Source organism: Neopsephotus bourkii, unplaced genomic scaffold (assembly GCF_033783945.1).
Source record: "Neopsephotus bourkii isolate Nb327-2 ecotype Australia unplaced genomic scaffold, CSIRO-AGI_Nbou_v1 NB_1825, whole genome shotgun sequence".
NCBI classification, from domain to species: Eukaryota; Metazoa; Chordata; class Aves; order Psittaciformes; family Psittacidae; genus Neopsephotus; species Neopsephotus bourkii.
Window position 1 is genome coordinate 11,550,569 of NW_026902298.1, and position 69,960 is coordinate 11,620,528.

The window sequence follows — 69,960 nt, forward strand, 5'->3', positions numbered from 1 at the left end:
TCTTAATTACTGGACCTCTCCAGAAGAAACTGGACATATGTGGGCACTGTGCTACTGGCACAGAGGCGGGATGCATCCCTGCTGCAGTGGAGGACCAAAGCTGTGATCTTAAAGGTCAATAAATAAGCCAGACCCATCTGCGAAGCAGAAAAAAATGGGACCAATTTATAGAGAATAGAAGAAGTAAAATCACATACTTAGGGAATTGTCACAGAATATTTAGCTGGGACTCAGCTGAAAATGGCAGAGAGAATAAGACCAACATCCATTCTGTTTTATCACATTGTGAGATGACTCTGCAGTGAGCCTATGAATGATACTAGTATGATCCCAAGATCTATTCAGCAACTTTCAGCAGAGAGAAGAAGAAACACATGGCAATGGTGATCCATTCTTTAGACTGTGGCATGCAATTCTGTAACACATAATTAATACTTGGAACTGGAAAATGTAAGAAAATAAAGGCCATTAGGATAACAGAGGGGAAGTGGAGACTCTACCATAGAAGAAGTGATTGAAAGATCCTGACTTGCTTGCCCTAGCACACTGAGTTAGGGTATGATTTCACTGAAATAAATACAGCTGAAGATGACAAAAGGAGAGACGTTTGAGATGAAGGGACAAGACTGCACAATGAAACTGAACATGAAGTAACTATAAATGCGTTTATGGTGAGCAGCAGAAAACCTTGCAGCAGGACATCAGCACAGCCTCCTGCTGAGGGCAAATACTATTGACCCCCCCACTCTAAAGGACAGGCTTGGTCAGCTTATGAAGGACTTACCCCTTCATAAACAAACCAAAGCAAGGGCCAGAGATGCCAATCAAGGAGTCATCCCAGCTCTGCCTTGGAGGAGTTACCCAGCACAAGCAGAGGAGACATCACGTCCTTCAGGTTTGCAGGAAACCCTTGACAGAGGTTTTGCAACGCAAGACAACTGCGGAGGCAAACTGGGTCACTGCCAGCTGGACAAAAATACCAAGCCAGACTGTTCAGTGTGCATATCCAAGCAAAGGGGATGAGGCCAGCAGCTCCCTGGGCACCGCGGTCCTGTGCTGGGAAACTGCACTGAGCCTCCAGACCAAAGGCTTGAAATACTGATCCAGGAAAAGCTCTCTCCCAGGTTCGACACAAGAGAGAGCCCCCAGCAGAGTGCCTCGGACAGCGCAGAATGGAAGGAGGAGGCAGCCTTCGTGTATTTAGAAGCTGTGCAGGGTAGTCTGCCCTGGGTTACAGACAGGGTCTGAATGGGGAGTGCGAAACACTCCTGCTTCTTCTGACCAAGATTCATAGGGCCAATAAGGGAAAGAGCTGTGGCTCTGCTCCGCTGTTATGCATGTTTCCTACTGCTCTACCATCTATTTTCATGGTTTATTTTTCATACCCCTCCATAGCCTGATCAAAGCCATTCCCTTTTCCTAAGAGCAATCACGATGTCAGGCCATAGAAAATCATGAGAGGTACTGAAAAATAATATTCCCATAACACTATGTTCCCATAGTGTTTGTCTGTGACAGCCAGGAGAAGGAAACATGTCTCTAAGGGCTCTCAATAAATCCCATCAGGATACACAAGGCTGGATTATCAGCAAGAACTGAAATGCTGGACATCAGAATGGTCCCCAAAAGAGCAAAGCTGCCGCTGTTTGATGCAGAGCTGCTGCTCACCATCTCTTTTCAAAGACACACCACATGAAACCACCTCACATTCACTGCTGTTGCTTTAAATGATGCCATATTTCATTACAAATAGTGTCCAAGCACATTACAAGCACTCCCTGCCTTCCTAAGGACTACGGCAGAGGGATAAGAAGTTTATCCAGGGGCTGTAGGGCTGTTTACAGTCAGACGGGGGTGGACAACACTGCTGTGTCTGTTGAACTGTTAATTTGAGCATGAACCTGCGAGTAGAAGCAGGAAAGGAGAAAATACATGGACGTTATGGCAGGCAGCAGGGCACTACCAACAGACCACAACTGATCTGTATGACATGAAGTCAAATGTTGCCCACCAGCTGCGGGTGGCTCCTGTTTTCACTGCTGCGGTGGCAGGGCAGCCCCTGGGCATGCTACCAAGTGCTTCCACTCCAAAGGAATCGTGTGTCCGAAGAGCAGGGGATTGATCCATGGTTTCAACGAGCACAAAAGCTCTCACAGCAGAGACGCAGCTGGAACGTGAGTGCCACTGCTGGAGGCGGACTCCCCAGCTTTGGGTGCACCCTGAACACGGGGATGCAGCCAGGCGATACGGCCGGTGGGATGCTCATCCCGAGTGGGTGCCTACACCTGCGTGCGCTTGCTTCCCATAGGAGGAATCCTGCGCTCCCTTCACACAGTGGAAGCCGGTATCAGCCCCGCTCTCCTCCCCTTCCTCTTACGCCACTCAGCTCGCAGGGGAGTGCCTTGGTTTTTCCCCCTCTCCCGGGGAGTTGGTTTTCACTTCCTGCGCTCCCCGGGCCTTTGTCTGCTCTGGATGCAGCCGAGAGCACACCTGAGGGGTGAGGCACAGGGGGGACGAGGCGGACACCCCGCTCCCAGCATCGGAGCCCAGGTAGGGGACTGAGAGCCTGTACCTGGGGATGTGTTGCTGGGTGGGGGGACGCATTAGCCCCGCATCTGGACACCGTCCCGCTCAGCGTCATCTCTCTTCTCCCTTCTTTCAGGAAGGGATTAAGGCCTCAAGGTGCTGAGGATCGGGGCGCCAAGATGGCCAAAGGGAGCCCAGGTCCGCACTTTGTGCTCTGGGTCTGCTTGGTGCTGGCGGTGGACTATGGAGAAGGGCAGGAGGGAAAACCCTTCGGTGAAACGTGCCTGGAGGACTTCAGGGCAGGAATGACGGATTTGGTGCTGGATACAGACGCCTCTGTCCAGAATGGAGCCACCTTCCTGTCTTCCCCCATGGCCCGCCGGAGGAGGGACTGCATAAGAGCCTGCTGCAGGGATCCTGCTTGTAACCTGGCTCTTGTGGAGCAGGACCCGGGCACTGAGGAAGACCACATCCGGGGCTGCTTCCTCCTCAACTGCCTCTACGAGCAGGCTTTTGTGTGCAGGTTTGCCAGGAAGATCGGCTTCCTCAACTTCCTGAGGAAGGACGTGTACGATTCCTACCTGGCAATGCAGGATCACAGGTCGAACGGTAAGGTGTCCCTAATGGATGTGCAAACCGGGGCTGGAAAAGCGTTAATGGCCACTGGTGCCAGCGCCTCCAACTGTCATTTGTGCTGCTAAAGGATAAAGCAGTGTTAAAGATGGGGTTTCTGTATAGGAAATGATCTGTTTCTGTGGTCTTCTGCCATAGAAGTTTTCCCTAATTAAGAGCTGTGCCTCAGTTTACCTATTAGTGAATGGAGAGGGAATTCTCCTTTTACCTGTTTGAAGCGGGTGAAGTGATTCTTTACCGAATGCAAGCTGGGTTTTGATACTCGTAGATAAAAACGAGTTGTTTCCCTTCTCCCTCCCACCAGGCCTTGGAGGCTGGAAAGGGAAATCCTCTCAAAATCCACACATCCCCGCGTTTTAAAGGGCTGCCTTAACCCCGTAATTGCTCAGGGGCTGGAGGCAGGACGCGAGCCACTTACCTCTCCTTTAGCCACAGCCTCAGCGCGGTGAGCGGCAGCCTGATGGGGAGGTGTCTCCGTATCGCTGCTTGTTGAGGCTGGGGTTTGCTGCTGGGGGAGGCTGATAGGAAACTTCCCATTTGGAGGTGGGTTTCTCTTCCCTTCTGGTTCCCTGCACGCAGACCCACAAAACCAGGCGGAAAACAAGCTGATGCGGAGCTGGCTGTCTCCAAAGCAATGCGGTGTGTTCAGAAACCCTGAAACCACGGCAAGTCCTCTTTTTGCCCCCTTCTTCCATGTTTCAGAGGAAGCATAGCAAGGCTGGGGTGTCTCTGGTGTGGCTGGGACTTTGCCAGCCATACCCAGTTTATTGTATGTTGATGCTTGGGCAGGGCTGTATGGGTATATCTGGGTATGTATCTGGGCTGTATGGGTGTATCAGGGGATATGTATACCTCCTCATACCCCTTCCCAGCCCAGCCTTGGTGGGGAAGGGATCTGTGATGACGACTAGGGGAGTGGACACATGGGTTTGGGCTCTATGGCATGAGCTGAATAGGTCTTTGATCTTCTGCTGGGACATGCCAGCGTGTGAGCCTTGGAGGCGTGCAGTGGCACCAAACTCCACACTGACCACTTTGTCCATCCTGAGTAGCAGTGCGGGGCTTTTGGCTCCTATGGAGCCACCCTTGGGTGTCACTGGTTTGAAGAGGGATGTGGCAGAGGTATCCTTTTGTCCTCTCTCTCTCTCCTAGTTGCTTCCCACCAGATTTTAGGGCCTTCTAGTAAATCTCTCCCTCACAGTTGCAGTAGTTCTGTGTCTTCAGTGCAGGCTTAAAATCCTTTCCACGTGAGGAAGTAAAGCCCACATTGCCAGGACTGGAGGTGGCATGCTGGCAGCTGCTTGCATTTCTACATGCTTTGTTGTAGGAGGAAAAAGGAATGCATCATCCCCAGTACATCCTGATTTCACAAGATTAGATCAGAATACAGTGTAGTGTTGAGCAATTCAGCCTCTTCATCTCTGTGGACCAGCACCTTGTACCAGGAGACTGCAACCCGCTTCTCCCTTGGCTGGTCCCAGGGCCTGGCATGGCATGTGTGGGGATCCTAGAAGTGTCCCTGGTTCACTGTGCTCCACGTGCCACCAGCAGTGCTGTATTCCCCAATCCATGGCACCTACCTGGAGCATCCCAGCCGCTGACAGCCGATGCTGCCTTGAGAACCATCCCCATAATGCTGCTTTCACAGATGCTGGGATGACAGTGGTGGAGCTGGAAAACCCTGGAAGGCGTATGAGTGAGAAGTGGGAAACATACCAGAAATGCTGCTGGGGATACTCTGCAAGGCAGGTGTACCCTTTGCTCACATGCCATGATAGCTGTGGGTGTAGGAAGGGCTTGGTCCCTTCTACACCCTGTGTTGGCACTCTCGGAGGGTGAAGGGTGCCAGGCTGCAGTAACAGACACTAGGAAGCTTGCTGCAGTGTTCATACTGTGCTTCGATGGGAAATGGGCTTCCCTCCTCTCCTGAAATTCTTGGGCATTGTCTTTGATACCCAAAGCTTTCTGAATCACCCTGAATGACATCAAAGGGCTGGTAGGAAAAGAGATAGAGGATAATTAGTTCATTAATCCAGAGATGCAAAAGGTTTATTTTACTGGAGAAATAGCAAATAATAACAAGGGCCAAATCAGACCCCATGAATTGGGACCTCCTTCCTACAGCAGCTGAGAACTTCAGAATGCTGGCCTTGATTTTGATTCAGATCCAAACAAAAAGATCCAAACCCCAAGCCCCTGGGGCATGATGCTGGAATTGGGTCTGGGCAGGAGGAATGGGCCTGGATGGGCAGGAAGGTGGGAGCCTGGCTGGCACCTAGAAGAGGGAAAGGGCACAAAGGTGCAGGAGGCCAAATGAAGGAGCCTCTTGGCCACCGAGTGTGTCCACTCAGCAGCATAAGGAAGCTGTATGGCACTTCTGCTTCCAGACCTTTTGAGGGTGCCTGAAGAAATAAGGAAACTGGTTTTGGAATGTCAGGTTTTCCTCCTAAATGTTTACAGGCAAAAAAGTCTTGGGCCAGGTTTTGGGCTGGAGACAGAACTGTCTGATCTTCCTGCTGTTGTGCTGTATCGCTGTTAAAATGCAAAGCTCTGTGGCTGCTCTGGAGCCTAAGTTACTGTCAACCCCTTGAGACTGGCTCTAAAGGTCTGCAGGAAGCTTATATCCTGCTCTATCATCCATCCCTTTCATTATATGCTGCTCTCTGGGGTCCTAGGAGCCTTTAGGCTATGTCCATGTGGCGATGTCCTCTGCAGTAATGAGGATTAAAAGCATGTTTTTTCTAGTGAATGATGAAATATATCTTTAGTGACCCCAGTGGGTGACATGAAACAAGAGAGCCACACATTGCAAGACCCTCACTACTACAGGGAGCAGACCTGTTGAATTGGGAGGTTTATATATGTTCAGGAGGAGACTGAAGGACACTTGAAAGAGAAAGCACAGCTGCAGGCTGCTGAACAGGGCAGATTTGGAGTGTTTCTGGAGCTGATAGAAGTAGCTGAAACCAGGGACAGTGTGAAGGGGGATGCACTCTGTACGTTTGCTTTCGCTCCACAGTGGGACTGCTGGCAATGGAACACAGGAACAGAAACACCCTTGCTCTAACCCGCTATGGCCAACCTAGGGGTAGAAGCAACGATGAATGCACCTGAAATCTGGCTTCTGCACATCCTCTGAGTGGTTTTTCAGTGTTCTAGAGAAGCTCTCAAGAGCTTCTGAGTCATTTATGAGCCGGTGATGACAGCTTGGCTGTGTCTTTCTCTGTTCCAGCTAACGTAGAGCCCCAAGTCTCTGATGTTGTTGTTAAAAGGCACCATCCTCTTAAATGATTCCCCAGCCTGAACTTTGGTGCGAGTTTTCTGCCTGGCTCATTCGGGAGGGGCAGGCTCACCAGGCACTTTATTGGTAATAATGGAGCCCGGTGTTTAAGTAACTACCCCGAGCTTATTCTGGTCTGGGCAAACCAGTTCTGGGTGTGAAGCTGGAAAATAACCTCCCTGAACCTTTGTCCGTTTCTTGAACTGAGCCTTTTGTGGTGGTTGTGAAATGCTTGGTGACATCCTCCTCCTGCTGAATTCAGGGCTTTTGAGTGGGAGATGGGAAGCACTGGGGATGTGTTCAGGATGTGTCTGCTGCTGCCTTACCATAGGACATAGAATGGTTTGGGTTGGAAAGGACCTAAAGAGCATCCAGTTACAACCCCTCTGCCATGGGCAGGGACACCTCACACTAAACCATGTCACCCAAGGCTCTGTTCAACCTGGCCTTGAACACCTCCAGGGATGGAGCATTCACAGTTTCCCTGGGCAACCCATTCCAGTGCCTCACCACCCTTACAGTAAAGAGCTTCTTCCTTATATCCAATCTAAACTTCCCCTGTTTAAGTTTTAACCCATCACCCCTTGTCCTATCACTACAGTTCCTAATGAAGAGAACTCCCCAGGTTTGAAGCTCATCCCTCTTCATGCTTGGTCCCATGATGTTTCCTGTTCTATAGGCACAGTGCAGCTAAAACAAGCAGTGCTTGGATCCTGGCTGGGGCTGAGACAGGTCCCAACACTGATTTCCCCTTGTCTGGTGCTGCTCAGTCCTGAGCCAGCTGCTCATCCTCCAGCATCCATGTGTAGCCAGGAGAGGTTGGAACTGCACATTCAGTTTAAGCTGAAACAGGGTAGGTTTAGATCAGATATTAGGAACAAATTCTTCCCCGTGAGGGTGGTGAGGCCCTGGCACAGGGTGCCCAGAGAAGCTGTGGAATTCACGTGCAGGGAGATTCCTGTTTGCATGCAGAATTCACTGAAGTGCCGCCTGTTGTGAATACTTCACATCTTATCTCTGGAGCTGTTTAAGGAGACCGGAGGAACAAACCAATTGTCAGGGAATGGCATGGAGACCATTTAGTGGGAGAATCTTTCCCTCTGCCCACTAAAGCAGATCAAACTGGTTTCCCATGCCCTGAGGAAGGATGGAAGGAGCCTGGCAGCAGCAACAAGTTGCCTTATGCTGAAAACACAACCCATTCAGTCATGCTGTGCTGTTTTGGAGAGGTGAAGTTGACCTGCTATGTGCACCTCTTACAAACCGCTATAGAAACCTCTAGTAGCTGAAGCCAAGAGCTGCTCGGCTCTGCATGAGTTGTCAGAAAACTGCATGGCTTTATCATGACTGTATTTGCTGCCCATCCAGAATGAATCCTTATGGAAGGAGCCTGTATTTCTCTTTCTCGTTTGTTGCATTGCCTTGTTCCCACCTCCCTCTCCCCCTCCTCAGGCAAATTAACAGCGCAGCAGCATCATCACCCTTATTACCTTTGCCTGTTGCAATGGAGAGTTTTCTAGTGTTGGTGGGCACGATTTGAATGAACGCTCCCTGAAAGCTGTTCACTTCTGAATGACTTCCCTGCGAGCATCACAAGAGCAGAGCTTCAGCCTTTGCTTCTCCTGCCTCTGCCCACCTCCTCTTGCAGCAGGCCGGCTCAGCTGGCTTCTGACCCTTGGAATCTCTGAGGTTGTGTGTCTCATGGGTGCTGGAATTCGGGTGGCCTCATTTCTGCTCCTGTCTGCTTTGAGCAGTGGCTGTTGTGCCCAGTGAGGTCCTTGCTTCACAGTGCTGCAGACAACAGTGGGCCCCTCGGTGACCATGAGAAAGCTTTCCAGCTCTTTCTGGTGACAACCTCAAATCATTCTCAGGTATTTTCAAGCATTGCTTTATAGCCTCAAGTACTCAGGGTTCATCTGCATGAGCTTTGGAATGGAGGAGATCTGGTTTTCTGTGAATCTGTCTCCAGGGCATCTGAGCTCTAAAAGAGAAATCTCCATACTGAAAGCAAAGGCTTCCTGCTGCAGGATTTCACGGTGCAGGAATGCACTGTGAGCCACATCGATGTGGCTTTCACCATTCTGGATTTACTTTATCAAGCTTTTCTGCGGGATTGTAAAGAAGTTTCACCTTCCAATGCATTTTATAAATGGAAGAGGAAGTGGTCACTTAATGACATGACTCCAGGAGCATGTGTTCCACAGTAAAAGCAGGCAGTACAGAGCAGCATCGTAAAGCTTTAATCTCCCTCTTAATCACAGAGTTTTACAGCAGAAACTTTCCACAGTCAAAAGAGCATTATAGCAAAGGTAACTTTCCTTTTTCAAACAGGCTTTCAGAGCAAAACACAATGGAGAATCTCCCTTCCACAAGCAGTTTGCTGCCTCAGCACTCAGTTGTGAGGCTCAGGTGGAGAACAGCCCCATTGCCACTGAAGGCTTCGTACAGTCAGTGTAGCACAAATACTCCAAAGCCACTGAGCTTTCAGATGTCCTGAGGAGAAAAGGCAGAGACTTGAAGTCCTTCATTCCTGGAGGGATTTCCTCCTTGGCAGTCACCACAGATACGCAAATGCTGCTTCTGGAGGTGAGGAGGCTCAGGGAATTTGGCTCATCAGAGATGGGATCTGGAGAAGTTGCTGACTCATTGAGTATAGAACCAGGCTTTGCAGTCCACAACCCAGTGCAGCTGAATGGACCTGTGGAGAAGTGCTTGGTCTGCAATAAGTGTACATGTTTAAATATGGGAAGGGAAGACATGCTTTGGAGTTGGGAGTTCATGATCAGCCCCTGTGTGACTGAAGAACTGGTCTTGCCCTTGTGCAATTGCAGTCACCTCCTGGGCTCACCCTGGCAGTTGGGTGGCAGGGACCACGCAGCATTTCTCCATGGCAGGAACGTGTCCCTTTTCCAGAGCCTGTAGTGCTGTGTACAAGGTGCTCATGGGGCTGTTTTTCCCTGTTTGATTTGGAAGGTGTTGCCAACTTCAGTCCTGGCCTTTGCCTGTGAGTGTTCTGTGTGGCCACTTGTGAACAGAACAAAACTCCATGTATTTGTTCTGCTGGCCCTGTCAAAACCAAGAGGTGTCGGGCTCCCTTGGCCCTGGTGGGTGTCTTTCAGCAGCCTTTGTGCCAGGCTGAGGTAGGACCCATCCCTGTGGCATGCAGCCCTGAGGAAGGAGTGGTAGGGAGGTGTGCCTCACCCAAAGGTGAGAGGACACCAGGGTGGGCATCTCTGCTTGTCTTCTCTGTTCAGGTTCTGTTTGTGCCCAGTTGTGGGCCCCTCACTACAAGAGAGACATTGAGGTGCTGGAGTGGGTCCAGAGAAGGGCAGCGGAGCTGGTGAAGGGTCTGGAGCACAAGTGTGATGGGGAATGGCTGAGGGCACTGGGGTGTGGAGAAGAGAAGGCTCAGGGGGGACCTCACCACTCCTTGCAACTGCCTGAAAGGAGGTTGGAGTGAGGTGGAGATCAGGCCCTTCTCCCAAGTAACAAGTGATAGGACAGGAGCAGACTGCAGGGGGAACGTCAGAAGGTGGCACACACAAATCCTCCCTGATCCTGTAGCCAAACAGGCTGAGCACAATGCTCAGATGTGTGAACAAGGGAAGGTTTGTTTCCCCTGTGACTTCCTGGTGGCAGCAGCATTTGTAAGACCATGGCGGAATGAATGTGGCTTCAGTTGGTAAAAGATACCAGAAAACAGAAGGTTCTGGGTGGGTTTGTGATAACTGAGCTGGAATACATGTTGCAAAGCCCTCAGTCCTACTGAGTTTAGTGGTGAAGGAACTAAAAAGTAGCTTGTTTTGAATGTCATGTTTATTTATATATATGCCCTATATTAAAGGTCCCTTCAGGAGGCTGTAGCCAGAGTCAGCAGCTGATACCTGAATCCAGAAACACTCAAACAGGAAATTAGGAGCAAGTCTACAGCAGTGAAAATAATTACCTGATGGAGTAGTTTCCTAAGGGGTTTGGGCACTAATCCTCCTCCTCAGTCACAGTCAATATAACAGTGTACTGGTTGAGTGATTTATATCTAGCTTATAAATCGATGCCTTTACAAAAGACTCAGGTTGAACCTGGACATTGAATCTTGGACTTGGTACAGGCTCTACCAGGTGTAGTTTTATGGGCTCTGCAGAAAGCCCGTGATCAGAGGCACTGAGGCTGAAAGCAGTTATGAGTCAGGCTTAATGGTGTCATTGGATAGGCTGGTTATGCTGGCACAGACAGGGATCAGTTTTCATCTTTTACAGTCTGGAAACGTGTTTATGGATTGTGGAAGCTGCTGGTGAGCTAATCCATGGAATGGCACAAAAATAATGATCTCATGAATGGCATTTGTGTGCCATGGCATTTAAGCCGTGTGTGTCAGAGAATGGGGTGGAATATAAGGTGGTGGAGGGATAGTTCCCATACAAATCCTGCATTGCATAGCCTTGGTTAGGTATGCTAACACAATGCTTAGAGATGGTGGCAGGAGTGATGCAAATCAGTTCCACATTCTTCAACACTCACATAAGGTCATCTCCCTAAGTGAAGGGTGGAGATTGCCCTGTGCTGTTTTGCGAAGATGTGGTTCAACAGACAGAACTCCACGGCTGGAGCTACGGGGACACCCTCTTACAATGGTTCCTATGGGCAGAAGTGGCCAGGGAGCCAACTGGTTCAAAGGCACTGCCAGAATGGGTTGTGGCATTATGAAATTAGTGAAGGCAGTAATAACAGTATCGATTGCCTGTTGCTTGCTAAGGCTGCATGTACAGGTGTATGAAAGTGTTTTCCTTTCAGTGGTTGAAGTCTGCATTGATTTAATCTAGAAGAATCCCCCCCCCTTGTCTTCCTGTAATGGAGATATGGACGGGGCCCTTCAGCCTCTTACTCAAGCCTTATTCTACCTTTCTTCTGCAGATGACCGTCCTCCAATAGCTCGCACTGCCAAGGACATGAGGGTACAGCCAGGAGAGCCAGTGATGCTGAGAGGCATAGAGAGCACGGATGACCGAGGGATAGTGAGCTATGAATGGAAACAGGTCGTCGGCGACCCCTCCGTGGAGATGAAGGTAGGGAGCTGCAGGAAGCAAGCAGCTTGCTCAGTGTCACCTGCTTTAGGTTGGGCTCTCACAGCCACTGACTTGGAGATCACTTTGTCCTTCCCTCTTTGAGACAGTCCACCCATAAGCCTGTTCCCAAAGGCTGTGGAGCACTCCTTGTGGCTAACCCCAGCCTCTCGCACTGGGGACATGGCATTTCTTGGCCTCACCAGGTTGCAGGCTCCCTGCACCAGGATGCCATCTCAAACCTTCCTTAGCAACACCTCCTCTTCCTGGGTGGGAGTACTTAAGAGGGAAGCAGCTTTGGTGCAAGAGCTGATTCTGCTCCCAAGCTCCTGTAGTTCAATGAGGGGCCTGCCCTTACTTTTGCTCTGGTGCTTCTACTCCTCTGGGTCTGAATAATCCAGCCTCAGGATCTACTTCTGTTCTGGGTTTTTTCCTGGACTTTGCCTCTCTTTAAATCATAGTTTCCTCCTCCTATTGTATCTGAGCTGGAGCAGAAGCCACATCTCCTGACTGGCTCCAAGATCTCCAAGGTGTGAACACTGCCTATCTGATAGATGTTAAATGTGAACTGTGGCTTTAGAAGAGCCAATGATTACTGTTAAACTCGTGTGAAATGCCCTGGAAAGCCTTGGAGCTGATACAGAGATCTTGTGGCACCTTTTCGAAGAATTAGCAAATGAATGCATCAGGCCCACAACTGATTTTGAAGATGCAGTGACTAGCTGTAGGGCTCCGAGGGCACTCTGCAAACATGCAGGTGCTCCTTTCCTTGTCCCTTCCCCCATCGCAACCGAAGTAACTTGTGTGAGGGTACACAAACCAAAACCAAACTCCAAAAAGGAGTCCTCATGTATTATTCTTTGTTAACTACATTAAGATGATACATATGCAGCACTGTGTTCTCTTGAAACAAAAACAAAAAGGTAGATAGCATGGAAATAGAGGCCCAATATTGTTAGCAAATATCATAGAATAGTTAGGGTTGGAAAGGACCTTAAGATCATTCAGTTCCAACCCCCCTGCCATGGGCAGGGACACCTCACACTAAACCATGCCACCCAAGGCTCTGTCCAACCTGGCCTTGAACACTGCCAGGGATGGAGCATTAACACCTTCCGTGGACAACCCATTCCAGTGCCTCACGACCCTCACAGTAAAGAACTTCTTCCTTATATCCAATCTAAGCTTCCCCTGTTTTAAGTTTTAACCCATTACCCCTTCTCCTATCACTACAGTCCCTAATGAAGAGTCACTCTTCAGCATCCCTATAGGCCCCCTTCAGATACTGGAAGGCTGCTATGAGGTCTCCGTTCAGCCTTTGTATCAGTAATATCACAGCTTTCTATTCTGACAAAAATAATTCTCTCTCCTTTAGAAACCTCTCAGCAGGCAAAAATGTGCACTCATTTCCATCTCTAAAATGAAATATACTTAGACTGGATATAAAGAAGAAGTTCTTTACTGTAAGGGTGGTGAGGCACTGGAATGGGTTGCCCAGGGAGGTTGTGAATGCTCCATCCCTGGCAGTGTTCAAGGCCAGGTTGGACAGAGCCTTGGGTGATATGGTTTAGTGTGAGGTGTCCCTGCCCATGGCAGGGGGGTTGGAACTACATGATCTTAAGGTGCTTTCCGACCCTAACTATTCTATGATTCTATGAAAGAGTGTATATATCTTAGATACACCTGGTTTATTCCCTATGTGCTAAGTAAAGGATTCATAATAAGTTTTATTTCTTAAAAAGTAAAATAAAAACTATTTCAGTCCTCTCCAAAATTTTTTATTTTCCCTTGTGTCTTCACAATGCCCCCAAATATAAAATATCTACTTACACCTGTGGTGTTCTTCCTCACTGCTGTTCCAGCTGGGTACCAGCCCATGGATTTGGGGGGATTGTACAGCACTGAGACATGTTTCATGCCAGACATCTGCCTGGGGGTTTGTAGCCAAGCTGCTTTCTTCCTAATGCAGGAACACGGGCCTTGCGTGGCTTCACTCAGTCCCTCATTAGAGGTACTTCTTCTGCATAAGCCTTTCTTTTCCATTCTCAGAAGCACAAAGACGATCAAGTAGAAATCTCCAACCTACAGGCAGGGATTTACGTCTTCCAGCTTACTGTCACAGACACTGCACAACAGCAAGACTTCACCAACATCACCATCATGGTGCTGGATTCTGAGCAGACTGAAGGTGAGCTTAAGCCCACGGATGTCTAGATGGAGTCCCCAAGCCTGGGTGATGCTCTTCTCAGAGGAGTAGATAGGAGAAGAGCACAACCAAGAGGTTAGACTTGCATGTCAGCTTTTCCCAGTAACAGCCAGCACCTGACCAGTAGTGGAAGGTCTCCACATCCATAGTGGTTTAGGGTTTTAGCATTCCCTTGCAGAAGGGGAGCCCACAACAACCCCATCCTGTCTGCACGTCATGCCCTCTGCTGGGTGACGCCAGAGTGGCTGAAGCCTGGGGTGCAGCTGAGGGTGTAAGAGAGGAGAACCTGAAATGCCCTATTGACTCCGTGGTTTCACTGTGAAAGCCCTAATTTCCTTAAGCTGCAGGATAGGTGGAGCTGCCTGCTTGACATTCAAAGCGTCCCTGACTTTCTTTATTAATGGCTGGTTTTAATGACCAAAATGTTCAGCATCACAAGTGCATTAGGATCACAGAGTTCTTGGACAAATGGTTGATCAGTAGCTAAGCAGGAAATTTCTGCTCCTACTACAGATACCATAAAAATACAAGAACAGCCATGTCAAGTGGCACTAATGGTCTGTCCAGAATCCAGTACACTGCATTCAACAGTCACCAGAGGCTGATACTCTGGAAGGGGTACAAGAACATAGCATGCTATCAGTAATCCTTCCTATGCTTGGCTAGTGCCAAGGAATTTGTAGCTGGGAGATTTTTTTAAGCAGAAGGTGGTGTCTTTGTGTTTAATAGCCCTTTTTGACCATGTGTAATCTTTGCACAACAGCAACATCCTGAAGCTTAACTATGTGTTGTGTGGAAAAGCAGCTCCTTTTGTTTTATGGATGTGGCACCTTCTAATTTGATTTTTTGACCCTGCCTTCCATATAAGAAAATATATGCCAGGATTCCCTGCTCACCTTCTCCACGCTGCTCAGGACTTTATAACTCTTTCAGAAGGGCCTTTGGAGGAGTTTCTCCTTTGCAGATGTGAAGGCAAAGCCAGCTAACCAGAGCCTTTTGTGTTGACTTTATCATAGAGCACTGTTTGACTCCTAAGAAGGTGGGTTGGTGCCGGGGATCTTTTCCACGCTGGTTTTACAACCCGAGCCTTCAGCAGTGTGAGGAGTTCATTTTTGGTGGCTGCAAGCCCAACAAGAATAACTATTTAAGGGAAGAGGAGTGTCAACTCGCCTGCAAGAATGTTAGAGGTGAGTCTTCTTCAGAAATCAGTTCCCTCTTTCCCATAGGATTGGGATGACTCCAGAGGCAGGTACTGCAGCTTCCTGGCTGGCAGCTACTTAGAGCCCAGGGAGCTGAGGAGACCTGGCTAATTATGAATGGGGTCACTGGTGATGTATCTGACCCAGCTCCTGGAGCACTGCTTCCCTGGTCACTGTCCCTGGTGTATCTCTGGCTGCAGAAATACTCACCAAATCTTCATGTCACATCTGAAACCTAAATTCACAGGGTAGAAATGTACAGTGGAGGAGCCAGAAGTGCTTCACTCCCATTTGGGAATGGTCTAGCTTGTGGTGGGAAGTTGCCCTGTTCCTCCAGGCCTGTCTCATGTGGGTACTACTCACTGGGGTCTCCAGGTTTTGGGCATCCATATTTCCCCTCCAAAACCTCTACAGGGCTTGCTTCCAGAATATAAGCACTTCTTAGATGAGATATGAGGGCAGTATGAAGCTGATCTTGAGCTGACAAAAGGGTGTGGTGGTAAATCTGTTCTATTTTTTCCCTTGTCTCTCAGGTTCTGTTGGTGGGCGACAGCAGCCAGGTGAGCCTCCCGTACCGCTGTGTAATCCTGCTGTGAGCTCAGGCTGGGTGTTTCACGTCCATTCCTGTGGCTTTTGATTAGCACTCACTCAGTGTGGAAAGGGAGACACTGGAGACTCATGTCTTCACTACGCCTTTCACTTTCATGCCATAGGATAATTCAGGTTGGGGATTACCTCTGGAGGTCATCTGGTCCAACCCACTACTCAAAGCAGGGTCAGCGTTGAGTCACATTGGGTTGCTCAGGACTGCATCCAGTCCAGTTCTGGGTATCTGATAAAGGAGATTTTTGTTTGATCTTTGTCATAACTTTACTCTCATATTGAATCATTTTCTCTTGTCGCAACTTGTATCTGTTGCTGCTTATCCTATTACTGTGCACCTCCAAAACGAGTCTGTCTCTTGTCTGTTCCAAAACCTCACACTAGGTCTTGTGCTCCAGCCCCTTGCTGAGTCTACTGGATTCACTTGAGTACGCCAATGTTTTCTGTGCACTGGGAGGCTTGGAACTGGGCACAGTACTCAGCATTTGGGACCACCCCTGGAGCAAAGGGGAGTAACTCCATCGGTTCCTGCAGCCCAGTGTGCAGGTTTCAGTTTGGTTTTCCTAATTTAATCCCCCATGCATGGGCAGTGTCTTCATATTCTTTTGGGCAGTGTCTCTGTATTCTTCTTGAGTAGCTCATTCTTGCTTCCACTTTCTGTGTACTTCTTTTCTGAGCGGAAGCATCACTGTTCTCAGAGCAATGGTTCATTTATGCTCAGGGTGGCACTGAAACCAGAACTTAACCCATCTGTCTTTTCTTGTTTGCCAGCCCTATCAACAGCTTTTAAGTCCTTCATAAAGCATCTGTGTGGCAGGGAGGATTTTAATACTCTGTCTGAACTGTTTCTGATGCAGTGTGCAATGGGAAGTGTCAACCCCCATTCTTCAGATGCAAAGATGGTTGCTGCATTGATGCTTATCTGGAGTGTGATGAAACTCTTGACTGTGCTGATGGATCAGATGAGATGTATTGTGAACGATGTAAGTACTTCAAATTCTGTCTTAGACTACTTGGTATCTGCCTGCGGATGAGAGCAGTGTAAGTTACATTGACTTACAGGTGTTGACTCAATGCTTTTTGGTGCCTTCTGTTCTTATCTGCTGACCCTGCATTATCTCTTCCTGTGGTGTTGCATTTGCAGATTCTGCTGTCTCCTGTATCTCTGCTGACTGCAAGAGCTGATCTTCCCTCTGGGATGTTTCCTGCCTCTTAAATACTTTCCAACTCTTCTCTGCACCTGTCTGTAAGACTTCAGAGCCTGTTCTCCTCACCTCTTCCCATATTTTTCTCACCGAATGACCTTACCTGCTCTCATAGAGCTGGGAGTTGGGAAATGAAACCATGATTTCTCCCAGTCTGTCCAGTGTCACAGTGCCCTTAACATCCTCATGTTATGCTAATGTAAATGCACAGTGGTAAGCTGCCCAAGTCCATAGTCCCTCCTTCCTTCTCTTCTGATGGAGTTCCCCTAGTCTCTTTCCTATATGTGGGTGTCCTGTTGCCTTTCTAGGTTGCAAGCTTACAATTCATCCCTCTTGCCCTCTCATATCCTACACTTGTGCTCTTTCGCACTTCTGGAGTGATGCAGTTTCCCCATACTTTTTGATGGAAAAATAATAAGAAAGCAGCTTTTGTTTTCCTTAGTTCTGTCTCTGTATTTGTGGAATGGATACTGGGAATAGTTTCTCATTATTTTATTTTTCCCATGTTCCTCTCACAACTTTGAGAGAAATAATCTCTCTCTTTCCCTGGCTTGTGATAGTGGAATGTGCAGGAAAACCCTGTCTGCTCATGTCTGCATGGACAGAAGCTTTTCTTTTGCATTCAGCTGGTGGCAGAAGTTTTAACATGAAATGTTGCTCTTGCAGATGCTCGTGAGTTCAACAGACTACAGAAAATCAATGTCACACACCAGCAAGGTACGTCCCTTCCAGAGCACCTAGGCTGACATCTACCAGCTTTTGTTTTCTTCTTCAGTCTGTTGTTTCATGGTAAAACTGCTTCCTTGTATAATTCCAAAAATGGCTGGTTTTAGAAATAGCACAAACCAAAGCAGTGTGAGTGACGCAGCAATGGCATAATACCAATAATGGCATAATACAAGTAATCATACGCTTGTGCTCAGTCCCGTATCTTTGTCTTGTTTGTACCAGTGTAAACAGTGGTACTGTCACTGGGCTAAAAGAGTATATCCCAAGTGCAGAGACCTGAGATGAACTGTGGTTTCTGTGTGTCCAGGCTCTTCTTCTTCCCTTCTGCCTCCCAAAGAGGACAGATCATTCCTGCAGGAGGCTGAATCCAAGGTCCAGCACAACTGCACACTGTTCCTCTGATGTTCCTCCCTGCTAGCTGGGTTTATGGGCAGATGGCATCTCACTGTGGCAATGCCAGATTGAGCAGCTGGTAACTGGGCAGTGGGGACCTGAGATCCTCTGTTCTGGCCATAGATTTCCTCTGCCACGGTGCTTGTACTCTTCTGTTGTGAACAGAAGATGTTGCTACTCCACTTGGGCTAGAGCACATCTCCTTTGCTTTGCCAGGTCACTGTGTGGAGTTGCCTGATACTGGACAGTGCACTGAGAGCATCCCTCGCTGGTACTACAACCCGTTCTCTGAGAAATGTGACCCCTTCACCTATGGGGGCTGTGGAGGCAACAGCAACAACTTTGAAAAGGAGGACGAGTGCATGAAATCATGTTCAGGCATCACAAGTAAGCAGACATAGTGAAGGCTAGTTTTACTGATGAAATTATGAAAATCACTCCAGATTAAATTCTGTGGTCCCAAAAGAGGCAGTGATTTAGGAGCTTTCAGTCAAAGCAGCTCTGCTCACAAACCCTGGCCATCCATCACAGCATTCTTCAGTGTGACTGATGGCTTGTGTAAATACTGTGTATCTACAGCATGTTTCTGCAATGCAGCCTGTCATTTCTCAGAGCTGGAAAACATTCTGGATGTTGATGTTGAAAAAGGGACAGAAGAGGATGACAAAACTAACCAGAGATAAGGTATGGCCTCTCTAGAAAGACTAACTTTCTAGCTTGGCTCCAGTTCTCCCCAAGTGGGAGGCAAGAAATCAAGAAAATCCTCAATGACACATATTAGACTGAAGTTTTAAACGAACAAGAGGGAAAAGTTGACGCTATCAGCTTTGTATGTGTGGCTGTGGAGGCCAACAGCTGAAACAGGAGGAATTCTGCCAGACTGGACCTGTCAGGAGGCAAACTCTTGCTGCTTTTCTACAGCTACGCTGTGCCTCACAGCTTGCCCTGAGAGCTCAGTACCATGGCTGTCAAGAGGGGTGCTGTATGCATTCAGTCTTTTCAGAGCACTGGAAATACGTTCCTCAGAAACTGTCTTATCCCTTGTTCCCAACCTTCTTTGTAAAATCTTTTTCCCCCTGTCTGCTCCCAATTCAGAAGCAGATGTGATTGGCCGGAGATGGGAGTCATTTGAGGCCCAAAGCAGTCTCTTAAGTGAGTAACATTTTTTCCTACAGATCTTGCTTGTTGCTTTTATCCTGTTCTGAAAAATGTTTGATCTTTCCTTACAAATGACAGCCTTCTGTCCCAACCCCCCTTTTGAAGCTGAGGAAGCAATGTGGGATGTGTGGGATGCCAGCAGTGGCAAGAGATGCTTCTGTGTACTGTGCGTCTGTGGTCCAACTTCTCCTTTGTCTGTGACTCAGTAGCTCCTATCAGAAGCTCCTGATTCTCCTTCCATCAACTTACATGGATGTTCCACAGTTGAACATCAAAAAGTGCAAGTAGAATTCTTCCTAAGGGCCAAGTTCACCTCAGGACCACTGATTTCTGCAAAAAAAGGACCAGTGGGTATGGGAATAATGTTGGAAATCCGATGACCCTATATAACTTCCCTGCAATTGTTCTTTACAGTTGTAAAGAACACCAAAGCTATTTAAGTACAAGTTCTTAAAAGAATATCACATTAAGGTTTGTGTCCTTTCCCCACAGAGCTGTAAGGCCTCTTTCTGCAGTAGAGACCTCCTGAAAACGTACAGTTTTGTTCTTCAACCCTAGAGTTTGATTTAGTCTTCAAATTCACACCAGCTCTCAAATGCATCATGTTTGACAGTCTCCACTGATGATGCAGGAGTTTGGTTGGTTGTAAAAGAACAAATGCTCACAGCACTGCTACAAACTCTTTCCCACAAACAGCCTGTCCACCACAGCTCACTCTCACAGCCTTATCCCAACCAGGAGATGATTTCTGCAACCCCTTGGTGGCCTCCCTGTTGACATACAAAGCAAAGCCAGCGTTTTGGAAGGGCTTGATACTCTGTCGAAGTCACTGAATAGCCTTTAGAGGGCGTGTTGCATCTGGGAAATGATGGGAACCGTAATTTGGGAGAGACAGGCTGGCTATACCTTGGCCATACCCTTATGCTGTGTGGTTGTTGTCTTTCTTCTTTGCCCTGTTGAGCAATGACCACCCTGCTGTCAGGCCAGCTATTGTCCACCTCTTCTCTGCCAGCACATCTTTTGCAGTGGCTTTTGTGCTTTCTTCTTTCTGACCACTCCTGCTGCATCGAGCAGCCCTTCTAACGTGTTTGTGTAACCCCACAGGTGCTTTTGAGGTAGTGATTGCTGTGCTCCTCGGGATCTGCATCATGGTGGTCCTGGCCATCATTGGCTATTTCTTCCTGAAGAAAAGGAAGAACAGCGGCCGGCATCAGCCATCTACTGCTACCAACTCCACCCTCTCCACCACAGAGGACACTGAGCGTCTGTTTTACAGCAGTGCCACCAAACCAGTCTGACCTACAGCCTCTCCCCCTCCAGCCCAGTAATGGGGCACTCCCCAGAACTTCTGGAGTTCTGTTTTAAGACACGGGCCAGCGCCTGAAGGACGTTTTCCCTTTGAAGACATTTGTCAGGCCAAGGTCTAGCCATGATTTGGCAGTACTAGTGTTTGTGATTGTGTTGGCTAAATGGCTGCTCTGGAAAGTGGGGATCTGGGAGCATTTTGATGCTCTGTGATGTCTGTCCCTTCCTAACCTCAAACAATCCAGTGAAACTCTGAATTACATCTTACTTCCTGCTCAAACCTGGAGCACAACTCCACTCAACTTACTGAAGGACCCTGGGACTGGATCTGAGGAGCCTTTGCACTGGTGAATAGTGAAAACTCACCAGAGCTACCAAGGTTTTGTTTGCAGTGCCAATTTCTTGCACACAATCTCTTGCTTTCCTCCCTTTCCCCCAGTCCTTTGCAAGGTGGCCCTGCCTCCCAGCAGCCCTCCTAGGGTCATGGTGAGCCTTTCACTGGCTGTGAGATGCATGTAACCGTTCAGATCTGTTCCAGGGGCTCTGTGACACTCTCCAGTGGTTCCTGGTTTTGAGATGGAAGGAAGCAGAAATACCTGCTTTAATCCCTAGGCTTTGCTTTTTAACAGAAAAGCACACCTAGAGTTTTTTATGCCTGGCTGCCATGTTACAGCCTGCTGTGTATAGTACATGTCCACTATTTTCTCTCTGTGATTCGCTCTGTTTGCTTTTCCACTGTTCACTCTGAACCCAAACACATTGAGAAAATAGCTATTTATTCTCAAATGAAAGAAAAGGAATGTCCCTACTTTTCCTGCTGGTGGCAAGAGGAAGGTGGAAGGACCCAGCTCCCTCACAGTTGCATCTGTGAGGCAGCTTTGATTTTACAGTGCTCTCGTCCAAGCATATATCCAGACCCGGCTCCCTGGCATCTCCCAGAGCACAGAAGTGGGCTGGATACCCAGCTGATGTCCCCAAGCTTCCTTGCTCCTGCTGGCCTGTTCCTCCTGGTGCAAGATGAGCCCAGCCCCAGGAGGTCCAGAGCTCATCCCTGGCCCCATGGCAACATACACTTTGGCAAGGTCCATATATTCCCCCTTGGCTGTTTGCAGTGAGGTGCTTCCCATATCTGTACTGACTGGTGTACACCTATGGTTCAGGCTTGTACCTCTAGGAGCTGAGGACGTCTGCTGGGAGCAGAAGCTGCTATTTCTGAAGTACCTGGTACGCTTTATCAGCTCTGAAGTTGGCATCAATCCCCAAACTTCCAGTGCCTGCTGCTCTTGGAAAACTCATTCTGGGAAAAGAATGGGAACTGGGGGGGGGGGGGGGGGGGGGTGTATTTGCATGTGTGTGCACATGTATGTGTGTAAGAAGCATAAATCTATGTATAGACTTTAAATGCTTGGACCCTTTCAGGGCTGAGGGCACAGTGGCTCTGGAAGGCTCTGGTGTAGCCGTGCCCAGCTCAGGGCATGCTCAGGTGCAGCTTCAGGAGAGCTGCCTCATGGGGCCAGTGCCTGGGCTGGAAGGGAAGAAACCCCTGCCCCAGCCTGCTGCAATCTGACTGCATGCTTCTCCCCGTCATGGGCATCTGCATCAGTGTCCCTGGGGCTGGTCTGATTCCTCCATGGCTTTTCATGGTCTCTCTCGTATCGTTTCTTCCATCTCTCTGTTTTTCCCACAGCCTGTCATGGCCTATGCGGTAAACCTGACATCTTGATTTATGTTTTTGTGCGCTCACTCTGCTAATAAAAACGAATTGTTTGTTTTATCTGACTTGGGAGTGGTGTCTGAGAAGCAATGACCCGCACAGGGGGCAGGTACCGTTCCCATGCCTGCTATCTCGCACCCTTTCATCTGCACAGACTGCGGTAGCTCAGGGCACAGCACTGCGCTGTTAATGCAGCAGCAGCAGCTGTCCCATGGCTTGGGGAGGGCTGGGAGAGGGGGATGCAATGTGTGTGGATACAGGGAGGCAGCTAGGAGGTGAGGTGTGCTGGGAGTGAGCTCATTACACACCAAGTCACCCAGAGAGCAAGGCAGGGTGTAACTGAAACTGGGTTCCAGCTGGTCAGACTGGTTTGGGGTTTGAGTCTGAAACCAAAAGCAGACACTGTTCTTCAAACAGGAGCTGCTGTGGCTGTGTCTCCAGGCTGGTGATCACTCAGGCACTACCATGTATAGTTAGCTAGATGTAAATTGGGCTAATTGGCAATGAATATGTATGGCACCAGGCGGACCTCCACCATTGACCTGGCAGTGCTGGGCCTCCACAGCAGGCTTTCACTCCTGTGCTCCGGACTGTGGGGTGTGCTTGGTCAATACCACCTCTCCCCACTCTACACCAGCTCTCCCATCCTGCTGTTTCCAGTTATTCATGTCTGTGTTACCCCCCATGTCCCACGAGGAGCAGCTCTGCTGAGCTGGGCTCTGCTCAGGCAAAGGGGTCACCGGTGCAATGGGGTAACCCCTGGACTGGGGGTGCTATTGGAAACCAAAGCTGCTTCTCTTGATAGTCTCCAAAGGGAGAAGGTGCTGTGTGTATTGCAGTCTCTTTGGATAGAGGAAAGAGGTGGCTGGTCTCTCAAGTAACGAGTGATAGGACAAGAGAAAACAGCCTTAAACTGGGCATGGAGGAGTTTAAACTGGAGATTAGGAGCAATCTCTTCCCCAAAGGGTGCTCAGGCACTGGGGACAGGCTGCCCGGGGCAGTGGTGCAATCACCGTCCCTGGAAATGTTCACAAACCATTTACACAAGGCCCTCAGTGCCATGGGTTAATGGTGGCCTTGGCAGGGCTGGGCAACGGTTGGACTGGATGAGCTTAAGGGTCTTTTCCAACTTGGTTGATTCTGTGATCCCCTTTCACGTGAAGCACATCTTTGTGTCTCCCTGGTGGGCTCCGCAGGCCGGCCCGAGCCCTCCCTTTTGCTTTGTATCGCACTAAGCACTTTCTCCTTCACCCCAAGAAGGTGCAGGGCAGCGCGGGGGGCGGAGGGGCCGGACCCCACGGGCACCCTGCTCTGCCAGGGGAGCTGCTGCTCCGGCCGTGAGGAGGTGCCGCCATGTCGGTACCGCGCGGCCGGAGGACTCAGGCCCTGCGGCACGGAGGTGGCACCGGCGCCAGACCCCAGCACCGGGCCGTGCCACACTCCCTGCCATAGCCGCCGGCCGCCTGCGTTCCCCGGCTTGGCCGTGTGGGGTCACCCGGGCTGCGCCGGCAGCTCCGCCGTGGGGCGGATGGGGAAGGCTGCGGTGCCGCCCGGCCTCTGTTCTGCTTTCCCCGCGGGGTGAGGGGTTCTGCTCCCCGGGATTCCCGGCTCTTCAGAGCGGGTTTGTCTTCGGGACGGGAACTGGGCCCAGCTGTTGAGCCTTGCCGCAGGATGAACCCCTCCTCCTCACAAACCAGAGCTGCAGAGTGCCTTGCTGTGCCCTGGTGAAGGCACATTGAGCTGCCTTGTTTCACTGGCTGAGCCTAACACGGAGCAAAGCCCCCTATTCCCCCAACACGAAGGTGTTGGCTGTTTGGGGCAGAGCTCCCCAGGGATGTGCCTGAGCCCACCGTCCCAGTGCAGCCGTGCTCTGGTGCTGGCAGCTCCCAGGGCGCTGGAGCTGGTCCCTTGTCCTGTAGCGTCCAGGCAGCACCCTCTGCACCAAGGTCTGTGTTTCTGAGGGGGTTTGCATGGTTTATGGAGCCAGGCCTTGTCAGGCCCCAGGAGCTGCTGCCCACAAGTGCTCTGCACAAGTGCCCTGCTTTTTTGATAGCCTCCATCTCTGCAGCAGATGCCTCTCCTCCCCTCCTGATCCCCAAAGCTTTTGGCCTTGCTCTGGCTATCAGGAAGGAGGGCTTGCTTGCTTGGGTGTATGGCTGAGTTAATCCCAGTGGGCTGGAAGGGACCTCACAGGCTTTGCGTGGCTGCCGGGCTGGATGCAGGAAGCGAAGTACCCAGTGTTTCCAGCTTCCCTGTGGCCCAATGGCTCACATATAAACACAGCAGCTGGCCCGGCATGACAAGGGATGGCTCCACAGTGGCAGGACAGAATATTGTCCCTCTGCACAAAACCCACAGTGATGTGATGCTTTCCAGCCTCATTTATTGCTTAAGGAAGAAATTACTTAGGTTTTGAGGTCAAACAGTTCATTCAGGTTAAAAAGAGAGCTCTAAAGCTGTGGGGGTGGGGAGAAGGAATGGGGTTGAAGCTCTGAACAATGTAAAGAGAATTCCTTAATATCATTTCCCTTAGTGCAAGGGAGTTAGGGATGACCAGACTTGCTCCTTCTGCATCCTAAATGGAGCAGGTGCAGATTAGAAGTGCCAAAGCTAATCCGGCATGAGGTAAGCAAGCATTACTCGATCAAGTGCTGCCTGTGTGGGAAATAGGCTATGAAAACTTTCCAGGCACTCCTTTTCTTTATCCTTGAACAAATGGAGATAGAAATTGAAAATGCTCTCCCTTGGTCATCAAGAACAGAGCTGCATGTTACTGTAATAGCTTAGAGAATCATAGCATAGTGTGGGTTGGAAGGGACCTTCAAAGGTCATCTAGTCCAACCCCCAAAGGCACAGAGAAATAGTCAGCTATAGGAATTACAGCAGATCTGATCAGTTCTGCAGCATGTAAAAGGAACCTCTCTGCAAGGAAGCTTTGCTGACCAGTGTCATGGGGAAATGAGTGTTTCCTGGGCAAGGTGCCACCTGAGGCATGACAGTTTCTGTGGCCTTTAGTCAATGGTTACCTCTCTGAGATGTCCTCATCTCGCGCTGTGTCAGGAGTTTGGAAACTTACCATCAGTTCCTGTAACATCTTTAGGAGACTTTGCAATGCCAGACCCATCGTTTAATTACCATCATCACTACGTTGCTCAGAGCCAGCCTACATGAGAGGATATACAGAATGAGAGTGAGCGGCCTGTGAGGGCTGCAGAGGCCAGGAGCTCTGCTGGAGCCAGCCAGGCATTCCAGCAAGGAGAAGGGTATTTTTCCACAAGGCTCAGTGCAGACAAAGCATCTGTGTCTTTGTTCTCTCCCCTGACACACCTGACCCACATGCTGGCTGCTTTGGGATTGTTCAGAAATACTTGTGATGGGTTGAAGCAAAAGCATTGGCCCAGGAATGTGAGCTGCTGGGACTCCCCCAGCGAGAAACTCTGCTTTAAATTGAACCAGTGCTCCTCTCACCTAGGCAACGTGGGGAGCCCTTCCCTGCAGCAGCTGCACCCAAAGGGACCCGAGCTCTGCTGCATGTCCCCTGCCTTCAGGCTAAAGTGCTGCAGGTTTTATTCATTATGGGGTTATTGTTCAGCCAGAGCAGGTGCCCACTGTGGTTTGCCAGCTCCTCTGAGATGTACACAAGAGGGGCAGGAATATCTTAGTATCCCACTCGGTGTTGCCTTTGACGCTGTACTGTCAAACCAGCGGGGACATTGTGCACTGCTGGAGCTGGATGCTAAGATGTTAGATGCTCTGGAACTCTATAAGCTTCCTAAAATAGGAGTTCCTGTTCCCTTCCTCCCTGTCTAAAGTAATGTTATGGTCCATATTAGTACACTTTCTCTGGTCTTGAAGCCTCATAGCCATCTGTAAGGCAGGGAAGAGATGTATAACCTTCAGGAGAACAGAGAATTGACCTCAGGTCTCCCAAGCCTCTTTTGTGTCCTCTGTGCCCTGGGTCTGCTTCCCCTCAGTTTTATGTGTTATATCCAGCTCTTGGAGTCACCAGTCCAGCAGCAACAACTTGCCAGTGGGACTTTAAAAAACAATGCATGTGTGTGCTTCTCCCTCTTATTCTTTATCTATTTGGATCAGTTTCCCAGATTTCTTTTGCTGACACACACACTGTTTTGAAAGAAATAAGTGTTTTTTTCCCTGTTATCAGAGGACTTCAGGCAGCAATGCCCCCATTAAAACCAAAGCAAGCCAAAACAGTCCTTGTGTGAACTGTCATCAAGTTCAGAAGCTGGTAGCTGCGTCCCACAAGCCTTGCCACACAGCCCTTTCTCTGCCTTGGAGGCAGTTGCAATCCTATATTAGAGGATGAAGGGGCATTTGTGACACACTTGAGGAGGCTTAACAACAGGCAGATCACTGGGGTCATTGCATGGACCACGTGTCTCTGCAGCCAAGCAGACAGGAGCTGCTGCTGAAGATGCAAAGCTCTTTCTCTAATGTCCTCACTAGAGGTCTTTGGTGCACGAAGTTTCTGTTAAACCAGTTTGAACTGGTTCTCGCTCATATTTAGAAACTATCCCTGCATATGCTGTAGAATTACACCCTGTCAACAAATCTGCCTTTCCCTCTCATCCTAGTATTTTGGGGCAAGTCTTCTACCTTTTACCCCAAAGCCTGGGCTAATCTGTTTTAAATGGATTGCCTGCCATGTCTTCTGCCAACTGATTCTTCCACCACTCCTCTGCTTTTCAGCCATGTGGTTTCCACCTTCCTTCTGCTTATCTCCCAGTTCAGCTGCTAAGGGACCCATCAGAGACAAGATCTGCTCAGAACACAATCAGAGATAAAGGGAAGAGCTGGCACAATGTGTGTGCCCAGTATCATTCTTCCCATCACCTTGTACACAGGCATTCCCAACCAGCAAGGCTTTATCTTCTTCCTTTTCTGTTGCATTCCCATCACATTACTGTCTTAAGTACAGGAGGCTGTAAAACCCATTCAAATAGGTGGCCATCTCCAAAATGAGTAAGCATCTGAAGGGCTCTGCTTGGATGTAACCAGACACTGCCACTTGAATACTAAAAGTGTTGTGTACTGGGGAAACTTCCACTGTTGGCCAACCCTGGGGCAAGTGGGTGAGGTCCAAAAGGAAGCCAATGTACTAAGAAAATGGCTATTTGTTTTCATCTGTATTTTTTTCCCCACTAGGCCCCTCTTCCTCTGCAAGGCCCTGGATGCAAGGGACTGATCTGAGATCGCCGGTGCTGTACCTCACACAAGGCATTTCACAATCCACTGCAGGTTCTCCCAGACTGCTGAGCATGTTTGTCTCCATGTACCCGGAGGTGAGCTGGGCTCCACTGGGGACAGTGGTCCTCATCACCAAGCACCAGGCAGGTCTGCTTGGTGGGACAGGCTGGAAGGGGCATTCTGTTTTTGTGCTGGGTGAGCTTTTCCTCTGTGTTGGTAGGAGCCTCCAGCCCAGGGTACAAGACACTGCAGGACCCCTGCGTGACCAGCGGCCTGCAGAGCTGGTGGTGAAAATGGAGTCCAAAGGAGCAGATCAGCATTGCAACTCAGTCTGTCTGACAGCTAGCTGAAGGAGTAGTCCCACATGCCATCTGCTTTCTTCATATTAGCTTTGTCTCCCTGAAACATACTGGCAAAAAGGTATTCACTTTTCAGAGATTTGCTTTCTGCTCCTTGAACCAACTCCCCAGGGCATCAACTGAGCACCAGCACTGGCAGGAAACCTACAGGAGAATGCCTTGGAGAGCATCTCTGAAGGAAGCTAACCCAAAAATGTCAAACCATACCCATAAGCCCTGACATCTCCTCTAGTCCTGTATACCCTGGCTTTAAGCACCAGACTGAAGCTCTAGAAAACTGCAGCCAGCTCCTGCCTTGTTGTGGTGGAAGTCACAACCCTACTTAGTGTATCTCTTCATCAGCACATCACCAGTAACATTGACATCTCACCTCTCAGCCTCCCTGTGGCTGAGAGAGATTCCTCCTGCACCGTCTGCAGTGGGGCTGGTGTCTGGGGCTGGCAGCTCACCTGTGTCCTGCCTTAGCCCACAGCCCTGGGGCCAAGGGAGCCAGGAGCACTGCCCCAGACTGCCCTCATCAGCCCTTTCACAGGGACCTACAACCTCATGAAAGGCTGCTTTTTCCCTGTGCCTCCAGGCTTGCTGTAAATTGCCTCATCCAGCTGCTGAGAAAAGGGGGGTTTCCCAGCTTTCATTTATTGCCCTCTGTGTTCAGGTTTATGTTAATTGTGCGTGATTAACCGGCTGTGGGCTGGAAACTCTTCTGACAGCCTGTTCCAAGGAGGCCATGAGGAGACTGCCAGGAAACAACAGTGGTGAAACCCGCATGGAAAACTGCAGCAGCTTCTCTCTTGAGACTGGATTTCAGCAGCAGGAGGAGCAGTCTGCCACAGCCCCTGAGTGCAGGCTCAAGCAGAACCTGTGTTTGGTACCTACAAGGATGCTGGACAGGGATTGTAGTGATAGGACAAGGGGTAACGGGTTCAGACTTAAACAAGGGAAGTTTAGGTTGGATATAACAAGGAAGTTCTTTACTGTAAGGGTGGTGAGGCACTGGAACGGGTTGCCCAAGGAAGTGGTAAATTGCACCTGCCATCCTTGAACAGTGTTCACATCCCTGGCAATGTTCAAGGCCAGGCTGGACAGAGCCTTGGGCGACGTGGTCTAGTGCAAGGTGTCCCTGCCCATGGCAGGGCATTGGAACTGGGTGATCTTAAGGTCCTTTCCAACCCAAACCATTCTATGATTTGGGTTGGATAAGTCACCTAAGAGCCAGGAAGGGATTTCCATGAGCCCCGTTCACAGTGTCTGCATCCCTGGAACTGCACACTGATGTTTTGTCCATGCAGTTATTGCATCATGTGTAAACCAGGTACAAAAAGCCACTGGGTCATCATTACCCTCTGGGTGAAAAAAAAGTGGTGGTAGCACTTTTTTTTGCCTTCTTGGTAGTTCTGCAGCTCTTGGCAGGTTTCTAGGCTGCAGGGAAACAAGCCCTGTGTCCCTGCTCCACTCCCTGCTCTCCACTGAATTTCCTCAGGAGCTGAGATGCTCACAAAGCTCAACTGACCTGCAGATTGGGTACTTGAGCCTCTGTTTTCCTGCTTTCTTCAACAGGAAGCACTTTCTTCTTCTTGTCTCCAAACCTTGAGAAGTACCTGCAGAAATGAGGATGCCAGGGGGCACAGGATGCTTGTCCTTCCCTGGGAAATAAGTGTCTTACCTGACTCCATCCAGCTAATGCCATTTTTACTGTACAGATCCTAATAACATTCCTCCTGGGGTGACCTAATACATAACTAATGAAATCCACAACAGTTAATATCAGTTTGTAATTGGCTTTGGAGTATGATGCTTCTGTTTCTAAGTGGAGAAGGGCTTGTGTGCCAGGTGTTTGCTATTTGAGTGTTGCCTCTGCTCACCAAGCTTGAATCCTTATATTCAGTAGAGTAGGAGAAAGGCAGATGATCTGGATACAGGGTAATTTCTCTTCTGTAATCTTCTTTCAGCAACCAAATGGATCCTGGGGTGAGCTGCAGATATCACAGAATCCTCCTCTGTCACTGTCCCACAACCAATTCCTTCCCAAGCTGTGTGATGTAGATATCACATGTGAACAAGTGTCTCCTCTGCAGAGCCACTTTTGATATCTGCACAGGGGCCTTTGGCAAGGGCTGCCAACTGACACGCTCACCACACCGTGTCTCAACCACCTTGCCTCTGCAGGAGCACCACCAGCAAACAAACCCCGCTCACCTGGTGCTGCTCCGCACCCCAGTTCCCACTGCAGTCACTGGGCAGACTGGGCTGTGGTCAGACAGCAGGCAGGTAGAACCGGTACCCGAGGCATGACTGGGCTTGTTCAAAGTCTAACTTCCTATTGCTTTTGTTTGCCCCCCTCCTGTTCACTTTCCCATAAACTCTACCTTTGTTTGACTCTCAGCACACCCTTCTTTCCTGTCTTTTCCTTCCCCATTCAGAGACTTCTGATGTGCACTGCAAGAAGTCTGTAACTGCCAGACTGTGTGGCATAATCCAAGTATCACAGCATCAGGAAGGAGATAGCATCTTTCTCCAGTCACAGAAGCGCTGTATCTCTCTGTATGATCCTGGGACCCTGTAAACTTTCTGGTTTGAAACCACTGTGCAGATTTTTGGCCCTGTGCAAAGCACTCCAGTATCAATCTGGGTGGGACATTTGCAAACCTTGCTGAAAGCACCATGGGAACTGTAAGGATTGAATATGTACCTTGGCTGTAAAAAACAGTGCCTCTGATTCCGGGAAAGTTAACCTCAATTGAGTGTCCTACAGCAAAATTCAAGATAAGGAAATGTTCACCCTAGTGTATCTCCATGAGGCCCACACTACAGCTTCTCTCCATGGGGGAAGGTCAAAACAACCTGGCTCTCTTCTTACCCAGCTTAATGGTGCTTTTCAGCAAACCTTAACCAAACCGTCCTCTCCAGGGTGCCTTTCACCTCATTGGAGAAGAAGACAAAACAAGTCCTCCTTGATATGTTCAGACTCCTTATGACCAGACTGCTGCCTCTGTGACACAGGTTTGGGGCTGTCTGCTGAGGTGCTGTGCTTCCATCCCTGATGTCTTGGGTTAGCTTTTTTGTGAGCCCAGAAGTGTGGGTGGCTGTTGGGAGCAGAATCCTTGTCCCAGCCCAGGCATTAAGAAAACCAGTTCCCTGCCCAATTGTTCCAGGAAAACAGTGATGTTTGGGATTCCAGGTTCCTGTCTAAAGACTCTGTTGTGAGGGAAGAGCTCGTGCATGGATGCTGCTTAAAACTGGCCACTGAAAGCAAGGAGACAAACTGTGTTTGGTTCCTAACCAAGTCTATGCTTGTCTGTGCTGCAATTAGAGTGGAGTAATACATGTTGCACATTGTATGGTCCAAATTTCTCATAGAGATGAGTGTTGTGGAGCTGCGTAAAGCTCAGGAGCCATCCTTGGCGTGATGGTAATTGTAAGGTATGGCAGTCCTTTGAAACTGCTTTTGAATGCGGGACTGGAAAGGGCTTCCTGACTCATGTCCACTTACTTACCTACCTTCTGTTTTAGAGAACTTTCTCACCTCATAGTTTTCTTAAACAAGACATTCTTGGTCTTCAAGGGGAGGGGTTTGTTCTCACACTGTTCCAGCTGCAAACCTCCCCAGAACCTGTGGGCTCTGTGATCAAAAACCACTCTTCTACTTTCCAACCTGTCCTGAATTTTGTCCACTTTGCACCTGTTTCGTTTGTGTCAAAAAATGTTCTTTTGCTTAAGAAGTTCTTTTCTACCCTTAGCATGAGCAAACAGAATCTCGTGAGACTGGCCACTGCCTATGTCTCAACTTCTCCTTCCAGTTCATCCCAAACTGCAATAATTGATGTATCAGATGGTTAGAGCACTGGATCTTCTAGCTCTATAGGATTAGCAATAAATAACACAAAATAAGAGAGATTTCAGAAATCCTTCGGGTGTTTAATGAAGCTGACACTAATTCACCCTAGGACAAATCAGAGGGAATGCTCTGCTGCCCAAACATCCTTGCTCCTCCTGGGTACGAACAGATGTCAGAGAGAACCCTGCTGTGGCCAGTGATTGTTTCTAAGTCACTCAGCCAAAGTTCAGACATGGTGAGAGGAAAGGAAACCTTTGTGTTTTTATGACAAATGTATTTTAGCATAGTGAGATCTGTTTGTTGATTTATTTTAAAAGCCCCTGTTTTCAACCTCCTGAAACTGTCAGGAAGCACCCCTGCACCTTTGCAATGCCTCTCCAGTCCCCAGGCTTTCAAGTCTTACACATTATCATTGCTGTTTAAATCAGGGATGGGGACTCCATTGGTGCTCTCTGCTTCACAGATACAAAAGAAAGAGCTCATCCCATCTCTGCAGAGTTTATTAGCTGATGCAAGCATGACCCCATGCCATCAAAACCTCCTGGAAACAAGTCAGATTGATGTTCCACTGATAAACATATCAGCAGCTGAGGAGCTGTGCACAGTGCAGCTCCCATAATTACTAACTCCAGTTCAAAGGCTTTTATGCAAAGGAACAATGGGCACCAAAACACTGTTGCAGCCTGTTATGCACCACAGTGTTTTGCTGTGGTGGAAAGGCTTGCCCTGTCAGACAAGCCTGCTTTTCATGTCCCTGTCCTCTTCATAACACAAAGCTAATTCCTATCAGTAAGGAGGCTATTGTCCACCTGTTAAGGACAACAGCCAGGGATGTACATGCTGGCTAAGAAGATGAAAAGAGGTGTTAGTAAAAAGGGAAGTACCAGTCAATAAAAGGGCTGCTTTCCTCACTGGAAGTCTGTCCCTATTATCAGAGGATTTCCCTGTCCCCAGTAGTGCCCGAGATGGAAGTGGCAGCTCACTTGTTTTGCCTTCACTGCCAACAGTTGAGCACATCTGTGTGTGTCATTAAGGAGTGCTTTTTTGCTTCATGTCCCTTTTCCCTCTCTCCTCACCAAGCTGAGGTTCTCCCTTTGAAAATAAGTCTGCTTTCAGCACGATCTTAAGCACTCTTTGGGAAGTAAGCTGCTGCCTGGCCAGCCCCTGCCATTTCAGGGTGGCTCTCACTGACTTCCGAACCAGCTTCTTGTGCAACCCTGCAATCAGCAATCCGTATTATGACTGGGCAGCCTCCTTACACCCAGAGCACTATTTATTTCATAGGAAAATGCTTTGTGTAAAGCCTTCATACCCTGCCCAGTCAGCACTGATAAGGCAGGACTCTGTGGGCAGCACCCAAATGTGTGGGGTGAGTCCCCCTGCAAGGACCTTCCCGGTCCTTGCAAGAGGCAGGCCTTTTTCCAGCTCCCTGGGTTATTGAGGGCTTCAGCTCTTCTGCACAAAACTAGATTACCCTTTAGTGACTTTCATTCTGTTTGTTGAGACTTAGTTTCAGCCAGTTCTTTCCTTCCTCCTTGTTTGTCCTTGACTCCAGAACACCAATCTAATGTCTTTGCACAGCAGCATCCCAAAGCCAGATGTACAGACAGTGCATCCAAAGTATTGCAGAACAGCAGAAACCTCTCCTATCTTCTTCGAGGGAAAAAGAAGAACTAGAACGGAAGTGATCCTCACAGAGCTATCCTAGCACTATCCCACCACTCATACTTCTCCAACCCCATTTCGTAGCATGGCAGATGCAGTGTGAAATGTTGTGCTTCCTGAGCATCTGGAGAGGTTGTGCTAGAAGTCTGTGTGCTTTTAAACCACCAGACTTCTTTTGCTCTTCTGCAAACTCATGCTTGGAGTGCTGTAGGTAGTGCAGGTCAGGTGGGCCAGGGCCACCTGAGTGTTTATTTGCAGGGTCAGGATCTCTATGAGGTTGATGCAGGCTTCAGCGGGGAGGATCTCTACAGCCAACACTCATAGAGGGTCTGTGTTGGCAGCTAGAGCTTGATAACAAAACCATTTATTAGTAAGTTAAAGCAGTGCTAGTGCTAACAAAGTATCTGCTTCATATTGTGCATAATATCAATAGATTTCACTTTCCTTCCCAGCTTGCTCTGAGCCCTGGGATTTCTTTAGGACAGAAAACCTTCCCTCTAGGAAACCACGAGTCCTTTCACTCCTAAATGAAAGAAGCCAGTGGTGTGTTCGGCTTTGAGGGATCTCCCTTCCCACAGAGCCATGGGATCTCAAAAGGGATCTCCTTCCAGACAGGGCCCTTAGGGCATCAGACCTGTTAGAGCTGAAGGTGAGACTCATTTCTTCTCAGCGGGAAGGTGGGAATTGAAGCCAGCAGTGGTCAGACCCACTGCTGAGGACAGGTCCCAAAGCCCTGGCTGTGTTGCAGTAGGTGATCACCAGAACAGACCTGTTCCACCCCAAAATCCAGTGGAAAAAGCTAATTACCAAAATGTGAAAGTGTTGGTTAGATAATTCCTGACCCTTTACCCTCATATCAGTTCCACCAGCTGAGGTGAAAAGGGATGTGGAGAACACAAGGCTGGATAGTAGCTGGGGCTTGCTCCTTGCCAGGAGAGCTTCCCAGGCATGGAATGACCAAAGGCAGCTGAGGTCTCCAGTCAAAGGAGATGTCTGGGAGAACCTTGCAGGGGGAAGCGACCTTGCAGTGAGTCACCCCAGGCTCAGGTCTGATATCCCTGCATAAAGAGGCAGAGGTAATTGTCTCTGATTAATGCTGGCAAATCCCTGTGAACTCCGGTGAGGATATGAAAGGACTGACATGCCTCTTTGAGATGGGGGTAAGATAGAGTACAGCCAACTGTGGGAAGAAAATTAAGCTGAGATGCAGTTTTTAATTACCAATAAAGCTGTGCTCTAGGATGGAGGGTTGAGAGCAGGACTCGGCCTCTTCCTACTCTTGCATGCTCCTATAGAAAGGAATTTATGGAAGAGCAACCAGTGCCTGCTGTAGAGTCCCATTTGTAGCATTTAAATGCTGGTGCTGCCCCCTCATCCTTTCTTGCTGGGAGGCTGCAATTATTTAGACTACAAATGTGGCCAGAGATTTCCAGCAGGTGCCAATAAAACAGGGAAGGGCAGCACCCGTGAAGTCAGCACTGATACTCAGCAGCAGCAAAACTACCCCTTCACCAGCTGTTTGTCCAGATGAGGCAGGAGGAAGGCTGGACTCCAGTGTGACTGTTCCTTGTTTGGGAATGGCTCCTGCTGTTGCATAGTGGCCTATTTTCCAGGCCCACGGTGGAAGCAGCCGAAAATGAATGTCCCACGTTCTGCATTTTGGGTCCATCTCTTTATTTTGATCTGGGACTTGATAGTATGAACTATATGAAGACATCACGTTTTATTCTTCCTCTTGTCCCACCACATTGCCAAGGTGGCATATGTACCATTTAAGTAGCAATATGTACAGGGCTTCCATTTAATCATCTCCTGTTTATCCAGACCATGGGGCTCCATGTTTCCTTCAGCAGCTCTGAAAACCAGAGACATTCATTCTATTCTCCATTAATTGTCTGAACCCCAGAGCTGGAGCTACAACTGGAGTTTGGTTTTCCAGTTCCCTCTGGAGGCTGGTGTCTGGACACATCTGAGCTTCTGTCCCATTTTAAGGACCATGAGGAGAAGCACTGTGATGTTCCTGGCAATAACCCTTCCCCTACTATAGCACCCTGTGAATACCAGTTAATAAATGTGTGTGAAGGGGAGGGAACTCCCTTTTAGAAATGGAAAAGGGAAAGTCCTTCACCCAAAACACAGGGAAATGATGTTAAAGCCTGCTTTAGCACTTCCAGGTTTCTGCTGATCTGAACTGTATTATACTTACCCTCTCTCCCAGCATCTAATGCAGTGTCTTTAGCATCTGTCTTTATCATTTATTCACTGTCTGGAGATAGTGAATAAATGCACTGCATGGAAAGGTAGGATGCTGCTGCAGCTGGTACTCACAAGGCAGCCAACCAGGTTCTGCAGATTGTCCTGTTCCTCCCAAGCTATGGTTGTATTTTATTGGTGCCAGTGTTTCAGGCTTAGCATCCCTTGACAGGAGTCTCATACATGTAAGACTTTACTGCTAGATGCTAACAACTCTTGTTATTGTACAAATCTATGTGGCTTATAAATAGAAACAAATTAAATCATCCTATAGAAGATATCGCTATATAGAAGATATGCTATACGAGAGCATTAGGGATCTTCTCCTACCCTCCCTTCACATTATACACTGCTGCCCAGATAATATTCAAGGGTGGCTGACATCTTTCATCTGCTCCATGTTATTAAAACCCCTTAGCAAGAGGAATGAATATTCATCTGTGCTATATATAGCACCATGTGTATTGCTATCCGCAGCTGGGAGTACAGCTCGGGTACCCACACTCGCATCTTTACACTCTGGTTTTTGCAAGCTCTTTAGCTCTGTGGCTGCCAAGTCTCTGGCTGGCTGGTGGCATCAGCGCTCCGCAAGGAGCTCTGCTCCTCTTCCCTGGCAGAGGTTCCACAGGGTTTCAAAGCCTCCCTGCAGTGCGGTTATTAAAGGCTTTTTGTTTATCTTGTGAAATCTGCCCCGTGAATGCTGACACCGACTGAAGTGCTGGGAGAGTTTCCCTGACTCTTCCTCTCGCTGTCTCTCACGGGTCTATTCCCATGAACATGATCTCAGGTGTGCCGTGCGTCATCGGGCAGCCCCGGGCGCTCTCTGCTTTACTGGCAGGGAAGATGAATGCGCAGTTTCTGAAGCTCTGCCCGTAGCCGGGTGCTCCTCCTGCCTCCCGGCCTGCCCCAGCGCTGCCGAGAGCAGTCCCAGCCATCGCAGTGGCTGCGGCAGCGGCAGGCACCAGCCGCTGTCCCCGGGCACGCTGCGCTCCCAGCAAAGGGCTTGCTGCAGGGGAGCGGCTCTGCAATACCGCCCCAAACCCATCGGCGCTGCTCCGGCAGCGTTTTCCCAGCCTCTCTCTCCCGTCTATCCCCGCAGGGATGCAGCCGCTGCCGGGACAACCGAATCCTCCCACGGCGGGCCCGCTGCAGCACGAGATGCTGACTTTCCCCTTTGGATGAGAACGCACCTCAGTCTGCAGGGCGACGCTCGCCGCCAGCGAGATCCTGGCTACATCCCTGGCTTCTCCCTCTGTCCCTGCTGCCACCCTGAGCTACATAAGCAGGTGCTCACCAGGAGAAGCTGAGGACTAAGCTTGGCGGCAGGGCAAGACACTTAAGGGATGGTGGAGAAAGAGCAGGCCCATGATTTATTCACAGATAAATGGTAAATTCTTCACTGTGAAGGTGATAAGAGAGACACTGGCACAGGGTGCCCAGAGAAGCTGTGCCTGCCCCATCCCTGCAGTGTTCAAGGCCAGGCTGGATGGGGCTTGGAGCAACCTGCTCTAGTGGAAGGTGTCCCTGCCCATGGCAGGGGGTTGGAACTGGATGAGCTTTAAGGTCCCTTCCAACCAAAACCAATCTATGACTCTTTGACTTGAGTGCCCTGAGTTTAACAGCAGTGATGGCACCACCAGCACAAGCATTCACGTGTATGTGGCCCCTTAGAAATCACCAGCGCTGTCCCCACCAGCAAGCTCCACCAGCCCAATAGTGGCAGCACAGCCGCAGGGGTGCTGCAAGAAGGGGCTTTGCTCTCCGTGCTTGACTTGTGAACCTCCCATCCATCCTCCTTTGCAGGACTGTGGATGTTCCTCCATGGGAGGCTGAGCTCTTCCACCCTTGCCACCAATAGAGTGGGCTCTGGAGGGAGCAGCGGGCATCATCCCCTGAACAGGAAGCCAGGCCTGGCTCCAAGGCTGCTGCTGCTGCTCTACCCTGTGCACCACAAGCCTGGGGAAGGTTTCAGAAGCGCCTGGCTCGCTTTCTGAGAAAACAAGGAAAGAGAGATTTACCCTAAGCCCTGGGAAGCCCGTGTATTTTCATTGTATTTTAATTTTAAGAGATTGTCTGCCCTGCCCAAGATTATCTCATGGGAAAGAAAAGCCTGGCTCAGTGACTCCTGGTGAAACTTGTCCCAGAGCCAGATTTCCCCGCACCTGATGTTCCTCCATAGCAGCAGAAACCAGAGTATTTCAGTTCACAACACTGCCCCAGGGGCAGCGCTGGGGATAAGGGGATGGAGGGGGAGGATGGGACCCACGTCTCCTCCTGCTCTTCCAGAACAAGTCCAGCAGGTTTGGATGCTGAGCAGCTCAGTCCCGGAGCTGGAAAGGGCATGGTGTCACCCTGGGAACTGGGATCACGTGGGGCTGCAGCACAGGGAACCTGTCTCAGGGATACGTTGAAACATACCCTTGTGCTCTTGTGCAATAGGTCTTTGCAAGTACAATGCTGTATTTATACGGTGGGAACGGAGAGCCCAGGGCTGGACTCCACAGAGGCATGAGTAAGCAGCTTCCAGGAGGCCCAGGTGCCGGCTGGGCCAGCTCTTTGATTCCTCTTCTGGGAGCAGATGCAGACTGGGAGCTGGATATTGACCAGCATCCTCCAGTACAGGAGGACAGTCTTGGAGCCATATGGTAAAATTTGACTGGCTCATTTGTATAAATGCTTTATTGGCTACAGAGAGACCTTACAACAGTCTTACTGTACCTAAAGGGGGCTTACAAGAAATCTGGAGAGGGACTTTTGACACAGGCATGTAGTGATAGGACAAGGGGGAATGGCTTTAAACTGATTTAGCTTAGATACTAGTAAGAAGTTCTTCCCTGTGAGGCACTGGCACAGGGTGCCCAAAGAGGCTGTGGCTGCCCCATTCCTGGCAGTGTTCAAGGCCAGGTTGGACACAGGGGCTTGGAGCAACCTGCTCTAGTGGAAGGTGTCCCTGCCTGTGGCAGTGGTTGGAACTGGATGAGCTTTAAGGTCCCTTCCAACACAAACCATTGCATGATTCTATGATCTCCCAGGCCCACTACCTAGCAATTTAGCATGGCTCCAAGCGTAAAGGAGAGCAGAGATGTTTAAGCAGACCAAGCGGGCCAAGGACAGCCTCGCGGGCACAGAGGACTCGGCAGGGTTGGAACAGCAGCAGTCTGATTGAAGCACAGGTTGCAGGAGGACAAACGTTTCTTGTGGTGCCAGTGCCTGTCAGAGCAGTGCCCCTGCTCACTACTGCTCCTCCGGCATTCCCACACTGCTCTTTGCAAGGCCACAGAGAGGACTGCAGGAGGGAACCAATCTAACCCAAACCCGGGGCAGGAAAGCATTAGGAGCAAAGCTGAAGCAGACTACTTAGCTGCCACTGCAGCTGAGAAAAGTCAAACCAGGCCCTGCTTTCAAGCTGGAAATGGGTGCCTAATTGAGAAACAGCATCGAATTTGGAGCAATCTGGAAAGAACAGCCAGTTAGCACTTGAGGATTAAATTGGGGGGTGTTAAGGTGATAAGGTTGTTAACACAGTCATACCTCTGCAGGAAATGGGGGAGGATGCCATTCCCACGTAATTGCGTTTCAGCAGTGTTCAAGCACCACCAGGTTCCTGCTGCTGGACTCCTGACCTGATAATAATTCAGCCTGGCCCTTCAAAGTAAATAGGAGGTAATCTACAGGGCATGAAGGTCTCCTCAAGGGACCTTTCAGACTTGCCCTTGTGGTGCTGGCAGGAGCTCTGTTGAGTCAGATGAAACTTGGTATTATTTTGGGGATTAATTCCCAGTTAGGGTTAAGTGGAAGCTTGGGAAAGCTGGGAAACTTCTTGGCACAGCTCAGCTCATTTAGGGTGTGCTACGTACAGGGAAAGGAATCAAAAGGGTCCTTTCCACACCGTGTTCCTACTATTGCTGACACCTGAGCTCAGCATCTTTGGAGACAGCAGCAGAGAGTGGCAGCTAACACAACACCTTCATGCAGAAGTACACACCATGGTGCAGACCTGTATAGAAATACCTGCAGTGTTGCTTCTGCTGGTGGAAAAGCCCTGGTGAGTTACTCTCTTGGATGCAGGGGTCTGCTGATCCAAGCCAGACACTTTGAGCAAGAAAGAAGGTACTAGAGAGTTTCTATAGGGTAGCTATAGGCACATCGGTGTGTTTTACTGTTTGATGCTGAGCTTTGCACTATGGAGCAAGTCAGATCGACTAATCATAAGGATCCTCTCTGGCATTAACGTAAGTGACACTCATGTGGAATTGTGCTGGCGTAGTAATGGGCTTGGCTAGCTTCATCCAGCCTGGTGGGGTGGTTTGTGTTAGCAACAGTCTCCCAGGAACCCTCCTGTGCTCTCAGCATCATCTGAAAATACAGGTTGGTCAAGCAGCACTGCAAGGCAGAAACAAGCCCAAACCGTACTAGAGCCAGGTAGCAACACAGGTCCACTACTGCAGCATGGAAAGTACTAGAGCAAGGCTTTAAAGATGCCTTGGGACACTCCATTTAATGAGATGGATTCATCCCCCAACCCCGGAGCTCAGCTTTGTTCATGGGTTTCAGGGAGTTTTAGGGTGCTTATTGTGCACACGGCAGGATATGGCTCAGTGGGATGACTCACTCACCCTAAAGTTAATTCACACTTTGCTGCTATTTCCATTCACAGGTTTTCTGTAGGCTTTAATGCTGGGAAGCTGCAAAACTGGGAGCTGGCTCCAAATAATCCCTCAGGTCATTTCACATCCAGCAAAGAGCAGACTGCAGGAGGACAGCTCCCATATCGTGTATTATCAGCAGTAATTTCCCATACCCTTCTAGCTTCTGAATTACATTTACTCATTACATCTGCTACACTGTGATTTTTGTCCATTTTCTTTCGTACCTCCCTGCTAAACTCCCCCAGCAGCCTCCCTTCCCAGCCCTTTGCCTTTGAGCATCTATGGAGACCCAGATGTGGACGCATAGGAGAGCAGGCCTACCTGTAGTGCTGATGATAGGGCTGAAAGGATGCCCTGTGAGCTGTCCTAGATAGAGCCTTTGTGTCCTGTGTGGCACAGACAGATTTTTCCAGCACTTGAGCAGTTTTAACTACTAATGTAAGTTGAATAAAGCTGGTCACTGAATTACTCACTGGCCTAATGACAGAGCAGTATGCTGTTATTAAGGTTCCAAATGCAAACCCTACATGGGCTTGTCTCAGTGAGTGTTGGGAGGGCCTCCTGGCTGGTCCCTGGATGGTGGCTTCTGGGGAGAGGCACTGAGAGCATTGCATGATTGCTCCTCCATCCCTCTCGGCAGCCTCCACCCTGAGCAGCTGCTGAGGGACTGGAAAATGAACTGAGGCAATAGGTGGATCTTGGAAGGTTTCAGCTATGAGAGGATTTTTACCATTGCTAGCAGGGGTTAGGACAGAGAGGGAAAAGTGGGGCAATTTCTCTTGCATGCCAGTGTCAGTAAAATGGAGTAACTCCTGAATCTTAAAAATCAGGTTGTTTTGCACTCATTGCAATTTAAAAATTCCAAACACAGATTACGGACATTAAAAAAGAATTTATTTTGAACAAATATTAGACACAATCACAGAGGAATAAAGCAGCTCTCTGTTTCTTTTCCAGAATGAAATAATCCCTGTTTCATACCAAGCTACTGCAGCACAACCCTTGCTCTCCTCAGCAGAAGGAAGGCTGGTGTTCTTCCCACCCATGGAGCTGCTCCATAGGGGTATGATGTGCTCCTTTGCAGGCCACACCACAGCCCTCGCTCTCAAAGGCTAAAGAAATGCATAAAGACCCAACAGACAAACTGAACTAGTGATATAGCAAAGGTGCCTGTCCAGGTAAGAAATACATGTAGGGATGCACTGCTGAGTGAGAGCCCTGTAAGTGGTGTCCTGTTATAGGTGTGTAGGACATGTCACTTCTAGCTACCACCTCTGTACTCCTCATCTCTTGGGACTCCTCACTGAACCCCCACTGATGGCATTTCAGCTGGGGGACTCCTTTCAACATTCAGCTCTTTTTGCCACACCATCCTTTCCAGATCTCTAGGCCCCACCCTACAAGCAGCTCCAAGGCTGTGAGCTACTTCCCTTTGCAAGACCTGCCCTCCTCTTTCACACTGTGATACTGCCCATGCAGACAGCAGGCTTGTCTCATGTCCTAGGGACTACATGAGCTGCACCACAAAAGGAAATGGTGGTGAGACAGTTGCAGGCATTTGAATCCAGAACCATACTGCATTACTTTGTTTTTCTTCACAGGCCGACTAGCTCAGGTATGCTTGCTTTTGGTGCAGGGCAAACAATCCACAGCTATGTCACCTTCTCCAGAGTGTTCCCAAAGTGACGGGCCATGGCCAGATGCAGAGAACACCCCGAGTATTGAAAGCATTGGCTGACAGACCTGTCATGCTCTCTGCTACATAAACCAGAATGAAATGTCTCTGTGAAAGAAGCTTGACAAATTGATGCAAGTTCTGTAATAAAATATGAAAAGACCCACTGGGTAATGAATCCCATGGGAAACAGAGCAAACATAGTGAATGTTTTCCTCTGGCAGCAACTTCATGGATTTCCTTTGCTTTTGATTTCAACACATCAAACAGTGACTTTTAAGAAAGGGAAGCACAATGGAAAGAAGCCCTGAGCCCTTCATTCCTGTTCTGCAGCCTCAGGAAGAACCATACAACATACATTCTGTTCTCCATAGATCTGAAATTGAGGGGTTTACTGACCAAGAGAAACTTTCTCATTACAACCCCCTCCTTCTGATTCAGAACTTAATATATGGACAACATTACTTTGAAATTGAGGTCATGAGCAAATTTTCAGGTCCCTGCAAGATTCCCTGAATATTAGCATCTCAACTAAGTAGGATCACAACTTTCATTTAACAATGTTCATTCTTCTTTCCTTCTCCATCTCCCTTTCTTCCATCTCTCTTTTCCCTTTTTATTCCCTCCCTTTTCTTCCTTCTCTCATTACATTCTTCTCTTCTCACATTACATGCATGGCTCTCCATCCACCTTTCACCCCTTGGTACAGATATAAACCCTTTGCTGACAGTTTTGTCTCTGCTAGACAGGCAGAGCCACTCATCACTGCTCCTCACCTGTTCTTTCTTTCCAAACACCACACACACACACAAGGCCTTTCAAAATAGGTCCCCAAGTTCATGACTGCCTCTTCAGACAGGACTATAGCACTGGCATCCACTGGACTACAGAATCCTCTCAGAGAGTATTTTGCTTAAAGAATTACTGTAGCTCCCAGTGCCTGCCATATAATGGCCTTTATATGGGAAAACCTTCTCAAGGGAGCTCACAACACAGGGCCTATAAGAGTGAGCGCTGCTTTTTCACAGCCAGTGACTTGTATCCATCATGGCAAGCAGAATCAGAGGGGGGATCCCAAATCTCTCATTACAAACTCTGCAGCCCGTGTCTGATCACTTGGCACTCGCCTGTTAACTGCCACTGCACTACTCTCTCCCAAGCCTGTAAATCAGCCAAAACATAGGCAGACTTCACAAGTCCCTCACGTTTATTTTGCTGCATCAGAACTCTGTGTGTTAGCCTCAGACGGAAAACTGGTCATTCTGAACAATGTAAGGAACCTGCCTGTTCTGGGGTACTGAGTTGTGATGTATGAAAGGCTCCCATTAGTCTGGGACACTACAGACATGTCCAGCAGGTACTTATAGCTGTCTGGACCATTCCACATCCCAGCACAATGGAAATCCAGTTAGTGTCTCCTAGGTATCTGATACTGTAACCCAGCAAGAGCCAGGTTTCCAAGCCCAGCAGCTTATCATACCCTCCTCACTGGGGCCATAGGAGCAGTCCCTCCAAGAAGGTGCAGAGCCAATACTGGCATAGGTGTGTCTTCCCCTCCCCAAAGCAGCTTCAGACAAAGCAGAAGAACTTCTTCCAGCGGCACTTGGAGAGAGTTTTGATACCTTTGGCAGTCATCTTCTTTTCCTGCCGTGCTTTGTGCTCAACACCACTGACAATGGCCATGTCAAAAACTTCTTTGAGGTTCTTCTGAGTCAGTGCTGAGCATTCCAGGTAGGCTTCAGCCCGGATTTTATCAGCTAGACCTTCTGCCTGAGGCCGGGGCACAGGCTTCACATGGTAGCGATCCAGGCTGATGAGGACATTGACATCGTCCCGCAAGTCTGCCTGTGTCCCCACTAGCAGCACTGGTGCCCGGGGGTTGTGAGTTCGTATCTCAGGGATCCATTTCTCAGTAATGTTCTGAAAGGAGCTTGGATTTACCACGCTGAAGCAGACAAGGAAGACGTCGGTGTCAGGGTAACAAAGCGAGCGCAAACAATCAAAGTCCTCCTGTAAGAAATGGAAGGAGAGGAAAGAAAAAGGTCTTTACTGGACTGATCTCCTAACAGTATAATGCTGCAGAGTCTTTTTCACACATCAGATAAGACAGCAACTCCCTCGTTGTGCTGACTTGGCCATGCCATGGTTCAGACACAAGTTTCAGACACATTCACCCCTCTGTGACTGCCACATCAGCAAATGGCTAAAGCTGGACTAGTGCATTGCCTGCCTTCCCAGTTAAATACTGCCTTCCTGAAAAGCCTGCCAACAGTCGCTGTCCCACAGGAGCAGAGATGACAGCTTACCTGTCCAGCGGTGTCCCACAGCTGGATCCGGACTGGGGCTCCATCCACCAGGACCTGCACTGTAGCAGAAAGAAAGTAAGGATGAGTCTGAGGGATCTGCCCAGCTCACACACATCCATTCATACAGGCTTTTCCCCAGGGCACTCTGGTTTGTATCCCACTGAACAGACTCCCTGAGTCACTCAAGTCTGCCCTTCTCACTGAGCATCCTCCCAGACCTTACTGAAACAGCTGAAGGTTGCACTGGGAACATTAAAAGACCCTCAATAGTCTTTCTGATTTGCTTAGCCCTCAGGTGTTTTGGGCTCTTATGTAGTTCCATATTACTGGACAACTGCTTTTCCAGGGAAGAAGAGCCCTCAGCCAAACAGTGCCCTGAGAACAACTTCCTGTTCTTCTTCCACAACCCAAGAAGGCAGATATGGATAAACACAAGAAGAGGACTTCAGCAACTTGCTCCTAGCTTCTTGACCAAGGGTGGAAGTTCAAATCAGTCTCCATTACACATGATACTGGAGATTTGTCCCATCCAGGCCAGAAATTTGGCTGAATTTATATGTGTATATATATATATATAAATATAAAATATAATATATATATATAGGTGTTTCTGTGAGTGCCCTAGCTAAAGTAAAGCAAGACCCAAACCCAACTTCGAAATGAAGAAGCTATTAAGGAAACAGGAAACAGTGATGAGTGAAATCCCCTTCAGAGACTATCCCCACGCTGGAAAACTGCTGAGTTACACAGGTAAGGTCTGCTCCCATTTCACTCCCTAATCACACTAAGCCTTCATGTGGTATCAACTGACTCAGAGTGAGGGCTGGCAGGACCTCTGATGGAAATCTGGAATGAAACTGTTAGATGTCTAAGTGCACAGACACCACAGAGACTGGCTAGGGACTGAGGAAAAGAAGAGGGCTGGGGGAGCTGGAAAGCACTTGAACAAGATGGATAGGGCTGAGATCTGAGGAATAGAAGCAGGCATCCTGGCTAAGGTTGGTGACAATGGCTGGCACTTAACATGAGCTAGCTAAACTCTACTGCTGTGCTCAAGGAGGAGGCTTTATTGTCCTTTTTGTTTAAACAACAGGAAAAAAAAAAAGACCCCAAACAAAAGCAGGCTCAATCTCTTTGTGATTCTTAAAGTAATTATTCAGGTGAGAAAAGTGATAGAAACAACTGACTTGGAGAGTTTAACAAAAGTTCCTGAGGACAGCGCTCCTCCCTGAAAGCAGTCTGGGGAGAAGGAGGGAGACACAGAGGAAAGATGAACTGAAGTTTGGTGGGATACTGAGACAAGGAGAAAGGAAGGGATGGGTGCGTCCAGCACAGGGCCACTCCTCGCTGCAGCGTGGCTGAAAGTCAGTGCTTCCTTTGACTGGGAAACAGTTGGGATGTTACCATATCTTTGCCCCAGAGGAGGAAGAGAAACCTGTTCCTCATCAAAGAACCTGCTAGATCCTGACTTGATCTTCAAGCCACTGGGCATTTGCCTTTCTAGTATCTGGTTTCTTCTGTCTCTCAAGTGCACCGAGAGAAGGAATTAGCATCTCTGCAACGTTTCACTGTCTTCAGAAGGCACCACATGTATTACCTGCTGCTCCAGCACTTGCACAAAGTTTTGCTCTATCTGCTGCAAGCCTCAGCTACGCTAGCAACAGCCCTCCACACACCACCCTCAGGAGGTCCACACCCTGCCGATGAGGCTGGATTTCGGTACAACAGCACAGGGCTGGCAGAACAGGATAGCCTGGTGGAGAAAGGTCACCAGGTACACGTTTCACTCAAGGCTGCTCTACCTGCCACGGACACCCAGCAGGAGGTAGCACCCAGAAAGACGTGGCTGGGTCACAGTCCCAGAGCTGTTCTCCTCATAATGCGAGGCTTTCTCCTGTCTTATTCTTGGAATTACCATCCCCAAACCAGGACTGAGGTTAAGATGTGAACTGCTCAGTTCTCTTGGTAGTTGCAGGTATTCCCTAAGAGGGGAGGGAATTGGGTTGAAGTTTCTGACATGCATCCTGAACTGTAATTTGTGAAATCAAGGGAAGGATTTTCTTCAAGGTTATTCAGCTTAAGAGTAGGGGTGGGAAGGGAAAATTCTCCTCCCAGTAAGCAGAAAATGAACTTCAGAGACCCGTTTTTAATGTTTTTTATTTCTATCAGTTGCAAATCCTATGCACCCCTGGAAGTCAGGATTGGTACTTGGACATTGAGAGTGGAGCTAAACCCTCTTCAAATTACTTACTACTAATCGGGCAGTCTCTGAACTCCTGCTGCCTCCACCTTCCTGGATTGTTTTATTATGGGTTTACCCTTCCAGAGAGTGTGGAGGCTAATCTATGGTAATTTCAAGCTTCTTTTAGCCCAGACCATACACATCAATGTGAAGTGAGCAGAGAGAGCAGTAACCCTTCCCTTGGAGGACTCAAGAGCTCCTTACATCTGCTCCCAAAGGGCTGTTGGACCTTGAATAGCAGGATGTTCCCTGTTCATTTCCTTCAAGTGACAGCATGAGAGCTTGGAGAGAGTCAAGGCAAATCAATTCCCAGCGCAAGAGTGAGCAACTGGGGGATGTTCAGACAAACAGAACACTCCCTCTAAGAACCCATGAGACTATGACACATGCGATGTCTCGTTCCTGGTCTGACCTGAGCCCATCTGTAATCTACTGATCTATACTGTCATATACTGTTGTGTTTCTTCATAGCAGATGAAGATCAGAAATCTTTCAAAGGGCTTTGTAATTTCCAGGGGTTTATACTAGAAATTGGAGCCCAAAGGGAGAGGGGAAGGAGAACAAAGACAGCATTTACAAAAGCGGAGACTAATGAGAGCTCATCAGCTGATAGGGAGGGTAATTCTAGCCAGACTTAAAGCTCTTCAGCTTTTGGGGAACTTCTGTTCAATGCTAACTTCATTAGCCACATTAACTACATTAGGACATGTGGGGAAAAGGATGTTTTTCTGAGTATCAGTTGAAGGTAGAAAGTGTACAGTGCAACGCTGTGATATTTCTGAAGCTAAAGAACCCCAACAGTAACAGAAAAATCAGCCCCCTTCTCTTTAGTCATAATAACACCACAAGACCAGGAAGGTGCCCAGTTTCATAGCACTCTGAAGCCAACTTGACAGGGAAGCTGTGGCTGTGCTCAAGGTCAGGCTGGACACAGGGGCTTGGAGCAACCTGCTCTAGTGTGAGGTGTCCCTGCCCGTGGCTGGGGGCTGGAACTGGATGAGCTTTAAGGTCCCTTCCAACACAAACCATTCCATGCCCCATGACACATGCCCCGTTCACACACAAACGCAGCACTCCCACCCGGTAACTGCACCGAACACCCGAGCGCTGGGGCGCGCTGCGGGGCTCTATGTCTCGGCTTGTGCCCACCCTCCACCCTCACCGACACCCCGCCTACCGGAGAAGGTGTCGAGCGCGGTGGGCTGGTACTCGTCGGGGTACCCGTTGGTGGTGTAGCTGACGACCAGGCTGGTCTTGCCCACGGCGCCATCGCCCACCAGCACGCACTTAATGCCCAGCTCCGGGCCGCTGCCCCGGGGGGGGCTGTGTCTCCGCAGGGCGGGCGAATAGTCCAGGAGCTCCTGAGGCGGCATCGCAGCGGTACCGGTAGCGGTGGGTCAGGGGGCTCAGCGCGGGGAGCGGCGCGGCGGGGCCAATGCCATGCCCGGGCGGGCGGGCGTGCTGCTGTCGGGGATGCCGTGCGGGACCAAGCGCTCCAACCCGCCCAGCACCGCTGCTCATCGCTACACCTGCCGCCCGGCGCCCAAAACCCGCTCCATTTCCCTAGGCCCGCCCCGGACCGCCCCAACGGGAGGGAGCCCGGCACGGCCCGCCCCGGCTCGGCCACCTCCTCCCGGGGTGCCCCCGCCCCCGAGCAGCGCCTGCTCTCGGGGTCCCGGCAGGAGGCAGGGCGTGCTCCGTGCTGTGCACAGGTCCATCCGTGCACATCCCCTCCTGTCACCCTGCTCCCCCCTTATCAAAAGAAGCAGCACCGATGCATTTATTTCCTTTTTATTTATGTTACCTGTGGTTTCTGGCATAACAGGAGCATTATCAACAGTGGGAGGGACAGTGGGGATCCCAACACAAGAGGGATGTGGACCTGCTCGAGTGAGTCCAGAGGAGGCCATGGAGATGCTCAGAGGGCTGGAGCAGCTCAGCTCTGGAAACAGGCTGAGAGAACTGGGCTGGTTCAGTTTGGAGAAAAGGTGGCTCAGGGAGACCTTAGAGCAGCTCCAGTGCCTCAAGGGGCTACAAGAAATCTGGAAAGGGACTTTGGACAAGGGCCTGTAGGAACAGGACAAAGGGGAATGGGTTTAAAGTGACAGAGGGGAGATTGAGATGAGACATCAGGAAAAAATTCTTCCCTGTGAGGGTGCTGAGGCACTGGCACAGGGTGCCCAGAGAAGCTGTGGCTGCCCCATCCTGGGCAGTGCTCAAGGCCAGGTTGCACACAGGGGCTCAGAGCAACCTGCTCTAGTGGAAGGTGTCCCTGCCCGTGGCAGGGGTTGGGACTGGATGAGCTTTAAGGTCCCTTCCAACACAAACCATTCCATGACCCTACGATTCTATGAAATACATCTCATTTGCTCACTATGTGACTGCTGTTACTAAGCTCCTCTGACCCAGCCAAGCTGTTGCTACATGCTGGCAAAAGCCACAGAGTGTATTTTCCCATGACATGTGCAGGAGTTCCCAGTCTACTGCCTTTTTTCATACTTGCCTCTGGTAGCTCACACACTACCCTATGCCCTTGGCAGCTGAGAAGATGGCTCCATCCCTGCCCTGAGGAGCTCACTGTCTAAAGCAGTACGACTAAGCAAACAGAAGAGTGGGAGCACACCACGTAAAATAAGAGATGTGACCACGCTATCACAGCAACCATTGCACCCCAGTGTAACACTGACAAGTGATTGAAAACACTGGAGGGAAAGTATCAATGCAGGCAAGACCTATTATTGCAATACCAGCTTTGAAAGTGGAGCTGTTTCCTAATGGAGGAGCTAAACTCAAGCCATGATGAGTGCCCCCAGTTCAGCTACATGATGTCCTTCCTCGTGCTCTCATCAAGGGAGATCTGTCTGCACTAGGCAAGTTCATGCTGCAAAGAGCCACTGATTAACAGTTCCCGAGTGTGTCTCACTGTGGTTTGCATCCACGCTAAGAAGCTCCCCAGATGTTGCACTTATATTAATGCTAAACTTGAGAGCCATCTTTAGGTCAGGCACAGCCTAAAATGCTTTTTCCCATGGTTGACAGAAGGCCACAAGCACTGCAACCCCTCAGGCTCAAGAGTCTTGGCTGGAGAAAGCATGTCCACTCTTTGGAGACAAGCTTCCTGGGAACAGCAACGTGTTTTTTTTCTCTAGCAGTTTTCTCTAGCAGTTTGCTTTAATCAACATTTTCTGTGTTTTTACTGGCACAACCTTAAATTTCTATAGCTACAAAAGATGAGGATGGTATTATAAACTATACTGCTGCTAAAACATGTGCCAGTCTTGCTGCAGTGAGTGGCTCCTAACTCAAGTGACTGGCTTGCATGAGACTGGCTTTTTCCAGTGGTTCAGAGCCAGGCGACAGCCAAACTGGTCCAGAAGAGGCAGAAAGCGCTGGGACAGGCGATACTCCCTAATGTGCGAGGTGTGGCTGTGCCTCCGAGGGGACTGGCAAGGACACGCTGCACTGCAGCCCGGCGAGCAGCACAGCGGGAGAGCATCTCGCCAAGGCTTCTCAATGCGTTTGCAGGCTGACCTTCTGTGAACTATGACATTTCCATTTCATCGGAAGAAACGAATATAAATGAGGGATTATTCACCAAATTGTTCACTGTAAGCAAGGGGGAAGAGATGAGGAGAAGCTGGCAGCTCTTGTTTCCTAGATGCTGTTTACTTAGGCGTGACTCGTTAAGAAGATACGCTGGTGCCCCACACTAAGGACTAAATCCCTTTTTCTTTTATCCCTTTCCTAAAACCTCTTCCTTCTGTGACTATGTTATTTTTTTCCTTGCAGTTCCTGACAGCTGTTTCTTGACACACACTTAACTTGTGGATGAGCTTAAGTGATTTTTAATCTATATTTAAACTAAGCGATTAAGCAAACAAACAGCGCGGCTCCCACGGGTTCGTTTCTCAGGTCTTGCCTTGCTCCTGACAGCTCACAGAAGATGCAGGTTTCATTTCACAACACAGCGAGGAGTCAAACATTTGGTTTTGCAAGGTTTTGTGCAGTTTTTGAGGGGTTTCTGCAGTGATAGTCCATTGCATACCTACAGCTGCTAAACTGACATCTGCAGGGACACGTGTAGGTAGTGGGTACAGCAGAGAGCCCCACTGCACAACATGCTCCTCTGCCAAAATCAGCTCTCTGCCTGAGTGGGAAATGCACAGTCTTGGCCTCTCTCCCAGGGATTATAATTAGTACCAATTATGATGGTGTTCTTCCTGATGTGAATTCCCATCCACTGGGAATTAAGTGCAGAAGATCAAACTCCTTTCAGGCAGACCAAATGTAGATTTCAGGTTCTGTTAGTGTTCAGCTGCTATTCAACTGGGCTGCACTATCATATGTAGCTTCTGAAATTAAATAGAAAAGCTGTGCTGTTACAGTACACACTGAATTACAGTGGAAATAAATTAACATATTTGGCAGTGTGTGATTGTCACCACCAAATAAACCTTATGTATCTGTACAGAGTCCCATATTTTAAAAGCACAGATATGTAGAAGAGGACACTTCCTTTTTCTGCCTGTTTCTATTAAATTCTGCCCATTTCTACTAATTATAGCCACTTTCTCACTGGAGCTGTGGCAGAGTCCACTGATGGGTCAAGTTAAAACCAGTAACTAAGCCAATTTGGACGAGGAGGAAACTAGGGCTTGTCCCTTGTGGTGGGGGCAAAGCTATGATCAGCTCAAATTATTCCATGTAATTTCCCCACTGAAGTGCAGTTACAATATCAGGAAATTGTGCTGCTGGGAGTTTTTGCTGCAAGTGATCCTGACTTTCACTGGCTCCTGAGCAATACTGCACCACTGACAACATCGCCTTCTGCCTTCCTGGCTGATCTCATTTGTAGCTCCACATGATGTGTGGCTAGAGCCCAGTCCGAGTCTGCCTGAAAGTCATGGAGTGGGAGCCACTATCATAGTCTTTTGCAAGGCCTCCTGAAGTACTCACATTGCCTCAGCAGCAGCATTGCATGTTGTGGGAGTTGCCAGAGCTCTGTTTTAAAAGAGAACAGGCTCCCTTCTTACTAAGGGAGAGAGGGAGATTTGTCAGCTACTCCTAACACGGTAGTGAGAAAACCCAGCCTTCAGCTTTACCTACAAGTAAATGTCAGTAAAGGGAGTGTGTCAATACACTCCCTTTGCAAACGATGCCCTGGGATCACGTTTCTGAATCCTTTCACAGGGCTATGTGTGAGAAACAGGAAACGATGAGAAACGGAGGGATAATGAGAACAGGCGACAATATCATCACACCAGTATGACAGGAGAGAGGGGATCTAGACTGAGGGGCTAAACTTCAATGCAGGTGCGCCAGAGCAAACCCGATCCCGTGATGCCAAGAGATACGCTGAAGAAGTCAAGAATCAGCCACTACCTGGCCAGTTGCCTTCATCATCACCAGCAATGAGACAAGTAGTGCTGAGTCACCCAGGGTTTTGTCATGCACCTGAGTGTGCATCCACCCTGGGAAAAATCAAGCATAATTACCACTTAAAAGAAGTGACAGACAAAAGGGTGAAGCCCAGGGCTGAGTGGTTTCCCTTGCGGTGTGCCTGCTCTAGTCATAGCCACTGCAGCCTGCAGGAAGTGATGTCAAGTGCTGGTTCGTATCATTTTCTACTGATCTTGCAGAGGCAAACATACCCACATCGCACAAGGCAGTGGAAAATCAGGTTTTGGCTATTTACAGAAAAATTACGACAGCTATAATCAATGGAAGAAAAATCCTTATATTTGCTTTGCCATATAGAGCTCCTGATCGATAGGGCTCCATAGTTTCTGAGTCCACAGCAATAGAAACCCTTTATTACTGATTCTATAGCACCTAATGGGTATTTCTGGTGTGCACGGGGGATGTGTGATTTTGAAATGCCATTTAGAAAAATAACAAAAGGAGGGGAAACAACGTGAGAATATAGCTTTCACTATCCTGGTCTCTGAACTACCTTATTGCTCCTTGGAAATGCCATGAGGGATGCAGAGGGATGTTCTGGCTCATCCGTTCATAGCCACTCTAGTTAAATGCAGAGGCAAAAAGCTACAACAGTATTATAGTGTATTTTAAGATACCGGAATAATAAGTTTAAATGAAATGACAATGCCACTAGCATAGACAATATATTTGTGAATGGTCCAAGGAAAGATAGGCACCTATATTGTACAGCCCCTTTCTCAAAGACAAATTCATCTATCTGACTTACACAGGACGAGTTCTACCTCTCCGGTGTTCTATAAATACTTCAGAAGTATGTTGCCATCTGCTGGAGAAAGTACATCTTTTAATACATCAACTGATAAATGTGGGAAAATAGGCAAGGTTTAAGGCACTCAAAGCCCTTTCTTTAAATCTGAAACAGCAAATTTAAGACCAAGGATAGGCTGGGAGACAATGCTCTGAGCTGAATTTAATTATGTTACTCATGAAGACACTTCACACAAAACGAGGAGTTAACACTTAACTAGAATGAGGAGGGGAATTAGCAAGAGGAAGGTGATAAAGTCCATTTTCCCCATGTGAAACAGAGAAAGGCAGGCAGTTAACACCTAACAGTGAGGGGCTGGGCTGAAGAAGGATCTCTAGGACAACCATAAAATGCTGTAAGACCACTGTCTCCAACAAGTTATCAGTTTCAGCTCTCAAGCTTATCATCTGTAGACCTCCCCTGAGGATCAGACCTGAGGGATTAGCCACAGGGTGCTGGAGGTGGGGAAAAGGTTTTGCCACTGCAAAAGCTTGGTTTTGTCCTTTCTCTGTGGTGTTTGTATGCCTGTTCCAGGAGTGATGGAGTGCACCTGTAGAGTTTCTATAAGAGCACTGTTTGCTTCTGAAGGGCAGCATGCTCTGGAGTGCACATGTAGCATCAACAGACCTCGATAGCTCCCGTGTAGGAAAACTTCTGTAGGTGTCAGAGGAGCTGTGGTATGCAGGTCTGTGAGTGCTGCTCTGGCATAATACGGTTCCACCCAGTGTTTGCTGGTCTGCAGGAAGTCTGCTTCTGACAATATGGAGCTTGGGAGGTGGGCTAATGGCTAATGAATTGAGCTCCAGCAAACTCATTTCAAGCTTTGCTCGCCTCCAGTGTAAATTGTTATATGGCTTCCCATGAAGGTTCCAGTTCAGATTCTCATGGGTAACTTGTGATACCCATGCGTACACAGCCATGGCTGTAAAGTTGAACATAGAATTCAAGTGGTCACTCAAAGACTGTGTCACTCTTGGGAAGTAGGTTACAGGGTTGTCTGAGAGTCTGTAACCTGCCTGATGGCCAACATCTCTGTTGGTAACTTATGTAGGCTGTTGTGTTTGAGCAAATACACCTATTTGCCTATGGCTTTTATGAATGCAATGTAATTTTTATGTTGATCACAATGAAGGAATGTTCTACATCCAGTGAGTGATGATCAGTACCACGTCTGTAGTGGAAATCTGTGAAGAAGTCCAGGGTATAATTCAAGTTATAACTGTGTCACTAGGTTATCTTGGGGGCAGTTCAAGTCATTTAAATCTGAGATTTAAATCTGAGCTGTGTTCTGCCCTTAAGTCTTCCCACAGCCATGTCTTCCTGCCTTCTCTTCTGCACCAGCACTCGTGTTTAGATTGTGGATCACAAAGCCATTCGCTGTGGGGCAATGAACTGGCTCACTCTGCAGTCATACATGCAGTAATACTGGCACGAAGTGTGGGTCAGACGGGACAGCCAGAAATGACAGAGGCAGTGTTGTGGGGAGCCCAGATTTAGACAGGCTTTATCTGCTGGGAATCTGGACCTTGGACACAGTATATGTTTGTCAATACCATTATCTAGAATCGGTTCCTCAAGGCAGCTGAGGAGATCAGTATTCCATACAGCATCCAGATGTTCAGAGCTGTGTCCATAACTTGAAGGAAATGATAACTGTTTAAGCCAAAATTACTGCAAGTGTGACCACAGCCATTGAAAAATAAAAAGACCAGAATTTGGGTTTCTAATCCAAGCGTATCACCAAAATCATTCACTCCATTCCCTCCCACAAGTCCCTTTTACAGACTTACACCACTAGACTGACACATCAAATGTAATCATCTGATTCTCCATGCATTCCTGGTGAATCAAAGAGCTCATAAATCTTCTGCCTGCAACCCTTACTCTGCCTTTCTTTTCAGAATACCAAATCTGTGAATGCAGCACTGGCATATAATTATTGCACATGTTTGTAAATGAAATAATCAGAACAGATGATAGTGCAGATGGATGGAGCAGGTTTGCGGGCCTGGATTAGCTTTAGCTGATGTTTCATTTCCAAATAAGGTGAGACTCTGGCTTCCAATTTAACCACACTAAAAGCAGACACAGGTTTCTCATGAGGTATCAGCCCTAACTGGCAGTAACACCTGCCAGAATGAGAAAGAGAACTTCTCCCCCACCCCAAGATCACAAAGATATGTCCTGATCTAGGCTTTGAATAGAAACACCTCATAGAGCTGGACAGTGAGGCATCTATGCACAAATTTTCCAGTTAGCTGAATTTCCATACACATTTAAAGAATTTATTTCCCCCTTACCAATAACCCTTCAGTCTTCTACTGCTAAAACTGTGACTAAAAAGAGACACGTACAAGCATCATTGTTGACGGCAACAGGGTGAGACCTCTGAAATGAGGGGTCAAACTATGCTCACCCCGTTACAGAGGTGAAGCTGCGCTGATGCAGAGGTGCTCCAGGAAATCAACTGTCTCCTGTTTTTTAGAGGAGAAAAGCAAGAACTCCTTGGTTTGGTAAATCCTGGATTTGGTTCATCTGAGTGAAGGCTATAATTGGTGATGATTTTTGCAAAGGGAATTAATGCTCTAAAACGTCCTGTACACTAAAGGACAGTGTTTGAACAAGAACAAAAGGCTTCAGACTAGCCACAGTGTATGTTAAGACTGGAAATCAGAGCTTGAAATCATGAGACTAATCCATATTTGGAACAGGTACGAGCTGGAGCGGTCAGAGTCAAAAATACCCACGCTTTCAGATAGAGCTTGATAGGAACAGAGAGAGAACTATATGATGTGGTATCTACAAGAGTGGGAGACTGGATCTGATAGACCCAAGAAGTCCCTTCCTACCTCATTACCCTAAACCTAATGTACTTTGTGTGCATCTTTTGAGAAGCTGAATGAGAACAGTTGCTGTTTATAATGATCAAGATGATTGGAGAGCAAAAGAGTGTGGTTTTGTTGTCTGGCTCAGAGCTGCCACATGAGGAGGGCAAACAGCAGAGGCTGGGGCTGGGCTCCTGCCAGTGCTTGCAGGCAGGCTGAGTCAGGAAGAGCCAAGGCAGAGGTGACCCTGTGGAGCACACCATGGGAGCCTCCAGATCCCGGCTAGCCTGGGACCTGTGTATCCAGCTCAGCCCTGGGGAGAAGGCTTGAGGCTGAGCAATGCAGACCGCAGCCCTTGCGCATGGTGGTGAGGTGCCCTGTAAAAGGGCAGGAAGGAGCAAACTGCTACTGGTGGTGCCCCACTGCCACCTGAGGTGCAAGCTAATGGTGGGAGACTTCCTCTGTCTTGTAATGGATCCCTCTGTGTTGCAAACTGCTGTACACTATGGGACAACATTGCTCTGTTCCTTAAGAAAGTATTGTGAAGTTTACATATAATATACAGTATGTAGTGTAATATAGGACAAACGTGTACATCTGTATTAATTTTATCTGTGATGAAAACCAGAAGTATTGCATAACAGATTAGTCTTTTTGTTAATGCCATTGTTACATAAATTCTGCTAGTTTAAGCTAGAGGGTGAAAATACAAAGAATAATTGTTGGCATATCAGAAGAAAACCACAGATTTTAAGTACTATTTAGTGATACATAACCTGGGCCCACAGTGTATAAAGCTGGGAGAAACTTGCAGAGCAAATCTAGCACAGTTCATGGGCAGCCTTATCCTCTATCCCCATCTGCTGTGCCACAAGCATTATTTTAGCAATAACGCCAAGATTGTACCACACAGTGCTACTGACAAGTCGCAGCACAGGATTTTGTACAGAGGTGTTCAAACCCAGCCAGCTCCTGATTGCAGTCACTACTGTCAGTAACATCATAGAAGATTGGAGACCTGTAAGATCATCCAGTCCAACCACTAAACTGTATCACTGGGGGCCTCATCTGCAGTGTTTGAACACCCCCAAGGACGGTGCTTGCTCCAATACCCGACCACCCTTCCAGTGAAGAAATTGTTCCTTATGTCAAATCTCACCCCCGCCCCAGTGCAGTCTGAGGCTGATGCCTCTTGTCCTAAAAAAAACTGCAAAAAATGCAGCAGAAAATACCGTGCTTGCAGTGCTATCACAACTAAGCGATCCCACTACAGCACGCTGATACACTCATAGGGTCAGTTATCACGGGCATGGCTGCACACAACAGGACGGCAGCGAGCAGAGCCTGCAGGCACCAGAGATGCAAAGAGCCTGCAAGCCTCGCTGTGGCTGCATGCACCCCAACACCGGGAAGCAAAGTTATGTGCTGACTTTAACATATTATTAGGGACATGAAAGTCCGGGCTGCGACTACAGACGGAGCCAAGTCAAGACACTCTCCTATCGCCATTCTGAGAAGGGCTAGCACTTCCCCTCCCGGAGAGACGCGGGGCCACAGCACAGGCGCAGTGCGCGGCGGGGCAGGCACGTGACTCGGGTCAGCTGAGCGCGGGCGGAAGTGGCGGGTGCGGGCCTGTGGTGCCGGTGTCCGCCATGGCGTCCATTCTGGACGAGTACGAGGACTCGCTGTATCGCTCCGCCGCCGTGCAGCACAGCCGCGCCAGCGTGGGCATCCCGCACTCCGGTAGGTGGGCAGCGGGGGGTGTCAGGCGGTGCGGGGTGCTGCCGGGTGCTGCAGTCAGCTCCGGCTTCCGTTTGCATCGCTTGTCGTGTGGAATGTTTTGATGCATGGGACGATCGAGCCCGTAGCACCCTGGGGTGCATCGGGAGGAGTGTGACAGCGGGTTGAGGGAGGGGATCGTCCCCCTCTGCGCACCTCTAATGAGGCCACATCTGGAGCACTGTGTCCAGTGCTGGGCTCCTCAGTACAAGGAGCTGCTGGAGGGGATCCAGTGGAGGCCACAAGGATGATCAGGGGTCTGGAGCATCTCTCTAATGAGGAGAGGCTGCAGGAGCCGGGCCTGTTTAGTCTGGAGAAGACTGAGATGAGATCTTATTAAGGCAGATCAGTATCTCAAAGGCGGGTGCCACGAGGATGGTGCCAGCCTCTTTTCAGTGATGCACAGTACTGGATGAGGAGCAGTGAGCATAAACTAAACCACAAGGAGTTTTACCTCAACATGAGGAAGAACTTCTTTACATTGAGGGTGGCAGAACACGGGAACAGGCTGCCCAGGTGGGTTGTGGAGTCTCTCTCTCTGGAGACATTCAAAACCAACCTGTGTAATATGCTGTAGGTGGCCCTGCCTTGGTAGGGGGTTGGGCTATATGATCTTTGGAGGTCCCTTCCAACTCCAGTGATTCTGTAATGCAGGTCATCTTAGCAAAACTGAAATGCTGGTTATCTGTGGGAGGGCTTTATAAGGCTATAGGCCCTGTGATGTGTGTAGGAAGTGTGTTTGTGAAGCGCCTTCATAGTCACAAGTTATAACCACACCTCAGCGCTATTCAGTTCAGGACTTGTGGTAGTTGAGATCAACTCACTGGCTGTTTCTTCTCCTCTGAGGAACCCAGCTGTTACAGTATTCTGGCTGTGTGCACAGCTGTACCTGCATAGGGTTCCTTTCCAAACCCAGGGGCAGTTTACCGAAGGCTTAGAGTGGTTAGGTTAGTGGCAAGGTTACTGCTGAAGAAGGTTACTAAGAAAGCAATCTGTATCCCTGTTAAGCTTTTCTAACAGGTCTCTGAAGCTTTGGTACACAGTACTGTCCAGGGAGGTGTACAGTCAATATAAAGTAACTGTGTGATGACCAGTTAGTTGTCTCTTTCATGTGAGAGAAAGCAAACAGATGGTAAGTATGTTCTATGATAAATTCAAGGTTTATTAGGTTCAATAACTGTTCCCTGTTTGATGTCACCTCACAATGGTTTTTTGAGTGCTTGGAATTGGATGGGCATACTCCTTCAAGTCCTTTCCTTAAACAGTGTTGCTAGCTGTTAACCTTTGGGGAAACTAGGTTATGATTCTATATAGGTGTTAAGAATCGATGGGTTCTGTTATACTGTGTGTATTATTGAGTATAAATACAAAGACAGAACTACTCATTACACGAGTCTAGGTACTGAAATAGGTATGCCCCCCCCCCGTTTGTTTTAACATGCATAGTTATTTTGTTGTGTAATGTTAGATAAAGATTAAGTGTCCTGAGTAAGTGTTGTGCAAAACAGTGTTGGGATGAGCTGTGTTACAGAAGATAAATTTTCAAGGACTCAGCTTTTCTTGACTGCTGCAACCCTGTCTCCAGTCATGACTGTTAGAGTTGAGAAATCTGCCTGTTTGCTGACAGTTGGTGTTGGCAAAGGAAGTTTGGGAAACTGCTGAATTGCAAAGGTACATCCTCATCAGGGTTTTAATTGTCCTTAAATCAGACCTGGTAATTTTAAATGAAACTTGGGCTGGGAGAAGCTGTGGGCAATCTGAAGTTGACCTTGGAAAAAGATGCAACAAATAGCTAACTTCCTGAAAGCAGTCCTTGAGGTTAGGCTGGAAGTTTTGGAAGATGTTAAAACTTACCCCATTTCAGCTAATGTGCTTGTTAATGTTTTAGTCCCTGTGCTTGTTAAACTGCAGGTGCTGTTTCTCAAGTTGCGGATAACCAAGCAGTGACCCTGTTGCCAACCTAAAGTACTGCTGCATTGTCTTCAGAGGCTGCAGTTCCAGCACAAAAAGACCTATTTAGACCCACTAGGCTTGACTGAAGCTTGTGAGCTTAGATCTTTGAATGGTTAAAAAGCTCTATGGAAAAATGCGGATTTGCCCAGAAATCAGGGTGGGAAATGCTGCATTAGAATCTCAGCCTGAACAGAAGGGGTCAGGATGAAGGAAGGCACTGTTTGAAAGGAAAACTTGTTATAAAATAGACATCTCCTTTGTATAGAGGACTGGAAGTTAAAGACGTTAATCTTTCTCCTGCCACAGACACTAGTTAAAATCCTCATGTTAGTGGTGATGATTCTACACTAACAGCAGTTAGCAATAATTGCAATGGTTACAGCCCTAAAGGGTCAAAAATGCTGGAATCCAATCCACTGGCTTGAACTATGGCTGAATGATAAAAAAAACACCCCAACATCTAACAAACACAAACTCTCCCACCCCAGCCCTAAACCCCTACCTGTGTATAGATACTATTTGTTCCCTTTCCTTCCTGTGTCTCAGTCAGCCTTGTTTTGCTTAGTGGCAATCTGAAAAACAATTCAGGATTGCCTGAGTGACTGTGACTTGGTGACCTGTTGGTGTGTGAGTTTTTCCTATCAGGGTAATCCCTCCTTTTTCTCTCTATATAAACGTGTTTATTGCTTATCTGTTGAGATGACATGATGTGAATCTGTAGCTTGGGCAAGCTTGGTCCTCAAGTTTTGAAGCACAGTTCATACCAGGAAATTTAAACTGTGGCATTGCAGCTCCCTAATCTGAAATTAAGAACATCTGCTTTGCTTCACTGGAAATAAAGGAATGCACATCTGCATAAGTGGGAAATGTTTAAGATGTGGTTCAATGTGGGAGAAGAAAACATACGTGCAGAGCAAAAGGCTGCCTACTCGGATTGTGGTTGCTTTGTCTGTTCCTGTATGTGCATTTTTCCTCTAAAACAAGAATCCTTTAAAGATCCTGCAGCTGGTCTAGTGGTGAGGTGGAGTCAAGGAGAAGGCATTGGTGGAATAGGCAGCTGAAGGATTCATAATGTTAGTAGGCTGCTTTCCACTGCTACACTGGCATTTTCAACAGCAACAGGGCTGAAGTTAGAGATTTTCAGGATAACGTGCGGGAGGTTGTAGGCATTGAGTGTGCTTTGAAGTGGTGCTGTTAGTCCCAGGCTAGTGTCAGGCCTATGCTCTTTAGAATGGAAGTAGTCTGTTGCCTCTGAGGTACAATTCCTGGTTTCTTTTTTCTGTAAGTTTACATCTTCCTAGTTAACTGCTTTGGCCATGAGCGGCCTTAACTTAGTATAGCTCTTTTTGGGTTTTAATCTTCCTGTCCAGGCTAACTGCTGTATGGATCTGCTTGCTTTAGATATCAGTTCATTGCATGTGGGTAGCAGTATACCAGTCTGTCTTGCTTTTGAGTTTGAGGTAGTGTGGTCAGACTGATCCTCTGCTGTTTTCTTTGTCAGAGGCTTATGTAAGACTGTACGTATGGGAAATTCAGTCCCTGGGAAAACTTGTCTCATGGGACAGATATGGGTGAAACTTTGTGATAAGATCTGTTTGTGGAGGCACATGTGTTCCAGGATTTTGCTAATGAGTGTCATCACTTGGGTCTGGTTTTATACGAATGCTGCCTTATTTTGCAGTTCACTGGCATACCTGAGCTGTTTTGTAGTTTTTTTTACTTCCTCATAGGAAGACCTTAAAGAGTGCTGTTTTCATTTAGGAATAGAATGGCACAGTCTCTGCAAGTCTTATGGTTTTGGGTACTGAGGTTTACTCATCTTCAATGAAAACTAAATCTGTCATGCTGCTTCTCTGTGCTGCCACATGGTGTTACAGCTCTACTTGTCTTTCAGTTTTTTGAACACTTGCCTATGGCTGGGCTTTTGTCTTTGCTGTAGCCAGAGGTATGAGTTTGAACTGCATCTTGTGCTTTGCCCATCTGCACTGAAGATCACAGAGGGTTTTAAAAGTATAGACTCCTAAGCTTTATTTATTCATGTATTAATATATTTCTACAGAAGTATGTCACTTCCCTCAAGTCAGACCTTACTTCTCCATTCTTTGCCTTACCCACTTTCATAAGTAATCCCTCAACATGCGTTCCTATGGATGCCACATTTCCCAAGCTGACTGGGACTAAACTGACTAGCTGAATACCTACCTAGTCACATGAGCTAACTTGCTCTGGTTATACACTGCCATTTTCAGTTCACTGATTTGTCAGGTTTGCTTGGTTGGGCTTAAAATGCAACGTGTCCTATAAGGTCGCCATGTCTTATCCAACTTCAGCCCTTAACTCTGACCTTAACTGGGCATTTCTTAGAATTCAGGCCTGTTTTTTTTAAAGGATCTGAGAATTAGGTTAGTCTGTCTCCATCTGGGGATTTGTCATGAAACAGTAAACCAGTCCGAATGGGTTTTGGATCAGGAAGCAATTTATGCCAAGACTAGAGCATTGATTCAGCAGTCACCAGGTCTTGTTTATTGCTTTGGCTCTAGCAAGTAGTTCATATGCCTTCCAGCTGGAAAGCTGCAATTAGGATAGTGTTATGGTTGGTAAAACAGGGTTATGGCAAAAGCATCATTGTGACCTCCAGCTGTGTTCCCTGCAGCAAATAATCCAATAAACTTTTCTCTGTGATGAAGTCTTCTATGTGGATACAAAAAACCTCAACATGGCTTTCAAAATAGCTTTAGTTTGTGAATGATGGGTGTCAAGTATGATAACTTGTTCAATCTCAACATGGAATAAGAGAGAAATATGTTTCAATTAACACCATAATGGTCTCATGGGTAGCTTGTATGGGAGTGTCAAACCAGAGCCTTCTTTGTGTCTTCTCTAATACCAGCCATTCTTTCCTGTCTTGAGCAAATAAAATGTCAACCAAGGAAAACAAATGACTTTGTGATTCTGCTCTCATTTTCAGCTTTTTATGCAGTTTATGTGACAGTTTTATGGCTTCCCCTGGAATTCTTTGTGCTTTAAAATTAATATTAGTGACAATTTTGCAGTTCTGTGACAAGGCAGTAAAATGTATTGCTCCTTTTCATTCCAGTTATACATACCCATGACAAAGCAGTAAAGTGTATTGCTCCTTTTCATTCCTGTTATACAAACCCATGTAAGTGCTGCTCTCTGTGTTTATGCTCCCTTCTTAGTAGAACCCAGAGCAGGTGATGATCCTTCTAGTTTTTTAGGTTAGAATTTGGTGTAGTGTGGGGTGGTGGTTTTGGGGTTTTGGTCTTGTTTCGGTTTTAAGTGTTTGTGTTCTTTCTCCAGGATATGTGAATGCACGTCTGGAAAAGGAAACACCAATATTTAACAAGCAAAGGATTGATTTTGCTCCTCCAGAGAAAATTAACAGCTTAGTGGTCTCCTCTAACCAGCTGTGTATGAGCCTTGGCAAAGACACCCTTCTCAGGTAACACTGCCAGAGACCTGCACTTACTGCTTATTTTGTCTTGCCCCTTTCTTTCTCTTATCTTTTTTCCCTGAAGTTGTTAGAGAACTTACAAACTGGATAAAAAGCCAAGATGGAAACCCAAGATGGAGAACAGTAAGCAATTACGCCTACAGGAACTGTTGTTGGAAACATGCTTTCATGGTTTCTGTTTGCAGGATTGATCTTGGGAAGCCAGATGAACCTAATCAGGTGGAGCTGGGACGCAAAGATGAAGCCAAAGTCTACAAGATGTTTTTGGACCACACAGGTAAGGCAACGGACTATGTGTGTTTACAGACAGTGGTTGGCAGCAGATGCAACTGAATGTGCATAACAAGAGCTGGCAAAAGAGTTCTCTTTCTGTTCTGTAAATAAGGAGAAGAGGTGGTTCTTCTGTGGGCAGGACTCCATTGCCCAGGGGCTCTGCCTGCTGATTTGCCCCTTGTGCTGTTAGGAAAACACACTGGCTTGTGTGTATGTTGTTGCTTTGGACCTCTCTGAAATGAACACATGCAATTAGTTCTGAGCGAGGCTGTTAAAACCAATTAAAGGAGATCTTTGCAGTCACCCTGGGCTGTATCTGACTGTATAAGGCTTTTAGAAAGGACTGTAAAACAACTGCAGCTCCCTGTAGCCTTGCCTGATCGTAAAAAACGAACCAGAGTTTTGGAAAGGGATGCCAGGGATAGGAGAGAACTCTGGGAACTGTTTATCCTTAGAACACTTAGTGAAACAGAAGAATATGTTCTCGCTGAAGCATCTGGGGCTAGTAATTTAAGTTTTCCACTCATGTACTACCATTCTGATCCAGCATGGAAATCCCCCACATTCCAAGGAATATTTGGGAAAGTCTTGGGTTAAGTATGTTGATATCAGAGTTTATCAAATGTGAGGATTAGAAGCCTCAGGAATTTGACTTGCTTTGGCACAGTCTTAATTTGTTCTCTCCTTCTCTTTCCCATACCCCTCTCCTGTTGGCAGGCTCCCATCTCCTGATTGCTCTGAACACCAGTGAATGCCTTTACCTGAACAGAAGTGTTCAGAAAGTGCGAGCGCTCTCCCGCTGGAAAGGCCACTTGATTGAAAGTGTGGGCTGGAACAAATTCCTTGGTACAGAGACCAACACTGGGCCTATCCTGGTGGGGACAGCCCAGGGACAGATCTATGAGGCTGAAATCTCTGTCAGTGAGGGAAGCCTCTTCAGCACTAATCCCGACCAGTACTTCCGACAGGTCTACACTCTGGAGGAGGAATCAGGACCTGCCCCAGTCTGCTGCTTGGAGATTGAACGAGGAATAGAAGGGAAATTTTTTATTATAGCCACCACTCAAAAGAGACTTTTCCAGTTTGTTGGCAAAGTGCCTGAAGGGACAGAGCAGCAGGGCTTCAGCTCCATATTTGCTTTACATGCTGACCATTTGCCAAGCTTCCGGGAGTTTCCGGCCAGCTTTGGTTTCAGTGAGATAGCCTTTTACACCCCAAAACTGCGTTCCAACCCACGCTCCTTTGCCTGGATGATGGGAAATGGTGTTTTATATGGTACACTGGATTATAGCCGTCCTGATTCAATTTTGAGTGATGAACGGGTCTGGGTTTATCCTTCTGATATTGACATAACTGTGAACAAGCCAATATCCATTGTACTCACCCAGTTCCACTTCTTGTTGCTGCTGCCTGATCGAGTGAAGGCTGTATGCACTCTGAATGGGCAGGTTGTTTTTCAAGATATGTTCCTGGAGAAGTTTGGTTTACTGACACGCATGATCAAAGATCCCACAGTCCAGCAAATCTGGATCCACACTGAGAAAGTGGTGTTTCGCTACCACGTCCAGCGGGAATCTAGAGATGTGTGGAAGATGTATATGAATATGAACAAATTTGATTTAGCCAAAGAGTATTGTAAAGATCGTCCAGAGTGCCTAGATATTGTGCTGGCAAAAGAAGCAGAGCACTGCTTCCAAAACAAGAGGTATCTAGACAGTGCCAAGTGTTATGCGCTGACCCAGAGCTACTTTGAGGAAATTGCCCTTAAGTTCATTGAAGCCAAGCAAGAAGAGGCCCTGATGGAGTTTCTGATTAAGAAGCTGAGTAATCTAAAGCCTTCTGAGAAGACACAGACCACTCTGCTGACCACGTGGTTGACAGAGCTCTACCTGAACTGGTTAGGTGTACTGGAAGGAGATCCCTCACAGCGAAATCTCTATCTGGATACACGGGAGAAGTTTCGCACATTCCTGAGCAGTCCTAAAAACAAAGACTGTCTATTTAATAACCGGGCATCTATTTATGAGCTGTTGGCAAGCCATGGGGACACAGAGCACATGGTCTACTTTGCAGTCATCATGCAGGACTATGAGCGTGTAGTAGCTCACCACTGCCAGCACGATGAGTACGATGAGGCTCTAAACGTGCTGTCCAGGCACAGAGACGAGAAACTGTTCTACAAGTTCTCTCCAGTCCTCATCCAGCATATTCCCAAGAAGGTAGTTGATGCTTGGATTTCTATGGGCTCTAGACTGGATGCTAGGAACCTCATTCCAGCCCTTGTTAACTACAGCCAGAGTGCCAGCACCCAGCAGATCAATGAAGCCATTAGATATATGGAGTTCTGTGTCTATCAGTTGGAGGAAACTCAACAAGCCATTCACAACTACCTGTTGTCTCTTTATGCTTTGTGTCGGCCAGATTCGCTGCTATCATACCTGGAGCAAGCAGGAACCAACCCAAACAGGATCCACTATGACCTGAAGTATGCATTGCGCCTGTGTGCAGAGCATGGGCACCACCGTGCATGTGTCCATATTTACAAAGTGATGGAATTATATGAGGAGGCTGTGGATCTCGCCTTACAGGTATGTGTGTGTCTGTGCATGCGTGCAATGACATGTAGGAAAGTTATTTTGAGCAACTGAGCATTTGAGAGGAACTGGACAGATTCATCAGTGCAGGAGCTGTGCAGCTAAGTAGGAAGAAAGACCTGTCTCTGTTAATGTACTTCTGTGCTTTCATGTTTGTTTTAAGTGGACAGCTGGCTGTGACAAGCCATAATTGAAGGTAGAGGCATGGAAAGTACAAGGGGGAGTATTGTCTGCCTTAAGTTCAGTCTCTAACATCAAATACTTTTAACTATCTGCATTTATGCAATACTCATATAGCTACTGTTCAGGATTCTAATTAATTCGTATTCCTACATGATGATAACTATCACAGAAGAATGCCTCTGTCAGCTTAGTCTGACCTTCAAGGAGCTATTGGATCTTTTTTATTGGCATTGCGATGGCTCTGCTGGAATGTGTGGCCAGCAAAGCTACTATGACATGGATTTGCCCTTACTGTAGTGCTAGGCTTTGTGGTTGTCTGCTGGTTAGCAAGCAAATCTTCAAGGAGACTGCTGGTGGAGAGGAGAGGTGTTTGACATGTAGACAAGGAGCAGGCCAGTAGTGCAGCCCTAGGCAGTGAAATAGCAATAGAAGTTATCTATTAATGCCTCCTATGATGGACAGCAGGCTCAAAGTTGAATGGTGGATAAACAAAGAGGGAAGCTTACCTCAGTTTCCTTGTCTGTCCAACTTCTAGGTGGATGTTGATCTTGCAAAGTCCTGTGCAGATCTCCCTGAAGATGATGAGGAACTCCGGAAGAAGCTCTGGTTAAAGATTGCTCGCCATGTTGTTCAGGAAGAGAAGGATGTCAAGAAGGCAATGGCCTGCCTCTCCAGCTGTGCCCTGCTGAAGATTGAAGATGTCTTGCCATTCTTTCCAGACTTTGTCACCATTGACCATTTCAAGGAGGCAATCTGTAACTCCCTGGAGGACTACAACAAGCACATTGAGGAGCTGAAAAGGGAGATGGAGGAAGCCACACAGAGTGCCAAGAGAATCCGAGAGGACATCCAGGAAATGAGAAATAAGTATGGCTCTGTGGAGCCTCAGGAAAAATGTGCTGCTTGTGACTTCCCACTTCTAAACCGCCCTTTTTACCTTTTCCTGTGTGGCCACATGTTTCACTATGACTGTCTCCTCCAAGCGGTGTTCCCAAACCTCCCTGCCTATAAACAGGCAAAACTTGAAGATCTTCAGAAGAAGCTGGCAGCTACCAGTCAGCCTTCCAAGAGTCACCATCATCCCAAGGACGCAGATACCATTAGCTTGGGGAAGGGGCAGCAGAGCCGGGAACAGATCAAAGCTGACATTGATGATATTGTGGCAGCTGAATGTGTGTACTGTGGGGAGCTGATGATCCGGTCAATTGACAAGCCTTTTATTGATCCCCAGAAGTATGAAGAGGAGATGCAGAGCTGGCTGTAGTTTTCCCAGCCTGCAACTGTCAGTACACAAGAGTTGTTTTGTTCACAGTTTGTGAAGCTTCTGTGGTGAGAATATAATCTCCAGAAGCAGGAACACAGTGGCAACTGTTGAACTCTTAATAAAAGAATAGTGGAGTCACTATGGTGAGCTAGTCTCGAAACATGTGGAGAAACAGCTATGGCTGTCTAAGAACTTGAACAATAGTTAAGAGTTAATCTACTGGAATATATTTAGCAGATGTTTCCTGCTTGCAGTTCTTCTGAGGTTCTCAGTGTGAAGCTAATGGAGTGCCTTGTTGTCCAGAAGGAGTTGGGAGCAACCTATGATTTGTCTTCCCTGTTGTGTGGTATTTGTTTTGGTGAAGACAAGCTTGAAGGAAAAGGTAGTGAGCACTAAGCAGTGTAGGCTTCATTCATCATCCAAAGCTAGAATTGCCTTCTGATTCCTTTTTGCTGAGAGTCTATAACCACATACATGGAAAGAACATGAAAGGACAAATGCTGTTGCATATATGTTTTGTATTTGTGTAGCATGATGTTTACATGTTTCTACACAATGTAATACAAGAATGTGTATCATTCTCAAGCAGGAGTGTCTCATAATACACGTTTGTCTGAAATTTAAGGTGTCTAATTCTCTTTCCTACAATCTATATGGACAAGACCATACATTTCAGTTTTCTCTAGCTACTGTTTCTGGCAATATTTTGTAGCCTGTTCACCCCTTCCTCACTATTTGAATCCTATTTCTAATACAGCTGTCTTTGTATAGTGGGTCTTGGTTCTGTCTTTGCCCAACCCAAAATTTATATATACAGTAGTAAGGTTTCAGCTGGTAGATATTCTGCAAGCAGAAGCACAGCCTGTTTGTATTGCCGTATTGTCATCCACCACAAGCTGCACTTGAGCACTAGACAGGAGATCCAGTCACAGGTCCCCTCAAGGGTAGACTACAGAAAAGTTCTGTTGGTGTGAAATTTGCTTTGCTATTTGAAACCAGAACCTAGTGACCAGGCAGTCTTGCCTTCCTGACAGTATTTGATACTTTCTGGAGGTGGCAGCAGGTCACTGTAGGCCTATTGCTCTGACTTGGGAAGTTTTTCTCAGAAGGTGGAGATCTCTGCATTGTGGGTGAGGGAACAAACCATCGTATTCAGTTGACTTAGCAAGGATTCCTTGGTTTAGTTTTGAAGAAACTAAAGTTTTAATGAATTTCTTCTGTTTGAGGCTGAATCCCAAATGTAGTAATTGGCAGAAGGATTCAATCATCTAAATTAAAAATGATGATTCTTGTAATTAAGGCAACAGAAAATACTTTCTCCTGCAAAACTTCTTCAGCTCTTTCACACGAATGCATGTACTTGAATACCTCCCTGCTTACTAGTCATGCTCTTTCTGGCATTGTAGAAATGGGTATTCACACCATTGAAAGAGATTATATATTGCTTTCCTTAAGGAGCTGACCTAGGAATGTTGATAACTGTACAGCAGTCCAGAAGAACATCCGTGCTTTCGTTGGGAACTTCAGCCTGGAATGAATGGATCTTATCTGTATAAAATTACATGAGTAATAAAAGCCAGAGCTGTCAGTAGGAATACCTGAGGTTTTGAGATCCTCTTTTCATTGTTGGAGCCATGGGATGGGCAGTCTCATTGCCAGCTGGTAGTGTTTGTTGCTGCTTTATCAAACCACTGTTGCAGTGTTCAGAAACCACACATGCCGTAGTTTTCTTTGGCTCTGGATAGCCTTTTGCTTTGAGTAAGTCAGCGGGTCTGCCAGAAGAATTTGTGATGAAAACTGAATGTGATGTCTTTTGAAGTTCAGCATTAAACCTGTTGTAACTGGCTGCTCCTGATTCATCATCTTTTCATGTAAGCAGTGTGATGCTTAAAGTTGTATATGGTATATGGCATTCTAAAGCAACAATAGCCCCTTACCTAAACCAGTTTCTGAGCAAAGGCAAGTGGCTATTTTTCTGCCCTTTAGCAGAAACGTGAGTAGCAGCTCATTCTAATGGAGTCATTTCAAGTTCATTTCCTTCAGATGTTCCTAATGCTTGTTCCACTTCTTTACTTTGGGGTTTTTACAGCATGCTTTCTTGGTATATTGGTATATGTATTGGTATGTTAGAATTATTCCATTCTTTTCCTGTCAGTGCTGCAGAACAGTTGCATCATTAAATGCTTCTGTTGTGCTCTGCAAATTAGCAATACTATTTACTTATAGACCGTTTCAGGGAGATCTGCTTGTCCATAAGATTGGAAGAAGTGCGTGTCTGTAGGAACTGAGGCATAGCAAGTAAATAAAAGCTCTCAAGTCTTTGCCTGAGATGGGGTGATAGGAGCTACTATCACCTTCTGGATACTGCTCAGGAACTACTGATTCCAGTCTTGAGTATTAATGTGTCTCACTTAACAAAAGTAGAACTAGGTTGGTTGTTTGGGTTTTTTTTTAATGACTAGTATGCAGCAGTCTCTAAGGGCTGTAGGCTTGTGCACCAGATACACACACCACAGATCTCACACTTCCTCATTATTGTGCACTGAAAAATCTTCTCGGTCATTCACTGTCAAGGCTATGGAGAGTGTTAATGCCTGCAAGCACCCTGTCAGTGATTAGATGACTAGGGCCAGTAGTACAGGAAGCTATATAAAGATATCTGCTGAAGTTTCCTTACAATGCCACATGCTTCAAAAGTTTCAATAACCACTCACCTGTGCTTCTGTTGTAAGTTTCATTCAGTGAAAAAGGTGAGGGATTTTAGGGGGAAGTGACTTTAATGTACTCCTGTAAATCTAATCTGAGGTTTTTTCCTCTTTGCTTTCAGAATAGTGTTTTTATCTTTTCTCCTTGTGACTTCAGCACAGTTACATTTTAGAAATCACAGTCCTTTGTATGTTTTTTTTAGCTGTGAATGAGCTGTGTACCAGCTGTTACAAATGATGTGCCCTCGGGCCTTGTCCTTGTCTGTGTGAATAACCCCTACCATTTACTGTAATGCAGCTGGAGAACAGCATAACCAAAAGGGCATAACCACAGAGCCCCTGTAACCAGAACAAATACCTGTAGATAGACTTACACTGAAGATACTCAGCTGTGAAGGCAAGGCCTAAAGCAAACTTGTGCCTACTACCTCACCTCTCCATGGCTTCAAGCAAGGG

General features: G+C 47.8%; 3 protein-coding genes across 3 annotated transcripts; 2 read left to right on the forward strand and 1 right to left on the reverse strand.

The window, feature by feature from the left end:
* The first annotated feature begins 2,470 nt into the window (after positions 1 to 2,470).
* On the forward strand, positions 2,471 to 22,076 carry SPINT1 (serine peptidase inhibitor, Kunitz type 1). The gene is made up of 10 exons (XM_061343448.1): positions 2,471 to 3,135; positions 11,351 to 11,502; positions 13,549 to 13,687; positions 14,722 to 14,892; positions 15,438 to 15,464; positions 16,365 to 16,490; positions 17,379 to 17,429; positions 18,051 to 18,221; positions 18,930 to 18,986; positions 20,097 to 22,076. Exons 1-10 carry the CDS (start codon positions 2,706 to 2,708, stop codon positions 20,288 to 20,290), a joined length of 1,518 nt encoding a protein of 505 aa, XP_061199432.1. The 5' UTR covers positions 2,471 to 2,705; the 3' UTR covers positions 20,291 to 22,076.
* An 18,780-nt stretch (positions 22,077 to 40,856) lies between these two features.
* Positions 40,857 to 47,895, reverse strand: RHOV (ras homolog family member V). The gene is made up of 3 exons (XM_061343326.1): positions 47,381 to 47,895; positions 43,962 to 44,020; positions 40,857 to 43,665 (listed from the first exon to the last, which is right to left on the reverse strand). Exons 1-3 carry the CDS (start codon positions 47,574 to 47,576, stop codon positions 43,225 to 43,227), a joined length of 696 nt encoding a protein of 231 aa, XP_061199310.1. The 5' UTR covers positions 47,577 to 47,895; the 3' UTR covers positions 40,857 to 43,224.
* Positions 47,896 to 56,865: 8,970 nt separating this feature from the next.
* VPS18 (VPS18 core subunit of CORVET and HOPS complexes) lies at positions 56,866 to 68,645 on the forward strand. The gene is made up of 5 exons (XM_061343742.1): positions 56,866 to 57,021; positions 62,332 to 62,473; positions 62,671 to 62,762; positions 63,476 to 65,346; positions 66,071 to 68,645. The coding sequence occupies exons 1-5, from the start codon at positions 56,931 to 56,933 to the stop codon at positions 66,797 to 66,799; spliced, it is 2,925 nt and encodes a 974-aa protein (XP_061199726.1). The 5' UTR covers positions 56,866 to 56,930; the 3' UTR covers positions 66,800 to 68,645.
* Positions 68,646 to 69,960: the final 1,315 nt, after the last annotated feature.

Coding starts and splice junctions, on each gene's coding strand:
- RHOV (XM_061343326.1), bottom strand. CDS start 47,576: ATGCCGCCTCAGGAGCTCCTGGACTATTCGCCCGCCCTGCGGAGACAC. Junction 44,021..47,380: donor CGCGCTCGACACCTTCTCCG/GTAGGCGGGGTG, acceptor TTTCTGCTACAG/TGCAGGTCCTGGTGGATGGA. Junction 43,666..43,961: donor TGTGGGACACCGCTGGACAG/GTAAGCTGTCAT, acceptor CATTTCTTACAG/GAGGACTTTGATTGTTTGCG.
- VPS18 (XM_061343742.1), top strand. CDS start 56,931: ATGGCGTCCATTCTGGACGAGTACGAGGACTCGCTGTATCGCTCCGCC. Junction 57,022..62,331: donor CGTGGGCATCCCGCACTCCG/GTAGGTGGGCAG, acceptor TTCTTTCTCCAG/GATATGTGAATGCACGTCTG. Junction 62,763..63,475: donor GATGTTTTTGGACCACACAG/GTAAGGCAACGG, acceptor TCCTGTTGGCAG/GCTCCCATCTCCTGATTGCT.
- SPINT1 (XM_061343448.1), top strand. CDS start 2,706: ATGGCCAAAGGGAGCCCAGGTCCGCACTTTGTGCTCTGGGTCTGCTTG. Junction 11,503..13,548: donor ACCCCTCCGTGGAGATGAAG/GTAGGGAGCTGC, acceptor TTCCATTCTCAG/AAGCACAAAGACGATCAAGT. Junction 15,465..16,364: donor TGGTGGGCGACAGCAGCCAG/GTGAGCCTCCCG, acceptor TTTCTGATGCAG/TGTGCAATGGGAAGTGTCAA.